The following is a 72089-nucleotide window of genomic DNA, read 5'->3' as shown; positions in this document are numbered from 1 at the left end:
TTCTTGGCCCTAAGACCATCTCCAACTCAATTCCCAAGGATTAAAACAACATTTTCTTTAGGGGAATGATTAAAATTGTACATTTTTGTTTGCAATCCTGTAATTAAAATTGTAGGAGAAGAAATGTACAAATGGATTTTCTGTACTAGTTGTTTTGACTCCTTCTTAGAAAGAAAAGAGGAACAAAAACTAGCCAAAATGTCCAAATATTAGGATTTTTAAGTGTTAGATATAAGTTCGGTGAGATGGTGAGTCGAGCTCCAGCTTACTCGAGCTTGGCTTGTTGAAAGAACTAGCTCAGATATCTAACTCGAGCTTTTTTAGTAAACATTTTTTTTAATCAACATCAATCCGAAAAGAAACCTAAAAAGGCTCTAACAGGATTGTAATAGTATGACTCCACGACGCATTTGACCATTCACTATTCGTAAATGTGATTTCACTCGATATTTCATGTATAAAAAGTAAAAAATTGTGAAAATATCTGTTCCAGAACAGAAAATAAGTACTTATTTTTTAAGAAGATAATTTCAAGTTTATAATAATGGACTTATTGAAATATAAAAATATGCAATATGGATTTTATTTAAAAGATCTCGATGAGATCTTTTATACGATGCAGAAAAATCAAAAAACAATTTTATTTACATTATTTTTTAGTTTGAAAATATAAAATAAATACTTAATTTTTAAAAAGTTGTTATGGAACTAGCCCTTAGAGCATCTACAATGAAATAACCAAAACCATAGAATTGCTAAAGTTAGCAATGTTTTCTCATAAAAGTGCTCGCAATGACATAACCAAATTTAACAATCTCATAGCAACTCATCAAATTTTGGCCATTAGATAATCAAAATTAGTAACATTTGCCAATAACCAAACCTTCTTCTCTCTCTCTCTCTCTCTCTCTCTCTCTCTCTCTCTCTCTCTCTCTCTCATATTTTTAAAAGAAGTTTTTGTTTTTTTTTTTGCGAAAACAGTAAATTTTTATTAAAAAATATTTTTTAAAACTAATCTTTTTTTTTCAAAATTTTTTATTTTTATAAAACTTTTTCAAAAAGTGGTTTTTTCAAAAAATTATTTTCAATTTCTAATTACCTGTTTTTATTAGTTTAAAAATTATTTTAAAATTTTTTTTTATATGGTGACAATTTCTAGATTTTTATAGGTTGAAAAGGTAATATTGTAAGTTTTGATTATTCAATTTTGATTATGTCATTGTTGACATCTACATTGCTAACCTTAGCAACCTCTTAAATGAATAACCAAAAGACGATGTGGTAACTTTTGATTATTCCACTGCGGATTCTCTTACTTCTACAACTATATATGGGCAAAATTGAATCATTAAGATTGGTCTTATTTTGGGTCTAATTTGTAAAATTTTATCTGGACCAAAATCAAAACCAATTTCAAAACCAAACAAATATTTTCGATTGTTTCACCCGGTTCAATTTTTTTTTCCTATTGTTATTTCACTCCTAAAAAAAAAAGAGAGTAGTCCGTGCGATTTTGCATGCATAAATAAGAAGAGTATAATTTGAGCTTCCTGCCTCATTTTAAATAATATTCTCAAAATTGGATTTTAGTTTGAAAACTCCATGACCCCTTTTCGAAACTATCCTTGCAAATTAAAAATCGGCTTCCCATGCCATAGACCGGTTAAAAGAGCATACCGTTTTTTGGACTTTTTTTGAGCATTACCCACGGGATGGAGCATGAGCAATTAAAGGCAAACGTCCAAGGAAATCTAATTTTTGCTCAATAGATCTAGTCAGGACCCGTTCTAGAAAGACCCCTTAAAAAATAAGTACTTATTTGTAATTTTTAATCTTAAAAAAAATGGGAACTTAAATAGGGGTCCTCTGCTATATAAATATTTAAGTCCTCATCCTAGAGGGTTTAAAAACTTATTTTTTCATCCTCAAATTCAAATAATTAATCCTAAACTACCCTTTCTCTCTCCTAATCTTTGAAATCTTTCACTCTCTTTATCTTTCCTAATTTATCTCATTCTCTCCTAATCTTTGCACACTCAAGAGGGTGAAAAATTAGATCGATTGGATATCATTAAGTGTCTTATCGGAATTATTTTATCTTGAAAAGAATAGATCCGAAACACTGGATCAAATTCACTGGAACCCATTATTGGCAAGTTATGTGTTCCGATCAGACACTTAATGATATCCGATCGAGCTAATTTTTGTTACGCTTTTCAACCTGACGAGCTCTACGAAGTGAACGTTACTGATCATCGGATCAAGACCGGAGCGAGTCCCGATCGGTCGGAACAGCAGGCTGCTGCCCCTTAAAAGGACAGCAGCTCCCCCGCCTCCATTTCTATTTGGTGGTGTTACTTTTGAGTTACTAAATTTACTATTAATCCTCTTCCTGTATTCAGCAATGGTACTATTATTAGATGCCGAAGTCAAAATCATAAGTTAAAACGCTTATGTAGCTTTATAGTCGAATTAAAATATGGCATTATCAAATCATATTTCATTCGGATTGAAGAAATTGAGCCTAAAATGATTACTTCGTCATTCTGAATTGATTTTAGTATTCTACCGAAGTGGATGCACTATCTTTTGGCAAAAATTTGGTGATCCATGGCCACCGTCATCTTGCAGTTGCGACTTCAGGGATTTTGTCTAGTAGTGTTATTTTAATTTTCTATAAAGTAACAATTACAGAAAGGAGACACAAGTAAAGAAAGGAGTAATGTCACAAAAATAAGTAGAGAATGCATCTCTGTTCAGAATTGTTGGATTCACGTAAGTCAAACAGAGTACACACAGGATCCAGGCATATCAATTGATCCAGAACACGCCTATACCCGCATTTGTGTTTCTCCATATGCGTCTATAGCATGTTTTTTTTTTTTGGAAAAAGTTGTCCAATAATTTTTTTTTTTTTAAAAACCCATCATAACAAAAGATGTGATGAGTTCATTTAATTTTTTAAAAAAAAACCCCTATTTTTTTGAACATATATACTAACCTTAGATAGTAAGCTACCAAAAAAAATTAAAAAACTAACCTTCGATAGTTAGTTGTCTCTAGCTAACTGAAAAATGGGAAAATGACGGCCAATGACGTGTTTTGATAATTAATACCCATTAAGAACATGCTAAGAATATTTGTTAATGTTGAAAATATTTTTGACGGGTACTAATTATCAAAACACGACTTGAGCCGTCATTTTCCCCTAAAAAAAAAAATTGGACTAAACCAGTATTGCACTGTGAGCCCACTACAGAGCCCACATTGAACCCAGTCAATGAGGTGGACTTGCAAAATGAATCTCCGGGCTTGTACGAATCGTCATACACTCTTATCTAAGGCCCAATTCAATACTTCGACCATGTCCCCATTCCCCAGGTTTCCATGTCCAAATGCTCAAACTTTGCGGATCAAAAAAAAAAAAATGCTCAAACTTTTTAATTTTGGCCTATATTAATCTCATACTTTTCTCGTACAGAAAATCTATTGGTACAGAAAAAGGAACAAAAAATTTATATATTCTCATACTTTTCTCGTGTCCTTATGAAGAACAATGTATAATCCAAAAAAATTTCTCCGCGATAAAAATTTGGTACATCTCCTTATCAAGAAACGAGAGATATCTCATTAATAAATATATTTCCACGAAGAAATAGAACCTCCACGTTGATTATCTTCCTCGAATTTAGTATGTGGATGATTTATAAATCAGACCAATCAAGTTATGTTCTTTAACCCCTGAAAAAGAACACACTTATACCCAACAACATTTCAACCGATAAGATAATATCCAATAAATGAACTATAATGGAGAAATATAAATAACACTCTCTCACATCAGTAAACTCTTATCACATTAGTCCAAAAAATCTGCAACACAAACAAACCAACCTATTATGATTTACGTGTGCCATTCTCCAATTACTTTCTTTCTAATTTCTTCTTCCTTAATTTCTTTTTTGACGAACTCATCTTAACTTGAATTCAGATAAACACGTATGCCATGTAGGTATTGATTACGATTAACAAAGGTCACTTTATTGTAGTAACAAACCAAAATCACTTACACCAAGATACTCCCTCCGTCTCTAAATAAGTGTTCGGTGCGCAAAACTAGGCCTTCAAAAATATGCATTTGTTATGTTAAAAAAATCAATTTTTTTTCACAAATCAATAGATAGCAATGAGTTCTATTAGATTGTGAAAAAAAATAAAATTTTTTAATAAAAAATATGCATGTTTTGTAAAATCTAGTTTTGCGCGCCAGACACTTATTTAGGGACAGAGGGAGTATTAACTTTTGAAGTCTATCAGCGTTGGGACAGAGTATTCAAATCCTACAGGTTTGTGGTGTTGCCGGCGGTGAACGATAGGGTAATGGGAATGAGTTGTGGAGAGGAGATTGAGAGTGGGAGTGACGGGAGGGGGTGATGGAGTTCGTTGGTGGTGATGGCGGCAGCATGCCTTAATAATAACGGATAACGATCGGTTGTGCAAAGAGTTTTGCACAACCGTTGTGCGCGTAGCACTTTTGAAGAGCATCAAAAATGCTACACACACAAAATTTCCAACGCGATTGGTAGTACTCTAGTGTTCTTTTCTTTGTATGGAAATTGGTTTAATGATGTTTCTTTAACCAAAGCAGCTCTTGCTTATTGTGTTTCACTAGATGTGACTGAAGCAGCTGATCTTGAAATTCATCATCAAACATTAAAATGGGCAAAATTACAATGGAGCTCTTATTTTTTACTACCTTCTATTTTGCGTTATTATTTCTAAATATCAAAATCTGTGCTATTTTTTGATCGCTAATATCTTTCAATTTATAATAAATTTCAAGATTTTGCAAACATTGTATAATAGAACTAATCGAAATCTATCAAATAAGATCCATATTATATATTTTTTGAGATCTCTATTGAAATATTTAAGCAATAAAAAATGACACACCTAAAAAGTACTTATTTCTTAAGAACCCTTAGTGGTAGGGGTGCTAATCGAGCCAAACAAGCTAAACATAGTATTGTTGAGGCTTGACTTGACTCCTTGTTACCAATGTTCAAGCTTGGCTTGAGCTTGAGAACTTTTTGAGACTAATTGTTCAAGCTTGGCTTGCGTTTGAAGTTTTGTGTTCATAAGAAACTTGGGCTTGGGTTCAGGGCCAGCTTAGAGGATAAGCAAGAGAAGCATGCTCTTCGAGCCCCAAAAAAAGGCTAAAAATGAGGGCCTAAAAAATTCTAGAACCCCATATATATATATATATATATAGTAGGTTCCGGTGAGGGATCCCTCATTTTATTAAAATGCGGGACTCCCCTTTCCGATTGAATTTCGATGATCCGAGCCGCTCAAAGTGATCAGAACGTGATTTTAAGGGTCCACGCAAGAAATCAGCAAAAAAAATGACCGGGAAGGGCTTCATCCGAGCAGTTTTCATTGAACGGTTAAAAAAAACTGCTCAGATGACGACCTTCCCGGTCATTTTTTTTGCTGATTTCTCGTGGGAACCCTTAAAATTACGTTCTGCACACATTGAACGGTTCGGATCTTCAGAATTTGATCGGGAAATGAAAGTCCCTCATTTTAACAAAATGAGGGATCCCTTACTTGAAAATTCCTCTATATATATATATATATATATATATATATATATATAGCCCCAAAAGAAAATTGTTCCAAGCCTTCTTTACACAAAATAGGCCCAACGGTGGAATACATGATTATCAACTCCCATAAGCCATAACCCATTAGGGTATGTTTGGTTTGATAGAATGGAATAGACAATGGAATGGAATTGAATTGACAATGCATGGAACAAAATTGAGAAGATTGATTTTCAAAGGATGGATTTTGAGATATTGTAATAGTTGCATTTTTTGGGGATAACTATATGCTCATATTTTGTAATGGTAAATCTTTTGTAATGATTTTTTATGAAACTCTTTGTAGGCCAACTTTTGTATGAAAAATATAGGGAAGCCTCATTTAAGAGATTCGCTTCCGACCTCCAAAACTTATGAGCCGGCCTTGCTTGGCTTGTGAAATATACAAGCTAATTTCGAGCTTCCAAGCATGAGCTTGGACTCACGAAGTTTCAAGCTTTTAGGAAGAACAATTACCTAGAAAAAAACAAGCTACATAGAGTTTAAATGGAAGAAGGGAAGATGAAGTATGTTACCACTTAATTACCTCTCTAATCTTTGTTGAGAAAACCCTAGCTAGAAGAATGTGATAGCAGCCTCAAATTTGCTCAAATCTCGTTTGAATTGCTCCAGGGAAGAATTATATCTCACCTAGGAGGTTTTCTTTTTGATGTAACAGTACTAGATAAAACTTTTGACATATCTACAATGAATGTAACTCAAATAGTATCATATTTTGGAATATTTATTAACGTACCTTTATATATTTATTATTTACAGAATGACTCATTTGTTCACGAATTTATTGAGTCAAACATCCGCATATTCAAGTTTGGCTTGAATTCATAAACAAACGAAAAAACGTGATTGAGCTTGACTTATATTTTTTATAAACAAGTTTGAACACGTCGAAATTTGAGCCAAGCTCGAGCAGTTTGGTTCATTTAGCAGCCTTACTTAGTGGAACAAGGATTCTTATTTTCCTTTCCAAAGTAGCAAAATAAATACATATTTTTTGAATTAAAGGTAATAATATATTTTAAGAGAATAATTTGCCTTGTAAAACAAAAAAAAAAGTACTTAAAAATTATAAAAACTGTAGCGGAAGGGGCCTTAACTTATTAAAATGGTGTTCATTCTTTCTGGCTGCGTGAATACCTAGTGTGATTAAGGATGGCTGGATGGGTAATCATTGTTAAGACTGCGTTTGAAGAATGTTTCAATTTACAATTAAAAATGGAGTACTTAACATGCGTGTGCATGTGAGTCAAACAAATGTCTGATAAGAGTCATTTGTTCAATCTCATAGTTTCCGATTAAATTTTTATGATCTGAATCGTTCAATGTGTGCAAAATGTGATTTTAAAAGTGCTAGCGAGAAATTAGCAAAAAATATGACTGGAAAGTGCTTGTTTTGAGCAGTTTTTAATTGAACCGTTCATCTCATAAGTATATCTATAAGTATTTGATTTAAGTTTTTAATTTTTTATTTGATATACAAGACCTAAAAATTAAAACTTCTATTGGAAAATTGGATCAAGTAGTTACATTCATTTAAAATTGAACAAATTTTTTTACGAGACCACTCAAAAAATAGTTCAAAAATTATGAACTGCTCGAGTTATTCTTATGGATCCCTAAAGTGACCCACAAAGCAATTAGGATAAAAGTCATTAATTTTTAATTTTTTTTTCACAATTTAGCCCCAAAAGTCGAGTTTTTTTGGGCTAAGGCTCCGTTTCGCTAAAATTCTTATTTTTTAAGTATTTATTTTTCGTTTTACGAGACAGGTCATTCTCTTAAAATATATCATTTTTAATTTTTAAAAAGTAGTATTTACTTAAAAAAGAGAACTTATTTTAGTTATCGGTCTTACTAATATCCGCCTACTTGGCGGAGGATAATATTCCAATAATTTCAAAGAAGTATACACATATCACAGATATTAATACATTTTCACAACTATCAGTATACTTTTCTCGAATATCAATGCACCTTTTACTTATTATCCTTTGCCCTTAAGGCGGAGGTTAGCATTTTCCTTTAGCTATTAGTGGAACGGAGCCTAAGTCTTGGATATTTATAAGAAAAATAGGATAAAAGTTAGACTAATTTTTTAACAATTTCAAAAAACTTTGATGTGCCATGACAAATTTGTCAAGAAAACTATTACCCAAGAGTTCGGTGAAAAACTATTACTGGAGTACACAAGAGGTCAAGAGTCAAGAGGTAAATAGAGGGTTTAGTTGTCTTCCTGAGGTAAAATTTTGAAGGAAAATTCTAAAATCAGCCCAATGGGCTGACAATAGTGAGTGTGTGAATCGGTATTAAAGGTATAAAAAATACACAGAAATACGTGTATTTTTTGTCTTTTAGTATGTTTATCGTCAGCCCAGTGAGCTGACAATAGCAAGACCGAATTTTGAAACGATCAAAAAGTAACTGTACAGGCTTTTTCTGAACCCTGGCAGATCATGTTACTTTTTGGTTTCTTTGGACTGCCTATTTGGCTGATTATGGCAAGACCCAAACATATCCACTGTCAAATTTGCTACAGGTACATTGGGTGTGGTACATCTAAGTCATATCTCTCTTACATATATGTGGAGCTTATTGGAATGGGTCTCACTTGTATATGAGAGGGATGTGACTGAGATGTGCTCCACCTGATGTGTCTCTAGCACCTCTCACGCTATACACTATATATATATATACACACACACATATACATAAACATTGAGGGACATATATATAATACAATTACTCACATATTTAATATTTGTCAAGAAAATTGCTAATCCCCCGACACACCTCCCGGCTCCACCTCCTTTTTCCCATTCTACCCCGCCCCTCTCTCTCTCTCACTCTCTCTTTTCTTTCCTAATATGGGAAATGAGGTGTGGGGCCGGAGGTGGGGTGTCAGGGGGAAAAAGTAACCATCACTTTGTCAAACGCCTGGAAACAGTGAAACAAAAAAACAAAACTAGAAACAGCTGTTTTCACATTACGACGAAGACCGCCTCGTAGGTGGCAGGCATTAGAAAAATAATTGTCTACACCGCCGCCCCCAGTTCCTTGCTTATTTAAACGTACGTTTGATTGTAGAGGAGAAGTTAACCTTTACTATACTTAATTGTCAACGTCGTCCATTTGGAACTTTTTCTTTCTCTTCGCAAAGAAATCAACTCTAGCAGTACTCGAAAGCAATGAGTAATTATATAGAGCAATTATATAAGACGAATTTAACTTTTTATTTTAGTTTTTCTTCCTAATTTTTAGGGTTAATTATTTATCTCGATAAGACAAATCAAAAAGTACTATAAAAATATGAGATTGGAATTCTGTAACTGCATGTGCTTGGTGTACGTAAATGATATGAAGTGCTTGCAAGTTGCAAGTTCAATAAATTGCAAAACTACGTCAAGATTGTTCGGTTAAATAAGTCAACTGACTTATTTTTTTTTTTATCCTTATTCAGGTTTTTTTCGCATTTTTTATTTTTTTGTCAATTTTTTGTGGATTATTGCTTCGTTATGACTTATGACAAAAGGAATCTAAAAAGTACAAAATTATAATCGAAACCAAAATTATTTTGAATAAAGACAAAAAAATTGACTTGTTAACTTATTTTTGTCTTAACTCAAAAAATTTAGGTTCAATCATAATTATTTACTTTTTAAATCCCTCTTGTCAAAAAGAATCAATAATTCACAAAAAGTTGACAAAAACCTAACAAATGCAAAAAAAAAATTGAATAAAAACAAAAAATAAGCTATTTAGCTTATTTAGCCGAACAAGTTAGGATTAGATTCTTGGAGAGCCGTTGCAATAAAAAGTTTGAAACACAAGATATATACATGGTACACTGAAAACCGCATCAAACACAAGATACATACATGGTTACATAAAAAGTTTGAAACACAAACACAAGATATATACATGGTACATAGAAAGTTTGAAGCAAAATATATATATGGCTGTTCAAATTAGGACGTTCGGATTTTGTTTAGGTCCGAACTTTTGCTCTTAGTAGTTGGATTGTATTTTCAATGGTCCGGATCTGCGAAAGATTTATGACTGGTAATAAATGGTTTATGACTGGTTATAAACCTTCTGCCGATCCGAACTATTGAAATTACAATCTAACGGCTGAGATCGTGGTTTGGATTTTAACTAAAATCCAAACGTCCTGCCTAGAACTATATATATATATATATATATATATATATATATATATATATATATATATATATATATATATATACATATATATATATATATAGAACATATATATATATATATATATATGCGGCGAGACCAGCAGCAAAAAATCTAACTTAGAGGTAATTTCAAATGCCTAAGACATCCAGCTTATCGTAAAGTCCCTGAAAATAGAGAACACCAAAGTTAGACGATAAGATAGGAAAATTGTCAAAGTTCTAAATTTTCTCTCTCTTTGTCTTACAATTTTATTCTCTTAATATAAGATGTATATATCTCAAATAAATATTTAATCTACCTATGTGCATAATTATCAAAAAAAAAAAAAAAACAAATCTTCACCAAATTAAATACTCCGATTATGAGTAGTTTTTTTAAATAGGGGAAAAAGGAAATTTAAAAATATTGGAGTAATTTTTTCTGTTCATGTAAATATTACATGTGAGCATGCAGCAACTAGGGCAACAAAAAACCATGCACTTGCACCGTTTTGGTACTTTTCTTTCGCGCGTCAGAGGTCTTACGTTATACTGACGATGCGGCCAAAGAAATCTTTTCGTTGAAAAACAAGATGATTTGCACATCCTTCTTTCATTTTACTATTTATAGTATTAATAAAAAAAATATACCTATTTACAGAGCTGTTTTACAGAACTGAGTAATCTTAGTAGTTCGTTTCGGTGTTGAATGGTTCAGATTAAAAATAATCTAGTAACGGTAATCTCGATCTATTACCGTTGAGAGATTAATTATTGTCGTCCAAAACACTTTTGGACGGTCGAAATTGAGCTTCGTAACTTGTTTATCGCTATTTTGTAAACATCTCATCTCTTAATAAAATAGTGACTCCACTCTACTTTACTATAGCTATAATTATATGGCTTTATTTGGTTTACATTTTAAAAAATTATTTTTAAGAGTTGGAGTGGTAATGAGTTGAAAGAGATAGAGAGAAAGATTTATTGAAAACTGTGACGAGAGTTAAAAGTAACTCTCAAAATGTTAAACCAAACGGAGTGACTGAACAACACAAATCACCAAACAAGATAATTAAACTTCACAAAACCATATATAGCTAGCAAAAATAAGTTAAGATCTATTCAACACAATTTCAACCTCGAGACCAAAAGAGGATTGTATTATTTATATACTACTGGAATATCAACGGAGGACTTACCGGATATTAATTGTCTTAATTAGATGGGGAAGGAGTTGTTAATCGCTGCGAGTGTGACATACTCAACGAGGAACCATCTGCAAGCCCGAAACAAAAGGTACGCGAACCCACTAGCGAAAATCCCAAGGACAATCTTACCGAGGAACGAATGTACCATGGAGTATAATGTGGAGTCCTCCGGCTGTGGAGGCGAGGAGAGAGAGCTTAGGGGTGGTGGTGCCAGAGGCGAGGAGACAGTGGAATGGGGTGGCGGCAGCAGCAGAGATGGAGGCGAGGAGGAGAGAGTGGAACGCGTTGGTGGCGGCGGGGAAGAGGAGACAGTACTGGAAAGGGGTGTTGGCTGCGGAGGCGAGGAGACTGCGGAACGGGGTTTGGGCAGCGGACGCGAGGAGACAGTGAAACGTGGTGGGGCTGGGGGTGAGAGGTGGCTGTGGCGGTGTGCAGCGGTGGCGAGAGAAAGAAGTGAATTTGAGAACATAAGGAGAAAAATGAATGATGTCACCATTTTGGGTTTCGGAGGGGAAATTGGCCGGGACGACGAAGAAGAAGAAAACAATAGAGCTGGACATTGTCCAAGGGGAGTATTTATAGATGGCATCTAGCACTACTCGTCAGGTAGTAGTTTGATCGGTGGAATCGACTCCTGAAATTGTTGTAGATGTCCTTCCAAGGGGCCAGGGCGGACTGACATTGAGGCAAGGAGGTTCGTTGACCCAACTCAGTGCAAAATTTTGAAGTAATATAATTATGGGGGTATTTCTGTAAATTTTGCCCCATAGAATATTTCCCCCAAACATTTTGCCTCCATACTGCAATCAAACTACAATGTTGCCCTCTTTCTCTCTCCGAAAAAAATTGGAGAATGGAGGAGAACTCACCCTGTGAAGGAAAAATCTAGAAACTCTCGAATATCGATCACCACCACAGACGAGCTCAGCTGGAATTGGACCGAGAACAGACCCGTTTTATAGGTGGGTAGTTTAGATCCCATTTTCCTTTTTTTACAGAGTGGATTTCTACCACAAATACTCTATTTTTTAAAATATTTTTTCTCTCTACATGGATAATGAATATGGGAATGGAAATCAGAGTTTGTGGCTGTTTTTTGGAACTCATTGTTTCTGGAACATGGACGAGGGCCACAACGCCTAAGGGAAAGGAAATCAACATTTTATAAATAGATATCTCATTTTGGTTATTGTTCTATTATTTTTGTTATTTTTCGGGTCATTTTGTACAAGTGCGAAATTATATGTTGTAAATGCTTGACGGCTTGACCCCAGTGCGATAAAATCCTAGATCCGCTACTGCAAGGGGCCCAAGGGGATGAAAGGAGGAAAGGAGGTAGTGGGGAATCTGGGAATGAAACGGGGACCGGAGGAAAGGTGTTAGCGGGGATGAATGAAGGGAAAATGATGGTTATTGACGTGTTTTGTTAAGTAATATTCACTAAAAATATTTTTAATATTAACAAATATTTTTAACTTGTTCTTAATAAATATTAATTATCAAAATATATTTTTGAGCATCATTTTTCCATGAACGAAAGGAGGAAAGGTGGTAATAGAGACGAAAGGAGGACGGGAGGTAGTGGGCCCAAGGGAATGAAAAGAAGGAAAGGTAGTAGCGGGGATGAATGAAGGAGGAAAGGTGGTAACAGAGAAGAAAGGAGGACAGGAGGTAGTGGGGATGAAAGGACAGGTAGTAAACCCAAACGAAAATTCTATGTAATCCGAAACAGTACCCAGAAACTATTCCAAATTTGAAATTTGATGGTTCAAATTGACTTTGTTTTGATCAGGGAAATTTAAAGGTCATAAAGTGCGACCCGGTGTTCTCAAAGGTTACAACAGACAAACACGTACATCAACGCATGAGGACAACGTGCGAACTCAAATTTAACTGATTAGTTGACTATTAAGGTGGGTTCCAGAAACAAAAAAAGAACTTATCTTTTGTTGAATAAAAAGGGTTGTTCCGGAAAATAAGAAGGATGGTAATTATTTTGGTAGAATTTATATAGGTACCAATGGGCGGCGGGAGGAAAATCGTACCGGCGGTTGCCTCGGGCCGTCTCCGGCCACCGGACGGCCGATCCGAGCCGTCCAAAAATTCTAAAAAAAAAAACCAAGGGGGCTTTCGTGAGAATCAACGGCATCCGAGGCGTGTATGGTGCTTGATCCGAGCACCCATTTTTCATGTATATATGAATCATCATATATACACGAAAAAAGGGTGCTCGGATCAAGCACCCTACACACCACGGATGCCAATGATTCCCGCGTAAGCCCCCTTGGTTTTTTTTTTTTAGAATTTTTGGACAGCTCAGATCGGCCGTCCGGTGGTCGGAGACGGCCCGGCGCTGCCGCCGGTACGATTTCCCTCCGCCGGCGCCCATTATCATAGCAACAGCCTTTTTTTTTTGTATAAGGCAACTTCAAACTCAAAAATCATGTGTTTACGCAAATAATTTTCCTACTACTATGGATCTTGTTTGATAGATCTCATTGACATCTTTAATACAGTGCAAAAAAAATTGAATTTTTTTTTCATTAACATTATTTTTGAGTTTGAAAATGTGAAATGAACTTTTTAAGAAGGATTTTGTGGAATGCCCCTTCTTATTTTTGAATTAGAAGTGGCAAAACAAGTACTTATTTTTTAAGAAGGTTTCCGGAACGGAGCCTTACTCTCTTGGTCCTACAATTTTAATCAGTTAAAAAATTAGTTATATTTTTAAATTCGTAATAAATTTAATATCAAATATAAATCTTATTTGATAGATTTCAATTAGTTCTATAATACAATGCTTTTAAAATTATATAATATAAAATATTATAAATTATACGATATAATCAATTGAAAAGTGACACGAACTTCAAAAAAGTCAATTAAATTAAGATTAGGACGGAAGGAGTAGTTTGCAAGGTACACGAGGTGCTAATTTATCTATAATTACGAAGGAACAAGGATATAAATTATCTTTCTGCTGTGTTTGGATTTGGATTTGAAATTTTTTTTGAAAAATAGTAGGAGTAATAAGTGGAGAGAGATAGAGAGAGAAATGTTGGAAGTAGAAGAAATCTAGGGAGAATTTTTTAAAAAATGCTTTTTGAAAAACAAAGAGAACAAGTCTGAATCGTAGCTTTCGTCTCAGATTCTCTCTCTTTTTTTTTATACAGGGAAAAAAGAAGCCAATGGTCTGTGCCTAAACAAGCAAGAGTACTGGAGCAATGAAATAGAATAATGATTATTGGAGAAAGCCAATGGAAGAATTTTACGGACTCCACACAGTGTCAACTCCAATATTTGGATTGTCCTAGTTCAACTTTATCTTTTGTTGTTCACATAATTAACTTTTAAGTCATACAAAAAAAAATACAAGTATAAAAAAAAAATTCAAAATTACAATACTTTTATTTTAAGTTGAATAACATAAAAAAAAAATCAATATCAAAATGTAAATGTAACGCCCCGATTTTTGAAAATAAAATCGGAGGTTTTAAATATTAATTTCTAAAAATTTATTAAATTAAAATTCGAAATTCAAACCGGATAATTCACCCTGAAGTTTCGTCTATTACAAATTATCGTAGAAATACTGAAAATAGTCTTTATGGTAATAAACTAACAAAAATAACAGAGCCATCCTCTAAGTTTGATACGGATCCCAAGCATATTCTGGCTCGGCTCCCACCTCTGGGTTCTCTTCAACATAAAATTGTTCACCTTCGGAATTTGGTGTCTCTTCTTGATTATCTGCAAAATCTGGCACGGAAGCCAGGCAATCCGTACCTGAGTGAACGAGTTCACCCCGAAGTATAATCCAACCCACCTTCCCTTCTTACTTTACAGTTAGCAAGCAGCAGGATTAATAATAGTGCGAAAAAGTAATACAGAGATTGTTCCACATAATCAGTTTATTACTATCCATTAGCTTGTCGTGTAATCTAAGATCTCCTCCGCGGGATCTTTCCTCCCTCAACCGCTAGCCATGCTCGGTCCCATGAGGTCACTTCCCTTTGCTGTCGCAGATGCATCTAAGTTATGTACCGAGTATGCATCCCAATAACTACAACAAGGGGAAAGCTTATCATGCCTGAATCACAACTAGGGTTCGCCTATCTTATATACCACTTCACCATCATCACTGGACGCACGCCAGTTTATCAAATCATCACTGGACACACGCCAGCACTGGACACACGCCAGTTTATCAACTCATCACTGGACACACGCCAGTTTATCAATTCACCACTGGACACACGCCAGTTTCAATCTCATCACAAATCTCAACATCACGCCTGCAGGCAATCTAGAAATAAAACTTTCCAATTCATCCATTATCTAGTATCGTCTAGATGAATTCTACTTGCATACCATCCCATGTCTCTAGGGTCCAATCTATCACTCAAATCGATGCAATATACAACAAATCAATAATAATTAAAACAATTAATAAACAATGTAATCACGCAACTTATTATGAACGGGCCGTTGCCCTTAACCTTGTATAGTCACAATGTCAACAATAAAGTAAGAGTTTTAAAAGGAATTTAAAAGGAAAATTTTCTAGGCTTTTATTAATTAATTCTAAGATAATAGATTAATTAAAAACTAATTAAATACATTAATTGGATAAAAATATTGAAACATTTATCATGACCTAAATAAGAGTCCTACAGGTCCTATACAACTAGTCGAGTGTCAAAAGTTGGGTCCGGAAGGTCACGGGATTAATTTAAATAAAGACGTTTAAATAAAGTGGCCGAAAGTGAAGTAAATAGCTAATAAATAATTTGCAAATTAAAATATACTACTGTTAACAAGATTTCATCTTCAGAATGTAGAGATTCTAAATAAAATTATTCGGGCATTTATAATAAGGTTATAAGGTCGTAAAGAATTTTTGATTGAAAACGCTATAGAAATAACAATAAATAGTAAATTAAATAAAAAAAATATTATCTTAACAAGATATCATCTTTGAGATGCAAGAAGTCTAGGAAAAATTAGTTTGGGTGTTAAAACGTTGTTTGGAAGGTCGCAAATATTTTTCGTTTGTAAACTTTGATAGATAACGAACAAATAATTTAATAAATAGATAATTAAATAAAAAAAATATGATTTTAACAAGTTATGATCTTTGGAGTGTGAAAAGTCTAGGAAAAATAGTTCGGGGGTCGAAAACGATGTTCGGAAGGTCGAAAAGTCGATTCGAAACGAAACAGAAATTGCCGCAAGGTTTGACCGAGTCAACCTTGCGGCTGGGCAGCGAACCGCAACCTCAAGCCTGGTTCTTGCGGCCCGAAGGTTGCGGCCGCAAGGTCGCGTCCAGATTCGGTTTTCTTGATTTTTCGTCACGGTTTTGATGCATGGGTTCGTTCGGGCTATTGGGTTACGCATAAAAACAATAAATATACTTAGAAAAGTGTTTGGAAGGGATTATACTACCTTGGTTCGGGCCGAATTGATTTTAAAACGAATTTTGAAACTTTGAAGAAGACAACTTCGGTTTTGGCGATCGGGGGACCTTGGGCTCGAATTGAACGATGCTTGGGGGTGCTTAGGGTTGAGGAAAGTGTTTGGAGTGGTTAATTCGGGTCTCGGTATGTCGTGGCTATAAAACCCACTTATCTCTCTCTTTCTTTCTCTCTCTAGAACTTCATGGATTGGAGTTCGGTTTTTCTCCGATTCCTCTCTCTTTCTGGACTGGTGGGGCATGAGAAATTTCGTGGTATGCCCTAGGGTCGGAATAATGAGGTATATATAAAGGAAAATTTTTAAAGAAGGGTGATAAAATTGTGTTTTAATGGGATTCAAACTCTTGGCCGAATATGGACGAAAAACAGGGTTAGGGAGGAAGTAGAGGTTGAGTAGGAGAGGGAGAGATGGAAGGAATTTCGGAATAATGCATGCATGCAAATAAAAGAAATTATAATAGGATAATTATAATAGGAAAATTCTTATTTGTATTTATCTTAAAAAAAATTAATTTCCTTATTAACAACACTAATTAAATGTTATTATTATTAATTAAAATTAAAATAGGATAATTTATGAGTAGCATGATCCGATTCAAAGAAAATAATTTCTTCTTGCATTTTTCGAAGCAAAATTTTCAATTGAATTGTACTTTACTTATCCAAGAACTCGAGCCCGTCCCGCTAACTTTTTGAGCTTTTTAGTTGATATATGTGAGGAGAATAACCTATCTCGAAAAACATAAAAAGTTTAAAGAAAAAAACCAAATGCCCAACAATGCTCTCTGTGGGACGGCGCCTCATTTTTAATTGAAATTATAGCCAATCTCTTTAATCTCTCTTGCGAAACGGTTGTTCGAAGGAAAAAAAATAAAAATCTTGTTAGCTCACTCAATTTATTTTAACTTTGATTTTTTTTAATCAAATATAAGAACATATCACTTATACATTACTGTTGTGTTTGTTAAATCGAAAATTTTCAACAAAATAATTTGATTTTCGTAATATTGTGGATTGGGTGAAAAACAAAAAGAGGTAAAACAAAAGTGAAAAAATAAAAGGAAAATGGCAGTGGTGGGCCTGGGAGTCGAACACAACTCCTCTGGAACTAAAGAAGTTTGCATTGACCAAAATAAAAGAAAACGGCAACACAACTCCTCACAGTGCTCATGACGTGTTTTGATAATTAATATCTGCAAAGGACAAGCTAAGAACATTTATTAATGTTAAAAATGTCCTTAGCAGGTATGAATTATCAAAACACGTCATTGACCGTTATTTTCCCTTCTTTTTTTTTTTTTTTGTTGTTGCCGCAGCCCGGAAGGTTGCCCAAGCCCGAGGGCTTAATGAGCTCACCCCGGAGCCACCCCTGGATATACGGGACTGAATTGATTTTTTTTATTTCGTACATCGATTAGACACAAATGCTAATGAATGGCTAAGGTCGGGTAGGAGTTGTGAGTAAATTACGTTAGGGGTTTGACCAGTTTACGTTAGAAGATAGACTTTAGTGCCTTTTCCCAATTTTCATGGGTCGAAAGTGAATTAGCTAAACGTGTTGAGGTTGGTGAAGACCGTGTGGCCCCCTACAATAATCCAAGAAACGTTGACATCCTTTAGAATTAGAACAAGAGTCCTGCTATAGGAACAGACCGACCATTTTAAATCGTATCGACGGTCACGCTGGACCGTCTAGAATTAGAACAAGAGTCCTGCTATAGGAACAGACCGATCATTTTAAATCGTATCGACGGTCACGCTGGACCGTCTCCGGCTACTAGACGGCCGATTCGAGCCGTCCAAAAATTCTATAAAAAAAACGTGGGATCCCATGCGGGAATCAACGGCATCCAATATGTGTAGGGTGCTTAATCCAAATACCATATTTTTCATATAAACACATATATACATATACTAGTGTTTACCCATGTTTACGACATTACTCACCCTAATTGGAATTGGAATTACCCTTTAAATCTTGATAGTGACTCAAATTGCTGAAAATTAACCAGGTACAAAAAAGTTTGTTATCAAAACCGTATTTTTCAATTTCCATGGAGAAGACATTAACAAAGTTCAAAACCCACCAAATATAACTAAAGAACACAAATTCAACTCCAATCTCAGCGAGTGCAAGAAGGATTTTAAGTTTAACAATATTACAGTTGCCAAATCACATTAAAGACGGAGTTGAAGGAATTACTGATTAATAGCCATCAAACCACATAATTGTACCTGAAAATAATCTATGAACAAAATGAAATCATCTATGAACCCTGAAAAAATGAATTTATAGGCCAAATCTGTTGTATTACTAACAAAAAACACTAATCAAATATCACCACTCCACAATCAGTTGCTTGTCGCAACCATGGGATTTGAATCGCATCCCTAAGAGAAAAATTAACTCATCATAGCATTGCGAGCTGTACATATTAAAAGGAGCTCCCTTTTTTCCCAATAACTTAATACATAAATGCTGGGAACTCCACCCGAACTAAAACCATACTTCCTCCGCATTAGAACGCCCGACAAGTGAAATACCACATCGACACACCACAACAATCGGCAATACTCAACTGTAAATGGACACCTTCATTGATGCACTTGTGATCCTCAAATCGGTGGCCATGCGACTCTAACATTTTCTAATACTATTCTATAACCCAGTCACATCAGCAATCTGACATATTTACACAATGCACATGCATACTTAAGAGTAGTATTTGATTGAGGACTCAAAATTCAGAGCAAAAGTTTCAGTAAATTGAAAATCCAAATCTAAAAGACCTGCTACAAAAAGGAAACTGAAAATTAGAAGCTGAGGAATGTCTCGATTGAGCTTTGGGCGCTGCAAGAGAGATCACAAAATCTCTATTGGAACAAAGTAAAAGAACTTTCCGAGCTGGCCAAAAACTACGCAAAACGCAGTCATGATTTATCTAGGTAAGTGTTCGAATTGCAAATGTCATAAGAACAACAGTGAAATCTAAGTAATCCACAGGAAAAACAACTCCAATTTTTACCTTTTCATGGGTCGGTTCGTGTACCTAGTCTGCCCAAACCTAGCTTGTAGATCTGAACAGAGAAGACTACACATTGAGACAACTCCATGTGTTTTGCAAAAGGATACGACTCCCTATCTTCAAAAGAACAAAAAATAAATAAATAAATTTAGGGGCTCGAGGGGCCAGGGCCGCTCCTCCCCAAATGATTTATATGCGCAGGTGAAAACTAAAAAAAATTTGGAACAGTAATTTCTGAGAGATGTAATGCCACTTCTCCTCGTTTCCCACACACAATAGTCTCTGTAAACCTAATACGACGGTGTTTGGGAGACAAAATTTTACCTTGTGCATATTTTGTAGATTGTAAAATTTATTCAGTCAAAATGTACTCCAAAAAATAAACCATAGAATATAAAATCCAAAACTCACCTGCGGAAGAACTTTTTGAATTTTGGTTACATTTTAATTTATTCACAATTTCTTCAAAATATATTCTATACATATCATCCAAATACTTCCACAAATTGATTTTATTATATAATTCAAAATTCTATAATTTACGCTCGACGATCTAGAATCTAAAAATGACTACATAAAGGGCAACTTTCCCACATATTGATACCCTTACCCGACCCGACGTGCTTCTTTTCACGTTATTGCGTCTCGTATTCTTCTTATTATTGATTAGTCATTACATTTATGTACATAGAGTTATTCTTCGGATTCAAATTTGAGTTTTTTTTTTTGGGTAATTAGTGTAGAGAGAAATTATGGTAATAATTTGAGATATGAGTAATGAGTGAAAAAAAACAGAGAGAGAAATGAGAATAATAATTAGAAATATGGGTAACGAGTAGAAAAAGAAATGAGAATAATAATTAAAAGTAGAGATGATTAATGTCTTTTGAGTTGATTTTTTTTTTCAAGTTTAAATCTAAACAAGGCATTAATGATTTTAGTGAATTTCAAAACCCGTTGAAATCGGTGACTCCGTTGCTTCTCTCTCTTCCTCCTTATCCTTAAACTTGTCAGAAATAGTCTTGCCGTCTCCCTATCAATCCTGAACCGTTGAATTTTTTTTCCCAGTTTGATCATTGATTGAATCAAAATCGCGGTTGGAACCAAAAGTCTAAGGCGGATAAAAAAAACAACCAAATTAAAATGTAATATTTCGTAGAGCTCATTGAGATTTTCGTTCACGCAAAAAATTAGTCTGATTGAACATCAATACATACATGAATGAAATATATTTGCACAAGGAGAAAATGGGTAATGTAAAATTAGGGTCCCTAGCTAGCAATCGGTAAAAAACTAAAAACCCTTAAACATGAATGTGAATCACAAAAGTAATACTATCAGCAAAATCTACGGAAGTAATTAATCACACAACGTAGAGATATACATGGAAAACTCTTGAATGGACAAAATCACAGAAAATAATCAAGTCATTATAATTACTGTGCAGTTACAAATATATCTATCCAAAAGAAGTTAATTCTCATAACGTTTTTTAAGTACCACTTGCTAATACACATGTACATCGCTCCTGTGATTGATTGCCGTTGACTTGACTCCTCAAGTCTTCTACAATCCTTCGAAAATCCACCGAAGAATAACTCTTTCTAAGTTTGTTGAGATAAAATTGTGAACAGCTTTTGAAATTTTATTGTAGCTTCAACAATCCAACCATTGGATAAGAACTCGATTCAAAGTATTTTAAATTTTTTTATTTTGTATATACCTGATTTTGAGTATTATAAATGGCGAAGGTCGGGTAGGAGTTGTGAAGTAAATTGCGTTTTGAGTTTGACCAGTTTACTTTTCCCTTGGTCCAATTATAGTCTCTCTCCACTCCTAAAAGAAGCAAAAGAGACGTGCATTGATTTTCCAAAACAAATTAAGTCACTCTCCATTCCTTACTAAAGAGCTTCTCTGCTTCAACTTTGACACTAGACTTCTAGATTAATTGTGGAGCGTATCAAGACGTGCATTATTTATTTACACGGTTACGACACTCATTTTAGATTCTAGATTATGGAATTTAAATTATTTATTTATAACAAAAATCAATTTTTGAAAGTATTTGAATGATATGTATATCCTACAAGAGGGAAAGAATTCACGAAAAGAACTTTTAGTGATTCAATCAATGTCCGGATATATTGGTTTTTTTTTTTTTTTTGATAGGCAAAAAAATTTAATTCAGAAATCTTGACAAATAGTACATCAAGATAAGGAAAAGGGAGGGAAAATCTAACCACGGGTTGGATGAAAAAGAAAAAAGAAAAAAACTATTTGGACAAAGCCGAACACTCCCAAACAGGCCAGGCCCCAAAAAATACAACACTAAATCACATGGGCCTGACCCGAAAAGACAAGATATTATAATTTCCAAGTTTATAAATCTTCTCCCATTTCTGTCGTTTTGAAATTTGATTGTGTCTCATAAGATAAACATACATTTACCGATGTAATTATGTTCATTCCCACTGATGTCTCTGCCAGATTTATCGATTCCATGTATGTAATTTCTTTTTTTTATTTTTGGGGTTCTAATGAATATCTGCCGTACCATTGGAAGTTATGAGCTGTGAACGAAGAAATTGCATAGGGTGTTACATGTCACTAAACAAAAAATTGCCGATCCGAACTAATCGATTGGATCATCCTTCAATATGTCACACATAGGTATTATTTTCGTTGCTTCCTAATGTTAGTACGTAGAACACCATATACATTTTTTTTTCTTCCTCCCTCATAATTATATGGGTCCGCACTTTCTCTTGGTGAAATATCAAGGTTTTTACTATCAAGCATGTTACGAATTTTTTTGAACTATTTGTGTGTAGATTTCGATCAATCTAGAAGGACCCATATAATTCTCGATCTGGCATAGAATGTTGGCTTGATCATTAATTGTTGAGTCATACGTTGAAAATCTTGATCTCCTTTTTATGTTGTTTAGGTCCATTTTCAAGATTGGGTATTGATGACTTAATTAAGAGAATTTTCAGAAAGGCCCCTTAAAAAATAAGTATTTATTTACAATTTTCAAGTTTAAAAATAATAGGCTTACTGAAATAAAAAAATATGCAATATGGATCTTCTTTGATAGTTCTCGATCAAACCCTGCAAAAAAAATTGAACAATTATTTTCGTAAGCATATTATTTTTAAGTTTGAAAATAGATTTTAATTTTTTAAGTACTTATTTGGGTTTCTGGAACGGGGTAAGTTATTTTGTAGTCCTGAACAATGGGAACAAGGGCGGAAGCATGTTAGGACTGCCTTGAACTGTAGCTCGGTGTACCTTCAAAAAACAAAAAAAAAAAAAATTTATATGGAAAATTTCAGCGGGAAATTACCGGTCGGTCCTATTTTTTTTGGGGGTTCCATGCAGACAGTCTTTTGTCGCGCTATCCTACCTAGACCATTTTCAAAGATATTTTTACTAATTTTCCCTTACCTCTTTGCGTGGATAACATATAAACATGTGGTTGATGTTGACATATGTTGATGTGGACATATTTGTTACTCCCTCCGTCTCAAAATGGATGACAATTTTTGAAACTCGTGTCATTTTTCATCGCTTATATCTTTCAATCTATAATATTTTTCATGAGTTTGAAAACTTTGTATAATAGAACTAATCAAGAACTATTAAACAAGATCCATATTGCATATATTTTGAGATTCATATTGAAATATATAAGTAATTGAAATTGGCAGAGATATCAAAAATTGACATCTAATTTGGGACGGAGGGAGTACTTTTTTTCCATTATATTTGCCTCCCTTCGGGTAGGTTTTAGTGGCTAAATACGAGTCCAAAAAAAAATTCCGTAAATCTCACAATGTGTCTGCACGTAATACGATCAGTGAAAGATAGGGGTGCCAAGAATGAATCGAATTGTCCATGATATGTAGAAAATAGTAGCTAGAGAAAAGATAGTTTCGGTGGATAACAATGGCTAAATAGAAAGATTGGATGAAAATGGAAAGATTAGATCGAGCACTTAACCATATTGGATTGAGCTGATTTTTCACAAAATCAGTAAATTTTTTATTTTAGAATTATTGAACAGCTCGAATCATCCGTACGAGACTTAGAGTGGGCCCCGCGTGCCTGTTAATACCCATGTAACGACTGCATCGTGGTTTTGTACATTCCCCTGTTGGAAAATTCTAACACAAAAGACTGATAACTGTTACAGTACTTGCCACCAAAACGAATATTACCACCTCTAGTTCTATTCAAAAATACCATATGTATTTAATTACATTCATACATCATTGTTAATTTTAACCTTCATTCATATTTGAGACAATTTTAAGTGGTAAATACAAGTTTTGGGCAGCCATCGGTCTGTGAGCATCATTTTACCTTTCAGAAGCAGGTTTAAAGGTCGTTTGAGAAAGGAGTATAATGCAATCTAACCCGGTGCCAATGGGAATGTATACTTTTTAAGGATAGCGCCAGGGGACGGAACCAAGATCTTGTAAACACGGGGGCCAATCTATAAATACAATTTTGAAATTTGAAGGTTCAGGAATCTAATAGTTTGTTTGGTTTAAATTTTGAGGGAGGTTTTTTTGGATAGTAAGTAGAGAGAGATAGAAAAAGAAATGAGATCAATAATTGAAGGAAAAACTTATGGGAGACCGTGCACAGAGAGAGAAATTGGATTTTGGGACAAAAAACGAACACATTTTTATGTCTAAATAATATCCAATACAAAATACAATACTTAAATGTTCTCACCAAACAAAAAAATAAAAAAAAAACATTAATATTTAAAAAAAAAATTCCGAAACCGCGCATGGGCCTTGGCCCCCATATACCCACACCTCCCTCCATCTCTGGATAGCGCAATTCTGCATGTTCGGGCATGCCCCACAGGCTTTTTTCACTCTTTCTTTTTTTGACTCTCTATGTTTGAATATTTTGGTGCATGAATGAATGATTTATAGCTGTTTGAACTTGATACAGAAAATTCAACAAGAAGAAGAAATATTCCTGGGTTTGGTTAAGTCATCATGAATCATTGATGAATCAGCACATTTTGCCCTTTCCAAATTGTCATACGTAAAGGAAAGATTTTACAAGTAAATTAACCGCTGTCCCCAATAACTGAATGGGCAAAAAAGTAAAATAACACCGACACGAAATACCCCACGTACAAAAATTCCTTGCAGTTACACCAGTTTTTCTCTGTAGCCCAGCATTCGGGGAAGATACCAGTATGCTAGTTAGGTTCTGCCACTGCCAGCCAGAAGAATAGTCAAAGTCAGAATTTAATTAGTCACAAAGAATTTTATTTAATAAATGGTGTCACTAAGAATTTCATTCATATTTGAGACAATTTTAAATGCTTGATCAATTTTATGCCCCATTTGCTAACAAGAAAATGAATGTATAATCGATCAAGCTTTTACTGATATCTGACAGAATTATTTTTTACAAGAAAAGTAAAAAAATATTTTTTAAAAATTGAACGGTGAAACCCCTAAAATGGTCCCATAGCAGGGCTCATTTATTCCCTCCGTCCTTGTGCATTACATGTGATGCTACAATTAACATTGCAGCTAATGTTGGCTAGTGTCAACTCAGCTTTTAACAACACCATTAAGTGCAAAAATGTGCGGAAGCATGTTAGGTCTGCCTTGGCCCAAATTAAGAATTTTGTCTGCATTCTCTCATCTCTCAACCGACTCTCCCATCTCTCTCTCTCTTTATCCTTCTTCCCCACGAAATGGCTCTACCTCTGCCCACCCTATCAATTCTAGACCAAATGGAAAAGATATGTAAAAATTCACTTCTTTCTTTTTTTTAATAAATCTTGTCCGGATTAGTTTTCGCGCACCTTGACTAATTTTGAAATTAATCCCACCTCACTGTCTAATTGCGGGGTCCCAATTAATTAAAGTCGGAGTAAAGCTTTATATGGACTAGCCCCAAAGGGAGTTGATATTGAAGATTTCGAACCTGAAACTTTTTTTTCTTGAAACGACAAAAATTTTATTATGGAAACTCGATAATGGGTACATCGAGAGAGAAAGAAGAGAGGAGAAGAAGAGGAAAAACAAAGAAAGAAAGAGGGCCAATGAGAAGTTGAGAAGAGAAAAGAAAACTAGGACCAAACACCGAAACAAACATCCAAAAGTGTAGAAGCATCATCTACTGGCGAAAGATTTCCATGCCTTAGGACGGAATAAACCCCTAAGTCCATGCCTTGACTAATAGGCCAACTCCTTTGGGGTTAAAATTCACTGAGAACTTAACTTCGAAGAAAAAAGGAAAAAGATGACTAACAAGAGGATCTATGTATGGTTGGTCATAAAATAGCAAAGCATCTGCGGAGCACATACGAATGGGCTAATGTTAGTCAAGGAAATCCTCCGACAAGGTACGACATTCTATGTAGTGCAGTCAATATGACATCGTTCTATGCAGCGCAGTCATATCAGAGATTAAGGGAGGAATGGAAATTTCTTGTTAAGATTAGAAATTAATTAGGAGGAATTATAAGAGCCTCTCAAATCAAGCTTCATTTTCATTCTTCAAAGCTTCATTTTGAAGAATCACCCTCCCTCAACCATACTTCATTTTGAGTTCTTTAAAAAGAAGAAATATTTTTTATTCTTCATGCATCAAAAATCGTGCAAACAATGAAGAACATTCTTCATTTTATTTACCCTCTTTAAAATGCTGTACTACAATATTATTGCTTATTTATCATCTGCTTAATTAGAAAGAGATTCACGATACCTTTAAAATGAGACCAATCAAAAGTATAATTAATGAATTTTCTTTTAGAATTTTGGAGGAAAAGTTGAGGTTTGGAGAGAAACGGATGAATTTTGAAAAAATGAAGAATGGTAATTGAAGTTCATTTAAATAGTTGTATTGTTCAAAATTTTGAACTTTGAAAAATTGGGTTGGAGGTGGTCTAAAAGATTAGTATGTGAACGGTGATTTGCATTTAAGAATAGGGTCAATTACTGAATTATTCAGTTTTATAGAAGAAATAACTTGGTTGTTAGCAAAATACGGTTCAAAACATGCAGGAAAGTAAGGCATTCTCGTACGTACTTCCATTTTTTTTCCTTGCAATTGAATTGAGACTAAACTATTGTTGAGAGAAAATATAAGGAATGAGATACTCTCCAATCTCCGGTCCTTTTCAGAAGCGAGCAGTTCTGTTCCCCTCATGATCTGAGCAATTTCTTTTTAGAAATTGCAAGAGTAAACCAATTATGTTAAAAAAATTGGATTCTAATAAGAACAACAAACAAATAATTGCAATTCATTTATCTCAAGATGAATATATTTAGATTCACTATTCCAAGTTTATTTCAAAACTGCATGGTAAAATCATATCCATTGATGTTGTACAAATTTAAGGTCAAGCATGGTAAATATTAATTGATACTACATTTTAGAACAAAAACATTTTCTCAATTTTGACCTAAAGAGGGCTCACAAATGGGATGAGCGGTCCCTAATATACACCTCAAGAAAAAAAAAAATTGGGTTGCTACTTGCTTAGGTAACTTTGGAACTTGGTTCTTTAGAAATTACTTGGTTTTGATTATGTCACTGCGGATAGCCGGATACCCTTTTTTTTTAGCTTGGCAAATGAAATATTTATTGCAAGCTTGAAGGGGTACATCGAGGTCTCAACCACAGTAAGCATACAATACTTACGCGATCAAGCACAAAACAGAAACTAAAAAGAGAACACCTGACACCGCCCTCCAGCAAAACGTTGGAGGACACGAACCTCACCTAACAAACAAAACAACTCCTCACAGTTTTAACAACCTAATTCCATCAAAAAAAATCTTAAATTCCTCCACTGTATACACCTTAATATCGAACTTGGCCTTAACCCACATAGCGACTCTAGTCTTTACCTTGTCCACCACGACCTCAGCTGTCACCATTGCATTGTTAAACACATACTCATTTCTCACCAACCATAACGACCACAACATTGCAAAGAAGGAACTTTCCCACAAGCTTTTAGATTTCTGAATTTATATGATAGTCGGATGCCGTTAACTTTTTATACTTACATATATAGTATTAAATGACGGCCAATGACGTGTTTTGATCATTAATATTTGTCAAGGACATTTTTTGCATTGACAAATGTTCTCAACATGTCATTGGTAGGTATTAATTATCAAAACACGTTATGGGCCGTCATTTTCCCGTACTTGTCCAGCATTTTGGGTTTCGAGATTGAGGCCGAACTTGCAGGCTACGAGCCCAGTCCACGGCCCAGGTAAGACCAGCCCAATTTTCTTAACTCCAACCCACGCTTAGGAATCGAGTAGGCAGGCCCGGCCCGTGAGTTTCTCGGCCTTAAGAGCATTTCCCAAGTTCCAACCCATTTCCCTGATTTTGAAGAATTAGAACAACATTTTGTGTTCACAAAGTGTATTTAACGACCACATTCATTCAAAATCCAATTAAAATTTTTCTATTTCTATCTTTACTTTCAGTTATCATCTTTCGCATTTTATTTTTTATTTTTTATTATTATTTTAGAAAAAATGTATCTTTAACTTTGGCCTTATTGTTATAGTTTCAAAGAGCATCCTCAATGGACTAACCAAAAGTTATCACATCACCTTTTGATTATCCATTTAGTTCATGACTATAGTTAGCAACCCTAAGCTCCAAAATGAGTTGGCTAAACTTCAAATCCAACGGTCAATTTTTCTTCTCAATTAAATGTTCTCTGCATTGAATAACATTATAGTATAATAAGTGAAAGTGGAGAACAATTGTTAAAATCCATAAAGTGACTAACATTGTTAATTGTAAAACCATTTGCCAAAATGGAGGAGTGAGTTTTACCTACCAATAAAGCATTTGCTTTGTGGACAGCGAGTCTTAATCAATAAAAAGCATACATAGTAACTTTTGTTGGAAGGACTCACTATTTTTGGTTATTGAAACAAATGTTGCTAACTTTGGCTATTGAAGCCGATCAAATAAATAAATAAACTTTGGGCATTGAAAGGCTCAAATTTGATTATTAGTTAAAATGTTGCTAAGTTTGGTTATTACATTGTGAACCATTTTTGAGGCCAACATTGCTACCTTCGTAAATATGTTGCTTTGGGTTATGCCATCAGGGATGCTCTAATGATCCTACTTTCATAATTGCAAGCATTGGGCACGTGAACTAGCTACCACATTTTGTTTGGAAATTTTTTTTTACTATCAATGCAAATCGAATATTTAGTCCGCTAAGGAAAATTAAAGCTGATATATTGTGAGAAAATAACCTGTTTCGTAAAGTGAAAAATAAGTATTTAAAAAATAAGGATCTTAGCAGAACAGAGCCTTAGTTAAAAATTCTCCATATTTATGTTGATTAATAACATTAATTCCCTCAAATAAAGTTAATAAACTTCACCATAATTACAGTAATTACTGTATCAATTTTCTTTTTACACATAAACTTGTACATTTACTTGCATCATCTAAATTTTGTCGTCGTTTCCTTCTAAATGCACAAACCATAGGACATATCATTGCAACTGCAAATTTTCAATTGAAATAATAATTTTCAAATCCGTACATAATGGGATAATCATGGAAAAATAACTTTTCTTTGCGAGTCCAATATAATTGTGAGTTCTGACAGGCCCACAGTCCAAAATTGCATCTCTCCCATTTTGTGAGCTGTGATAAATTTAGCCCATGGTCCAAAATTACAAAATCTCTCTATACCTCTGCTGTTTGCTAATTCAGTTGTAGTATTGCACAAAACCATTTTTGTGCAATTCTGTAAATTGAAATTGCACGAGAACAAATCTATGGAGGGATTTCTGTACAAGTGATGTGACTTCCTTTAGAAAAGAAAAAGAGGAACCCGAACTAGCCAAAATAAGGAGAGTTAAGCTTCAGCTTACTCAAGCTTGGCTCTTGGAAGATCGAGCTTGTCCCAAAAAATACTTGGGTTTCATTACCTTTGCGCATTTGTGAATAGCAAAGAAAAGTTCCCCTTAGAAAGCAAAGCCAAAAAAAAAATGGCCGAAAACTGTCTTGTCTTGGGTTCAGTCCATATGATGTTTTGCCTTAGATTTGATAGTCAATCTCGTCGGATACTGAGTTACGAGGGGTTATGCAAGTTTTGTGTCGACAGAATTGTGGAATTGATCTTATGAAATACAGTATAGTAAATTAGAGGTCGCCCCGTTTTTTAGCCTCGGTTTGAAACAAACCCTAAAACATTTTTCCGAACCTAGATAGGCTCGGGTATGTTGGTTCATGACTTTTGTAACGTCCCGATTTTCGGACACGTTAATTAAATTATTTTCAATTGATTTAATTCATAAAACTGATATATAAGAAATAAAATTTTATTAAATAGAGTTTATCCTCAGAAATCTCAAATACTAAATTCAAAACTACTTAATTGTCTTACAACCCAACGAAATAAAACAGAATTTGATAAATCTGATAACACTCATGGAAACTTAATTAAAAGTACATCAAATTAACAGAGCTTCTAAGGGTACGGCCTCCAAGGCTCAACAAACTCCCTTTCCTCAGTTGAGAGGTCTTTACTATGGTACGGATCATCTTACAGTAGATTCTGTTCTTCGGTCTCTTGATTACCTGGCATGAAACGCCAGCCCAACGGCACTATAATGAGTTTTGAAACTGAGTAGATAATCTCAACCCTACTAACTCATTACCTTACAATTAGCAGATCAACAATATAATAATTCACATGAGGTACAAGATAACAGCACATTGTCATTTTCTTTATTATTCATCAACTTACATGAAATCTAAGGATCATCTCCACGAGGTCCTTTCCTCCCACATCCACTAACTTTGACCATTCTATGGAATAACTCTTCCTTTATCTGTTCTGCACCAGGGTTTTAAGCGAATACTACTAAATTATGTACTCAGTCTGGATTCGCCTACAATCATAATAAAGGAATAGCTCACCATGACAACTCAGTATTAAGGGTCGCACTATCTCATTGCCAGGATCCATTACTGTCTCCCAACTCTACATACTGGGTACTTTATCATACCCATAATCTACACACTGGTACTATACCGTATTCAGGGATCTTTTACCGTTTCCTAAAATACTGTATCCGAAATCCTTTACCGTCCTTCATACACACACTAGGTACTGTACCGCATTTAGGATTTTTTACCGTATCCCAAATCCTGTATCCGGAGTCCATTACCGTGTTCTACACACTCTGAGTAATTTATCGTACTCAGGGTCCTTTACCGTTCCCCAACTCAACTAAAGGTACTTTATTGTACCAGGGTCCTTTACTGGTACCCAACATCCTCAATCAACTTTACTATTTTTACCCTTTACTTATCCACGTCTATGTGTTCACTACTCCAAATCACCCATGAACCTAAATCCATTATAGCACATACAACATGATATAGTCAATAATAGCTCAACTCATAACATAATACATTTCAATGAGATAAAAAGTACATATCAAATAATATTGTGTGAGTAAGTAAACACGTATTTTATGATGGCCAATGCCTTTAAGTTATTTAAAGTTTTTGTTGAACCAATGAGTCCATTAGAAATTTTATATTTTAGGGTCCAATCTAAAAAGTTACGACATGCAAGGACCAAATTTGTAAACTAAAATAAATATAGGGGTAAACTGTAATTTATGTACAATCTTTTAAAAGTCAAACGTATAGTTTACTGTAGTATTTCGATTTTTCCAGTTCCAAAACAGGAGATAATCGGATTCCATGGTTTCGATGCATAGGCAGGATTTTCTCCAATTATCACTTGCTTAAATCTACATATAAGAATTATTTTATACTTAAGGAGAAAGTAGGGAAGCGATTATACTATCTTTAATACGGATAAAACAATTCGGTGGAGTCCGGTAGATTTTCGTTTAGCGGCGAAAGATCAATATTCTAGCAGCAACTTTGGACTGGAATAACTTGACCAAACCTTGTCCCTTTTTGGAGATCCTTGTGTCTAACGCAAAGATCTCCAAATGTTCTACAACTTTTGTAAAGGAGTCCGAGCCCGGTAACCACTTTTACTATGAGAAAAATGACGATTTGTGGAGGGACAGTAAGCTGTCTGGAATTAGGAATTCGAGATTTTTATTGAAGTTTGGACGGTGATAATTCTATCGATCCTTGACCGTTTCGGGTGATTCTTGTGTCAAATTGAAGATCTCGACACCCTCTATAACATTTGTGAAGAAACTCGGCCTAAGAAGGACATTACCGAGGATAAAAATAGACAAGAAGATGGGTTCGTGGTACGGATGAAAAACGAAATGGCGTGATCTCTGTTTCCCTGTTTTTTTTCTTCTTCTTTCTCCGCTTTGCCTCCTTCCTTCTTCTTCTTCTTAATTAGCCTAGCTCTTCTCTCTCTCTTGATCAAGAAAAGATTAACGCAAGGAAGAATAAAACAAAAATGGTCAAAAAAGAACAAAACAAGGAGATAATGATGATGATGATCTCTCTCTCTCTCTCTCTCTCTCTCTCTCTCTCTCCTGCCTGCCTGCCTGCCGAGAATGTGGAAATGAAATGGGGTGGGTTTATTTTGTGGAGAAATGGGAGGGAGGTGGAGAACTAATGAAGTAGTAGAGGAGGGTGGGAGAGTAAGATGTTATAGAGATGTGAAGGAGAGATATTTAATACGAGTTTAAAGGAGAGTGGACAAGTGAAAAGACAGAGATAGAGGGAGAGATAGGTGAGGGATGAGAACCAAATCCCATATTTCATGGGGTAGCAATTCTAGGTTGAAAGATGGATAGGTATATATATATATATATATATATATATATATATATATATATATATATAGGATTAGATTTATATAATAATTAAGCTAGTCGTAGAATAAATTACACAGTTAACAACCTATTAAAAAAGGCAATTTATAATTACACTGATAAATTAGTAAGTTTATATAAACAATATAAATTTTATTTGATAAAAATCTAGGGTAAAAATTAGGGTCGTTACAATTTATGTGCCCCTCACCCTCACCCTTACACTCTCACTTTCTCTCTCAAACTAAACCCACCAATTCACTAGTTCTCGTCGAAGCCTCCATTGGCGAGGTCGACGACCACGAGTTAGACGAGGATGACGAAGAAGACCTTGAGGAAGGAGGAGGACTAATGGTTAGTGACGAAGAAGACTTCCGCCGCCGCCGTTGCACCACCACCACCGGTCTCTCCGACACCGACTATTTCTCCTTCATCGCTCTCGGTGAGATCATGATCGTGAATTCCGACAGAGAGAGAAGATAGACCGGCGACTACTTTGTAGAAATAAACGACCATGGATCGTCAATGGACGTTGACGACAACGAAGCCTTACAGATGTTCAGAGAAGGCACAATCTCCTTCGACAACAAAATTGCCGACGCCAACTTCTACAACTCCTTTCGAAGACGACTTCGACTACACCGACATCAATTGAACTCTCTGCATAGTCCTCTTTCTAGGATTTCCGATGTGAGGTTTACTTTTCAATTCTTTTTTTTTTTTCCCTTCAAATTCTTAATGTATGGTTGGTTTGATGGAATTGTATGAGGAATCTGTGACCAGATACAATTGGTCGCATAGATTTTAATGTGAAGTTATGATTGAATTAGTCGTTTGTTGTGAATTGCACATCCGAATTGTTTATTTTAGTATGTCGTGAGATTATGTGAACTGTGCAATGAGCTATGAGAACTGCATATGCGAATTGTTTATTTTAGTATGTTGTGAGTCTATGTGAATTGTACGGTGGGTTATGAGAACTGCATATGCAAGCTGTTTATTTTCATGTGTAGTGAAGTTATGTGAACTGTGCAGTGAGTTATGAGAACTGTATATGGGAACTGTTTATTTTAGTGTGTGGTAAAACTATGTAAACTTTGCGGGAGGCTATGAAAACTACATATGCGAATTGTGTATTTTAGTGTGTTGTGAGGCTATGTGAACTTTGTGATGGGCTATGAGAACTGCATATGGGAACTATTTATTTTAGTGTGTCGTGAGGCTATGTGAATTGTGCGGTGGGTTATGATAACTATTCATTTTAATGTATGATAAGGCTATGTGAACTGTGCGATTAGCTATGAAAACTTCATATGCGAATTGTTTATTTTAGTATGTCATGAGCCTTTGTGAACCATACAATAGATTATGAGAACTGCATATGTGAACTGTTTATTTTAGCGTGTAGTAAATCTACGTAAACCTCACATCGGAAAATCCTAGAAAGATAAATGGACAAAATCCTGATGTAATTCTACCAACGCAATTTCCTACAAAATACAGTTCATTCATGCATTTTCCGTCGCCCATCTTTTTAATCAACAAAGTTAATTTTACTAATTTAAAAACTTTGACAATTGGTCTTCCAGAATTTGATGGGGAGATTTGCGTTAACTGATCACAACATACTCAAATACTTAAGTTAAAAAAGAAAAAAGAAAAAAGAAAAAAAAGGATGGGATCAAATCCACCATCTGTGACTTATAGGAAAAGTCTAGCCCCGGAAGATCAAGGAAGAAAGTGAATCAAAAGCAGGATTTGTCATATTTAATCAATCTATGTGGATGGTCCATCACTTTTTGGAGCTTATCATCTTTGTGAAATTCAAAATGAACTCTATAAAATCTGTATGTGCATAAAAGCGAACACAGACGCTTTCACGCTCTACACCACCTGTAGGGCCCAGTCAATACAATTTGAGAAACAACTATGCTATTCTTACCTCACAAATTTTACGGTGCCTCCAGAGGAAGAGAAAAGAAACGTACAGATCGGTATATGCTCAAGAAACCAAATCACAAGATAAATCTAAAACACTTTTTTTCTTCCGTACGGAGTAATTCTATACTTGTAAAATGCATGAGATTCTGGTGGGTGTTCCAAAAAATGACATTTTCTTGTTAAAAAATGATTATTTTTATAAATACTTGGATAAAAGTAAAAAAAAAATTACTTTTCCGATTACTCACGTTGAAACGAATCAATATTTCACAAAAGTTTGGCACAAAACTAGCAAATGTCAAAAAATTCAAATAAAGACAACTCCCAAATTTAAGTTAAGTTCAAGAGAATGGGACATAATTAAAGATACCAACCGGTGGAAATATACCGTACGTACTGACAGCACACGGGGCTCACTTGAAGCCTTGCACGGATGATCCGAGTAGGCCCATGATAAATCTACTCAATTCGATATGTTTAGGTGTTCGATCCAATCTTATTATTTTTGAAAAATCGGGAAAAAATGAGAAGATTAGACGAAAAATAAAAAGATTGGATTGAGTACCTACATATATCGGATTGAGCTAATTTTTTACGAGCCTCATCGAAACTTTTTGTTAAAATAATGAAAGCCTCGGATCATCCGTGCGAAATCCGGAATAGGCCCCGCGTGCCATTTGTACATACCGATTGTTTCCGTCGTCGGTATCCAGGTCCGGTCCTGAGTTTTCCGGGGCCCTAGACGACCAACCAATTTGGGGCCCTTCACATCTACAACTCCAATTCTCAACTTCACGGCAGATTGCTTTAACAAGAGCACAAAATCACAAATCACACCACAGATTGCTTTAACCCTATTTTCGAGCAATTAAACAAACAGTTTTCAACTTCTCAAATGCATAAATAAATAATACTTGCAAAAGACAAAAGTATAAACAAATGCCCAAAGCCCATACCTGGTAGATTGATTTCTTGCCGCGATTCCGCGAAAACCGATTCTTGTATTCACGTTTTTACCTCTTTAAGAGCAGAGGCTAAAAGCATTTTGGGGCTTTGTTCGGTTAGGTTATAAGTAGGACGGCAGGAGATGAAATTTGGGGGTGAGAGACAGAGATGAAATTTGAGAAGGCATGAGGAGATTTAGGAGAAAGCAAGAGGAGATTCAGGAGAAGCCGATGTTGGATTGGGTTTTTCTAATTTCAATTCTGTGAGAAAGCCGACTTGGCTTTGTGGTTCTATTGTGTGTTTTTTTTTTTTCCCTTTTAAGAGTTGACACAGAATTCTGAATTGGGCTGAAAAAATATTTTGGGTCTTGTTTTAGAATGAGGCCTCACTTAGTTAAGTTAACTTTAGATACAAATTTTAGGCCTGGCCTTGTTGGTATCTGTAAGTGGGAGAAGAAGTAGGCGACTGCGTGATGTGATCTAGGTTTTTTTTTTCCTTGGAAAACCGAAGTAGGTGACTACGGTCCCGTTCCGAAACGTGAAATAAGTATTTATTTTTTAAAAAGGCAATTTTAAACTTAAAAATGATGAGCTTATTAAAATCTAAAAATATGCAATATGGATCTTGTTTGAAAGATTTCATTGAGATTTTTAATACGGTGCAAAAAAAATCAAAAAATTATTTTTTATTTATATTATTTTTTAGTTTGAAAATGTGAAATAAGTATTTATTTTTTAAGAACGTGTTCTGGAACGGGCTCTACGTGATATGATCTAGCTTTTTTTTTTTTTTTTGTCTTTCCTTGGTAGACGACTGCGTGATGTGATGTAGGTTTTTTTTTTTTTTTTTCCTTTCTTTGGAAAACTGAAGTAGGCGACTACGTGATGTGATCTAGGTTTTTTTTTTTCCTTGGAAAACTGAAGTAGGCAATTGCGTGATGTGATTCAGGTTTTTTTTTTTTTTTTTTTTCTTTCCTTGGAAAACCGAAGTAGGCGACTGCGTGATGTGATCTAGAATTTTTTTGGGAGAATTGCATTTCAATGGAGAGAGGGGCAAAAAATGTCCAACTCATGGACCACCTTTTTGGAATTGTTCAGTCATGAGAAGGAAAATAATAATTCCCAAGACATGGAATTGAAGACAAAAATACCATTCCCTCCTGTCACGAATTAGGGGCAACTTAGGTTCATACACAGGGCAATTGAGATTCATACATGGGGCAACTTAGAGGGCAACTTAGATTCATATATGGGGCAATTTAGATTCATGCACGGGGCAACTTAGAGGGCAACTTAGGCTCATACACGAGGCAACTTAGATTCATACATATGACAATTTAGATTCATACACAGGGCAACTTAGAGGGCAACTTAAATTTATACACGGGACAACTTAGAGGGCAACTTAAGATCATACATGGGGCAATTTAGATTCATACACGGGGCAACTTAGAAGGACAACTTAGGCTCATACACGGGACAACTTAGAGGGCAATTTAGATTCATAGATGAGGAAATTTAGATTCATACACTCGCAACTTAGAAGAGCTGAAACACTTTTTTTTAACTATATATTTAATATATAAATGGTGTAAAAAAATAAGTGTTTTAAATTTCAATCCGTTTGAACCGGTACAAAGATGTTATTTTTCTGACTATTTCATCCTAAATGGTCGTAGTAAATTTCTGACTTTAAGGCCTTTCAACGAGCACCCTAAGATTCCTTATTTAGTTTTAGAGTTCTCTTAGGGTGCATATTGAAAGGCCTTAGAGCGAAAGATTTATTACGACCATTTAAGATGAAATGATCAAAAAAATAATATCTTTGCACCGGTTCAAACAGATTGAAAATTGAAACATTTATTTTTGTAACTATATTTTTTATCTGTAAAGGACAAAAAAAGGAAAAAAAAACATCCGGATAGAAAGAGAGAAAAGAAAAAAAAGAGAAAAAAAAAAGATTCAAACCGAAAATAAAAAAAAGGAAATAAAGAGAGAAAAAAAAAAATAGGCAAACTGAGAGGGGGGGGGGGGGGGAACGTGGAAATGGGGTTGTGGGGTCGGGGGTGGGGTGTCACGGGAAAAAAGCACGAAATAATAACTTAGCTTTTAGGGTTTCAGACTCAGGACAGTGAGGAGTTTTGTGGTGGATACTTGCTGATATTAAATTCGTGAAAAAAAACGAAGTGATGTATTATTAATTGCGAATGAAGGATCTAAGTATCAGTTTCAACTTTCGGACAACCTGCGATTTGGGCGAAATAGGCGATGAAACCCTAACTCCACCTCCTTCCCCGTAACGCCGGCGGCCAATGCCGGCTGGCCTCCCCTCACCCCCTCTTTTCCCATGAACTACTCCTTCCCACATCTACCCTCCCCGTACCCCTTACCAATTTCTTTTCACCACGCCTTTATTGCTCCCAAAACTCCTAATCGTCGCCGATTCACCGTCTTGCCGCTCTCTGGTTACCATCTTCATCCAGTTTCGTTGACTGACTGATCCACCTCTCGGTCTGTTGGCCTCCAGATCCGCCGATTGTTCTCTGGCCGTTCCGTTGGGCGTCTACAATCTCTGGGTTTGGGTCGCCGGCAGCCTCCGCAACTTGTGGGCTTGAGGAAGCAACGCAGCAGAGAGAAACAGCACAAAAGGTCAGTTCCATCTTTTTGAGGCTTCTGGTTTTGCACGGCTCTGTGGGTGTTCGTTCTTGTTTTGTTTTTGGGGTTTGTTTCCATTTGTTTATCTGGTGTTCTTCTCTGCTGGCTTTGATTTTGGTGTGATTATGTCTATGGTATAATTTTGGGTGGCAATGGAAAAACTGAGAAGTGAAGCAGGAGGTTGGATTCCTGTGTTGGGTAACAAACGTAAATTGGATGCTAAAGTGGGATATGAAAATCTCTACAGAGGGGGAAAAGGGGATGCTCAATGGGTTACTCTTTTTGTTGATAACTTACCGGAAGACACAAGCCATGCGTGGCTGAAAAAATTCTTCACGAAATTCGGCGTTGTTAGGGATGTTTTCATTCCAGAAAAAAGAAGCAAGGCGACAGGGAGAAAATTTGGTTTTGTTAGATATAATTGTGCAGTTTCTGCTGATGTTGCTATATCCAAAGCTAACGGTCTTTGGATGGAGGACAGAAAGCTATTTGTTAAAATTGCGAGCTTTGATCAGAATGATAAGGAAAGGAATGTGAGATTGAACAAAGGGTCCTCCAAGGTTGTCACTGGATTGGAAAGCTTCAGAAAAGATCCCGGATTGATTGGGAATTCTAATATTCCGAGTGCCGAATCCAGCAAAAGAGGGGAGTTGATGGGTGGAAACTTTTCATATGCCCAAATGCTGAAAGGCAACAACCAAGGTGGTTTGGGAAGTGGTGTCAAGTCAGTTTCTCTAAAGCTTAAGCCAATGGGTAATGATTGGCTCCTCAGGAGTGGGGTGGCCAAACTCCATAAATTTATGGAGGTTGAGGAGCTAATGAGGGAACTGGAAAAGGAAAATATTAAGGAGTCTTTGATTAGAAGCATGGGGGGAAGATATTGTCTGATTACTTTTAAAACTACTGAGGTTAGGGATACCATGATCAAAGGTAATTGCTTTCAAAGGTGGTTTAGTGAAATTAAGCCTTGGAAAGGTGAAGCTGCAATGGCTGAAAGGTTTGTTTGGTTAAACTGCATAGGGATGCCGTTAAATGTCTGGAACTTGGATTCTTTTAGAAAGATTGGTGAAAAATGGGGTGCTTTCATGAAGGTTGATGACTCCACTCTTCATTGTCTATCACTTACAAATGGGAGGGTTATGGTTGCTACTGAGATCATGTCCACTATTGACGATTCTATTCAACTCGACATTGATGGTATTCTCTACAAAGTCAAGGTTAGGGAAGATCCTCTTGCGTTTGGTGTTGAGGTCTGGAGTAGGTCTGGTCAAAATACTACTGTTGATAAAGAGGTTGGCGATGTATCTACGAGTGACGGGTCTTTTTCAGGTTGTGAGTTCCCTCTGTTGGAATCACACGTTAGTGAAACCAAAGGGTCATCTTCTGAGGTGGAGCTTAATGTTGTCCAGGAGAGTGGAACCCATTGTGAAAACTCTTCAGCAAGTGGTGGAGCTGACTCTAGACTCATTGGGGATGACTTTAGTCCCAAGGTTGTGAATTCAGTGATGGGTGATTCTAGCAATTTGGTCTTGGAAGATGGCGAAATTGCAGCTGAGAATATAACCCCATTATTGATTCATGATCCAGTTTCGGATGTTGGGGTGTTTGACAAAGGATTCTGGAACCTCTCAGAAGTGGGTTTTTTTAATCAAGCTGATTTGGAAATGGTTGAACTTAATTCGACCCATGTTAAATCTATTGATGGCATCCAGTTAGTTGTGGACCTTGACCCAACTGAGAAGACTAAAGAAATGGGGAAAGGAAATTCGAAGCATAAGTCGAATGAGAAAATGTTGGGCATTCCTAATTCTAAGAAGAAAGTAGGAAGAAAGAAGAAAAAATGCGTTATGTTTAGATCTGCAATTGCTGCTGCGGCTTTATCCGCTTTTTCCAAAGACACTAACGGGTTACATCTGGATGATGCAAAGGCTACTCGGTCTATTGAGAAAATCTTGGGCGAAGATTATTTGGGTGATGATGAGGAAGTCTTAAGTAATCTCATGATCGATCATTAGTCATCTCAGGGGCAGGTAGTTGGATCTTGGGTGTGTTTGGCTCTTTTTTGGGTTTTGGGCCGGGTTGACTTGTTGTCATCTATGGGTGGTTATTTCCCTTCTGGTTCTTAGCAGCATGGCATATGATTGTCGGAGTTCTCTTTGCTCTGTTTTGATGCCTCATGCTATGAATCATTTTAATCTTTGTAATCTGTTTTCAAAGATTAATAAATTTTCTTTGCTGTTCAAAAAAAAGCTTTTAGGGTTTCAAATATGTGTCGGTATATTAGTCCTTTTACATAGCCCATTTCATGTATTGGGAATTACTTTTCTGCTTTTCATATTTAGATGAATTTTCAAAAAAGTGATCTGAGTTGGGCATTTTTTGCCCCTCTCTTCACTGAAATGTAATTCTCCAAATTTTTTTTTTCTTTCCTTGGAAAACTGAAGTAGGTGACTACGTGATGTGATCTAGGTTTTTTTTTCCTTTCCTTGAAAAACGAAGTAGGTGACCGCATGATGTGAAGTAGGGTTTTTTTTTTTTTCCCCTTTCCTTGGAAAACCGAAGTAGGCAACTGCGTGATGTGATCTAGGTTTTTTTTTTTTTCTTTTCTTTCCATGGAAAACCAAAGTAGGCGACTGCATGATGTGATGTAGGTTTTTTTTTTTTTTTTTTTGTTTCCTTGGAAAACCAAAGTAGGCGACTGCATGATGTGATGTAGGTTTTTTTTTTTTTTTTTGTTTCCTTGGAAAACCAAGCCATGTGATCTTGGTTGGGTCATGGGTGGTGCAAAAGTTGAAGATTCTCCGTTAGGTTTGTTCGAAAACAAACATGACTTCTTATGTTGGCTGTGATGAGTGTACTTCACGATAATCAAATTATTATTTTTTAATAAGTTAAAACTTTGAATAAATCAACCAAAATCAATAAGAGGTTAAAATCTCAGTACAACGCAAACTACAGCTGTATTGCATGATTAAAGTTTTTCTATGGTAAATCTTATGCGTTTAATTCATACCATCTTGTCTTGTTTATTTGCACACCCACATTCCATTCCATGGTATCATGGAAATGTTACTCCTACTTAGTATTAGCATATACCCGCATTGATCAGTTGTATGTTCACTTTTATTTTCTTCTAAGTACTCTCTCTTTTTAATTTACTCTTTAACTTTTTATTTCTATATAAATTAATTTGTTGGTCTCTTCTAAGTCACTATTTTTCAATTTCTTTCCAACCTTCCAATGTATTATATAATGTAATTATACACACGTTCAAGAATTTTTTATTTATAATTGAAAAACATTCAACATCACATTGTGATCACATGAATGTACGTGGATGCATGAGAGCTTCAAAATGACGAATGGAGAAAGAAAAAAAGTAGTTGAATTGGAAGCTGTGATCGAGTCAGAGGAGAAAAGGCTGGCCGGGAGTCATGAGAGTGCATGATTGGTTGTTACAAATTATAGTAACAAGGATAAAAACGTCAGGTTTGTTTACTGTTTTCAGTGCCGGGTGTGCACTGGCCACGGGATGCTCTTGGCTATTCAAATGTGTTTTGAATTGCCCGGATCTGTTTGAGCTTGAAGGGGTGTTTTGATAATTTAACACTTCAAAATTATCTAAACAGATATGAACCGTCCAAAATACGTTTGGATAACTGAGATCGTGCTCAGCATCACGTGACCCATGGCCACCCAGCACTGAAAAACTTCTCAAACGAACTTGTCTTTTTTTCCAGAATTTTGGAGTTTTCGCCCCAACCCAGGTTACCAGTTTTTTTGGCATAATCAAGTACGCCGTTCAAACCAAAAATAAATGAAAACAAAATTCACCCATCTCAAACCAATAATTACATACTATTAATGAACATTCTATATTACATGAGAGAGAGAGAGAGAGAGAGAGAGAGAGAGAGAGAGAGAGAGAGAGAGAGAGAGAGAGAGAGAGAGAGTCCCAAAATATCATATCATCATAGTTACCAAATACTGTATATATATATGATCTTCTTCCTGCAAACTTCATTTTCAAACGTAGGGTTATCAAGTTCCTGGGAAAAAAATATCGAGAATATCAAAGTTAAACAAATTAAAATATTCGATAAGACATATATTCTCCGAATAAGAAATTAATGTACTCATATTTTACAACCATTCTCTGATAACATCAATCGTTGTCTTTCTTTTCTTTTTCTTTTTCTTTTTTTTTGATCCGGATAACATCGATCATTCTCAACTCTATTTAACACTTTATTCTCGACCAAAACATTGAAAGAATTTGAGATAAGAGGAGAGAGATAGACGTAATAGACCTCACAAACCCAAGCAAAAATAAAAACTGTTTAGTGAAATCGGTTGATACAATTTCCACCTCAAGACATAGATCTAAAGCTTCAGTTCAAAAATTCGGGATTCAAATTCAACACAGTATATCAACCGACAAGTTCAGATTCGTAGAGAGAGAGAGAGAGAGAGAGAGAGAGAGAGAGAGAGAGAGAGAGGCGGGTGGAGGATGGAAGTCTTAGACAGAGAAAAAATGGATTCATATAAAACTATAAGCTGAGTATAAGAATAAGGGAATATTTAATTACCGGATGAAGATTCATATGCCAAAGATGAGGTAACGAGACCCCATAAAAAAGAGGAGGGTAGCGGCCTATGCGATGGTGATCTCTGTGGCGATGGGCGTCCATCCGGTGACTGGGGTGGAGGCGGTGGTGGTACTGGTGGATGACACCATTTGCGACAAAGAAACGAAATTAGGGACACAATCGTAACAGCGATAAACCCCAGGACAATCCTCCCAGAGCGACCCACGAGGAACGATAGTACCGATAACGTGGTCCCCGGCTGTGGCGCTGATGCTGGTGAGACGTGAGTTTTTGGTGGAGTGTTTGTTGGTGGTGAATGGTGAGTTTTGGGTGCAGTGCTGTTTGGTGGTGGTGAGTAGCGAGTATTTCGTGGAGTTTTTTTTGGTGGTGATGGCGGTGAGAAGTTAGTTTTTTTTGGTGGTGATGGTGGCAAGATGTGAGCTTCTGGTGGAGTGTTTATTGGTTGTGAATGGTGAGTTTTCGGTGCAGTGCTCTTTGGTGGTGGCCGTGAGAAGCGAGTATTTTTGGGTGGTGATGGCAGCGAGAAGTGAGTCTCTGGTGGCGGTGACGGTGGTGAGAAGTGAGGTTTTTTTGGCGGTGATGGTGGTGAGAAGTGAGTTTTTGGTGGTGAGAGGTAGCTGTGGTGGGTTTTAGTGGTGGAGATCAGAGGCGGAAGTGAGAAAAGGAGAAGAATAGCAACAAATATTGTTCTCTCCATTTTGGTTGGGAGGACTGAGGAGAGCTTTGTACTTTTATTTATGGCTATATATTAGCTAGAGTTCGATATATATATATATAGAGAGAGAGAGAGAGAGAGAGAGAGAGAAAATACAGTAGATTAGAACAAAGGGCCTATCGACGTTTACCATACGGCTTTCTAAGAAGCTTCCCCCGCCTTCCATGAATCGCTTCCCCCGCCTTCCACGAATCGCTCCACGTCGCTGTGCAAATAGACGGATCATGTCTTTAAAACGGTGTGGTTTCCACAGGTAAGATAACGTTCGTTTAATCACCGAAAATGAAAATAACGATCCAGTAGTATTATTTTTTTTGTTACAAATCCAGTAGTGTTATTGACGAAAAGGATACCAGCAAGGTTCCGAATACCGTATCGGTTAGAGTACCAGTTTTTTTACTAGTATGATACGTACTGGTACCGGTAAGATACCGGATACCGTTTCGGATTGATCGCTATTAGTGTTATTTCCCCACCTAAAAGAATTTATAGTATAATATACACTTTTTAAAACAAAAAAAATAAAAAATATTCTGGTATTTGTCCGGTACCGTCCGGTACTTGAAGAAATAAATAAATTTAAAAGTTATCTGGTACTATCTGATATTGGCCGGTACCAACTGGTATTTAAGCCGGAACAGAATTAGAAGTGTAGGGTACCGGATTCTATCAAAAATAGTACGTACCGACCGGTACGGAACGGAATCGATAACTTTAGATACCAGTATATGTTCCTTTATCTGACACGTTTTTAACACGATTTTTATCTGATACGTACTCCCATCAAAAGTTCATTTAGAACAGAACTGCTAACCATAGGTCCCATACAAATGATCTGAACCGTTTATTAAATGTAAAATATTTTTACAAGGATTCTTGCGAAAAATCAGCTCAATCCCATACCTATGGATGCTCGATCAAATTCATCAAACTTTTCATTATCTTGAAATCTGAATGAAAAGTTTGCATAGAGAAAATGTTATAACTTCTTTATCAAATTTTTTTCTTCCAATTAGGAGGGCCCTACACACACATGAAAATTTCTTTTTTTTGCTATCTAAATACTTAACATGCAAGATAAAAGGAATTGAAGAACAATAAACGATGAACACAACAATATACGTAGAAAACCTCTTAAAATGGGTAAAAACCACGAGAGAAAATCAAACCCCTTGCAATACAACTTGTTGCCTATGAAGAATTTTCTTTCTTGTATTATCAAATCGTCACCCATTAATACAACACTCAGGGACGTCGGGAAAGGGGGCACATGGGAAACTAAAATAATTTTGTTATACTTTTATATATTTTGTATAATTATGAAATTAAGTGTGCTACTACACATAAACAAATACATATATCTTAAAAATATACATATAAAACTAGTTTTATGTTTGAATTTCGTCATATAGTGCATTTATATTTGTTGATTTTCGAACTATTTGTCACTTGGATCGATTCTTTTTTAATTGTATTTATTTTTAACCGTCTAAGAGTAATATTTTAAAATAATATCATTAATAAACTATATCGATTATTCTAAAATTTATCGATGTTCATGTAAAACATACTCTCAAATTTTGTCTGAGATTTTGTGCTTATTTTTACATATTTAAGTGAAATTATGTGATATATTTTTGTAATTTGTATTGTATGTCTTAATTATTTAACAATCTTATTGGGGTTAACTAAAAAAATAATTTTCGCCACTATGATTAACAAGATGTCCCCACTAAACGACATTTTTGAATCCGTTCCTGACAACACTAACAATAGTTGATTCGAGATTCAGAGCAATGCTGATTGTACTCTCTTTAAATTCTAGTAATTCATTTGACATTACTTCATTAAGACCATGAATACGACCAATACTATCGCCTACTTTAAGTACAATTCCGGTATTCACAATTTTTACTTTTCTATTATACTTTTTAATACGTTGATGGATAGTATTGTTAATTTCGTCGACTCGAATGGTTTCCATCAATATTTCTTAATTCTTTTTTTTTTCTTTAAAAAAAATATTGCCTTGCAGTTGATAGAGTGGACTTTATATATATGGTGCTTCGGAGTCAGTGAAATAGTAACCAAGCCCTCCTCATTAGTATATTGTAATACAAAAGTGCAACACACACAACGGTTGTGTAAAACACAACACACAATCAGTCTCTAGCCGTCTATTGCTGTAATAAATGGTCAGGATTCACTCAAACTCTTCTCCATCCGGGCGGGATTTCAAGTGCGAGTAAACTCAGGCCGTGATACACCGTTCTGGGATCATGTGTGGTTGGGTAATTCAGCTATGAAAGAGGACTTTCCACAACTGTACTTGCGTTCCACGCAAAAAGATGTTGTTTTGAGCGAGGTTTGTATCGGAAGGGGCAGTAACAATTGGGATTTGCAATTTAGGGGAAGGTTGCGCTTACGGGCGAGTCAACAACTGGAGGAGATGAAGCAACGACTGCAAGGAGTGACCTTAGATCCATCAAAACCGGATTCCCTTCTGTGGATTTGGTCTGTATACAAAAAGTTCTCCACCAAATCAGTGTATAGGCAATGGGAACTTCAGACTCAATCAAGTAATAGTGTTTTGGGTTCTCTGTGGAGGAATTTGAGCCCCCCAAAAGTGGAAATCTTCTCTTGGTTGGCCGTTCAAGGAAGAATTGCAACAATGTCAGTGCTATTTCATAGGAACTTGATTACTGAAATCCAACAGGCATTGTGTCCCCTCTGTTCCGATGTTGTTGAGACCCCCCTTCATTTACTCCTGCATTGTCGAATTTTGTGGGAAGTTTGGTCTAGTATTCTGGAATGGTGGAATATACAGTGGGTTTGCCCATCCTCTCTAGCTGAACTTGCATCGTGGTGGTTTGAGAACGAGTTTCGAAACTTGGAAAAAAGTATTTGGGAGGTATGTTTTTTTGCAATTCTTTGGTCTATCTGGATTGTGAGGAATGGATATGTTTTCAACAATATTTCAACTCAAGCATGGGAAGTAGTGGATCTAATCAAAACTAGAGTGGCCATGTGGATAAAGGCCAAGTTTGACATTAAGGTTTATATAGTGAAGGATTTCAAAGGATATCTGGAAGGGATTCGGAAAGTGAAGTTGTAGCGTAATCTTTAGGCGTATTGTCTATCCAACCTTGGTTGGATAGTTTGTTGCACCTTTCATCTAATTTTCTTCCCCTCGATGTATCCTTTTCGAGTTCAATAAAATGATTCGTTTGCTGAGCAAAAAAAAAAAAAGTTAAACTTTTCTTTGAAAGAATTTTTATAAAATCTAGACCGTCCAAATATATCTGAATGATTAGAATTACGCACACAATCAACACAACGATTATGTAAGTAGCATTTTTACTGTAATATTGTTCAGAATTCATAGCCGTGCTTCGGAGTTTGTGACATATGCTGTAAGTGAAAAGGAACAGAAATGTCGGTCTTTGAGTTGGTGGTGGGTTTTTTTGTAATTTCTGTGTGTTGGTGGTGGTTTCCGTTGAAATGTCGGCGTTTAATTGAGTACCCCCGCGCGCGTCTGTTCCACGGAAATGGAAGATTACGTGACGTCGGCTTTGTTCGTTTTCAAGTTTTATTTTTATTTATTTTTTGTTTTTTAAATTATTATCTTTTTTTTTTCAATTATTATTTTATTTCTTCAATATTTATTTTTATTTTTATTTTTTTCTTTTTATCTTGCTCTACTCATTACCTTATTTCTCTCTCCACCTACAAACAAAACTAAAATATCTAAAGATGGAAACCAAACAAAGGTACATAACTTTGCACGGCATCTCTCTATCGCAATCTTGGCCGTGAGATTTTCGAGGTCCTAAGCGAGATTTTAAAATGGGCCCGACCTTTTAAAATGGAGCGCGAATATCAATTTCTTTAAGCTATTTTTATTCCTTTGGACTCTTTAGTATTTTCAATACGTTTGAATATTTTGGTGCATGAATGAAAAAATTTTATGCAATTCTGTTTCTACTTGATAGCTGGGGACATGCAAGATATTCTGGGGCAGGGCAGAACAGTAGCACCGGTACTCCTGGGTTTGGTAAGCCGTCAAGAATCAGCACGTCAAATTGTCAATAGAAGACCATAAAATATTCCCGACATTTGCACGTCAAACTGTTAACGCAAATTGTTAGTAATGCTCCAGGACGCAAGACTAATGTACGTGAAAAGAAATCGGCGAAGTGAGGAGCATTACGTGAAAAGAAATCGGCGAAGTGAGGTTCCATGAAATGAATAAAGAAGACTAATAAGTGGATTGCTTTTTAAAAGATTGAAAATTGCTATCGGCGAAGTGAGGTTCCATGAAATGAATAAAGAAGACTAATAAGTGGATTGCTTTTTAAAAGATTGAAAATTGCTCCGTTCTTCTTGAATTCATGAATTCCAAGCTAAATGTATGTTAAAGTGGTCGATTAATTTGTGCTTGCTTTGAATTTTCGCGAGGAGTGTTGTAAGCACGGATAATTGCTAGTTGGGGTACGATCTTCGAGGGTACACTATTGACGGCAACAGGACCATGTTTATGTTCCATGCAAATAATCCAAAAATCTTTTGTTAATGTTAAAATAATTTTTTGAGTGGCTTTGCAAAAAATTATTCAATTGAATATGTGTAGTTGGTCAATCCAATCTTTCAAATTTCATTCATTATTTATGATCCTGAAATTTTGAAAGTTGGATCAACCACTTATGCGTATTCAATGGAGATGATTTTTGTAAGGTCACCAAAACAGTTGTTTTCAAATTAATTACCGGTTCAAATTATTCGTCTAGGACTCAAAAGTGATCAGCTCCACAAGCCGTCTGTGTCGACATTTTCGATACCCCAAGTATGGGTACCCATAGTCAGAATCGTTATGCAACTGTTTTCAGGATGTTTGATCTCTCCAGTTATCTTTCGTATTATTCCTCGACCGTGTCAAAACCGCGTGACTTTTCTCCAAATGAAACACAGATCGGAATTTTAGCATTGAAATATAGATTTTGAATAATAACTGCAACAACAATAAAACATGGGGAAATAAAAATAACGTGAAAGTTCAACCGGACTTCAATTTTCTCGAAGAGAAAAGAAAGGAGATCAGTAAGATCATCGTCAACCCATCTCAATATCTTCATTTTGGGTCTCTAAAATAAAAACCCACATTTGATTCTCTGTATGTGTAGAGACGACTCCAAAATATAGAGATTGATCGCCATTTGTTAAAAAATTTCCAATAAATGGCGATCAATAGCAATATTTATAAATGCATAGTTTAACTAAAATGCATAGTTTCCAATAGCAATATATGTAAGTGCAATGTAGATATAGTTGGTACCAATTTGGTTGAGATCGATCTAAATTATCCTATTATGTAAACAATTCAACATGCCAAACGATTAAACAACTTATTAGAAATACAAGGCAACCAATCAGAAATGTTGGGAAATCCCCCTCTCTTGGGAGATGCCCTCAGCATCCAAGACAATATACTAGGGTGTATGTGCGACTCGTTTAGTGGGACACAAGAAAGAAAACCATTACGTCCATTCTCAATGATTAGTACCACTAAATAGGATAAAATGCACCTTTAAAATGAGACAATTGTTCGATATATTTAACGAATACATAAAACTGTTATGATTAAGAATTTGGAGGGGTTTGTCCCTTCGGGGACATCCGATAAAATTGAAACGATACATAGAAGATTCGCATGGCTCCTGCGCAAGGATGACACGCACAAATAGAGAAATAGTCCAATTTATTTACCAAAAAAAAAAAAAGAATTTGGAAGGGCATTTGTGCTGTGCAACTGAATGAATGTGTGTATTCAATTCACGCAATACATTAAACTTCCTTCATGAGATCTCCAATCACACAAATTGAGTTACCTTCGTAGGTGACTCCCTCTGGGCTTACACCCATCCCTTTCGACATCATATGTTGCAACCGACCCTGCGTACGACGTAAGTGTGTGGAACAAAAACGTGTGCAATATCCCTGTATAGACTAATTGCTTTTTCCCAAATTTTTTTTTTTTTGATCAGAAGCTTTTTCGCACATTTTAAAAGTGAGATATCACAACTGGATAATTTTATTTATTAAGAAATCACAATTCTCAACACCTTAATATAATGAATTCAAAAGCCTTTTTTGCAATTCTTGGAGAAAAAAGTAACCTATCCAGATATACGTGTAACGTGGATCAAGTAATTAACAAAATTACAGCCCAAGTCGTTGACCTAGTGGTTAAAGTCTAGAATTTAGAGGTTTTTCCTATTTTTTAATGTTTTAGGTTTGAAACTTTTCACGTGTTATGTATCGACATTTGTGGGCCAAGTTCATAAGTAGGACCCTTGCAAGTGGATGGTTGATTTAGACCCCGTTTGATAAACGAATTGGAGGTTAAGATTGGATTGCTAAGGTGACGGTATTAGTAATACTTTGTTTGATTTTCAAAATTTGTCTGAATTGGTACTCCCATGGGATAAACAATCCGGCCCATAGGGGGTATTAGCAATACCTATTGTGACTTGGTATTCGTAGTCCAATCTCAACACTCTCTCATTACTAATCCCTTCTCATTACCAATTTCTTCTATCAATTCAATCTCATCATCTAATCTCATCTTAAATAAACATGATATTAATAATCTCATCATCTAATCTCATTCCAAACAAATATACTCATTATCAATTCCTTCTCATTATCAATCTCAATCTTAATCTCATCTCCTTACGAATTTTATCAGTTTATCATTATTATCAAACGGAGACTTACAGTTTTTAAGATTAGTTGACATTCGCGTAAACTGGTACAGAGAATTGGTTATTAAAAAAAACACTTTCGGCGGCACTTTTGGAAATATAGTAGTACTTCTCAAACAAGTTATCTAGTCAAACTAACAAGTGGGTATGCCCCACTTTGGGACTTGCCGTTGTTATGCGGTTGCCTCTAGAAGAAGTTAAGAAACAGATAGAGTAGTCGTAGAATTCGTCTGCACCATAAAAAAGAAAAGAAAAAGTAGTACTGTAGTTGTTGGATTCGGCGAATCATGAGAGTGCACGAGAGGTTGTTAAAAAGGATCAAAACGTCTCTATGTCTAGGACCACTTTGTCAAAGTAGAATATTCTCGTGTCAGGTTTGATCCAAACAAACTGGAGTTTTGTTGTTCCCGAGTTGTTAATTAAAAAACCAAAATCATATTGGTACCGACGGTACCGTAGGGAAAATGCACCGACGGCCATGTCGGGCTATCTTCGGCTACCGGATGGCCGATCCGAGCAGTCCAAAAAAATTTAAAAAAAAAATTCGAGTGGGTTTGCACTGGAATCAATGGCATCCGATATGCGTAGATGCTCGATTCAAATACCTATTTTTCTTATAAACATGTATATACGAAAAAATAGGTATTTAGATCAAGCACCTACGTATGTCAGATGCCGTTGATTATCGTGCAAACCCACTCGATTTTTTTTTTTTAAATTTTGGACGGCTCAGATCGGCCTTCAGGTGGCTGGAGACAGCCCGCCGCGGCCGTCAATGCATTTTCCCTATGCTATTGGTCAGTACCAATAGCATTCCTCAATAGATGACAGGTGAGAAGTTATATGCACTACACCATCCATTATATTTTTTATGGAGGTCACTCAAGACTTCACAAAAATACAAAAAAAATCCAAAAATTTTAAAATAATGTTTTATGAGGCCCTATAAAAAAAAAAAGCGGCTCTAACGTGCATCAGTAAATATTATTTTTGGGTTAGTATGTCCGAAACTGTGCAATTGAGCATTTTTGCTCCTACAAATCTAAAAATAATACTTACCGATATTTATTAGAACTGATTTTTTATAGAATCCCCTAAAATATTATTTTAAAATTAATAAATATTTTTCTGTATTTTTTATGAGATCCGAAATGATCTCCATAAAAAATGAGCCTCATAGAGATGGGACAAGACCATGTGCAAGTTAGAAAAATCACCTTCAGCAACGTTATTTGAAATATCAAAAATTCTAACAGCAGGGACAATCCGCAGAGAACCACGCAGAGACAAACGCGTTTAGCCCTATTTTGAATTCTGAAAAAATCTAGAAAAATATCCATAAATTTTTGAATATTATTTTATGGGGCCCTGTAAAAAATCAGCTCCAGCGGATATCGGTAAGTATTACTTTTGGATAAGTAGGGGCGAAACTGCTCAGTTCGCCCCTACGTATCCAAAAATAATACTTACCGATATCCGCTGGAGCTGATTTTTTACAAGACCTCATAAAATAATATTCAAAAATTTATGGATATTTTTCTAAATTTTTTCGAGATCCAAAATGAAACCAAACACGTTTGTCTCTGCGGATTGTCCCTGCTCATAGCAGGGCTGTTGAACTATAGTCTTCGTTGAAAAATCAAACTTATCTACTCAAACTAACAAGTGGGTATACCCCACTTTGTGGGTTCAAGCCCATGTCATTATCCAATGCAGTGCCTCTAGGAGAAAGAAACAGATCGATCTATGCTTTTTAAGAAACCAAATAAGAAGATAAATCTAAAAATCTAAAACACCTTTTTCTACATGTGATGGAGTGAACGCGTAGATTATTATGCAGATTAGCTGTACGTACGTTAGACAAAAGAGAGATGGAACTGTTAAAATTTTTAATTTTCTCTCGTCGTCTTACAATTTCAGGCTCCGTTTATTTCGACGTATTTTACCTATTTTTTGGTGTTTTACCAATTTCAACCGCTAGAAATTAACCATGCCAAATCCCTCACAACGGAGTACAATCCTGTGCCCAAAAAAAATTACATCATAACACATACAGTTAATTCTTTCTCTGGTAAATCTAATGCGTTTAATTCATTCCATCTTGTCTTGTTTCCACACCCACGTTAATTCCATTCCCCGGTACTATAGTATATGAATAAAGTAAATTTTTTTGGTCTATTCTAAGTCACTATTTTAAATTTCTTTTCAACCTTCCAATGTATAATAACTATTATTTATTTCAGTAAATTTTTTTGGTATCTTCTAAGTCACTATTTTAAATTTCTTTTCATCCTTCCAATGTATATAACTATGATTTCTATAAAATTAATTTGTTGGTCTCTTCTAAGTCACTATTTTTAATTTCTTTTCAACCTTCCAATGCATAACGTAATAATATCTACATGTTCAAGAATTTTTTATTTTGAAATCACATGAATGTGAATGAGCTTCAAATTAATAGAGAAAGAAAAAGTACTAATGGGATTGGGAGATGCTGCCAAGCGGGAGTGCTCAGCAGCGATGCTAAGCGGCCATGCATTCATCTCAATAAACGATGGTTAAGATTTTGACCGAGTAATGAACGATTTAGATCTGTATGCACTCAGATTTAATCCGAATTATCCGTGTCGAGATGAACAGCCGGATACTGTACGCTACTCGGCAGGAGGTGCTTGGCAGTATCCGAACTGCACGCTACTCGTCAGGATGCTGCTTGTCGGGTAGTGAATCAATCCTTGGGGGACGACAGAGGAAGAAAAGCTGTGAGTCATGCATGAGACTGAGAGTGATTGGTAAAACAGAAAGGACAAAAATGTCTCTATTTGTAGGCCCACTTTATAAAAGTAGACGACAATATAATTATGTGATCTAGGAGGGTGTTCCAACAGTAGAAGAGAATGTTGTCGTGTCAGGTGCCCTTGTTCCAAACATGCAAACTTAATTGACTTTTCATGTTAGATTACCCGTGATCCATTTAATTTTGGCATAATCACTTACGCCGTTCAAACCAAAAATAAACGACAAAAAAGTTCACAAATCTCAAACCAATAATTACATACTACTATTAATTTTCAGAAAAGAAGAAGAAAGCCTGCAGATTCCCGAAAACGTAAAAAAAAAAAATATAATAATAATAACAACACAAGATACTAACATTAATAAACATTCAATATTACATAATCAGATACAGTCCTAAAATATCATCACATCGTATTCCTCTCTCTCTCTCTCTCTCTCTCTCTCTCTCTCTCTTCCTGCAAACTTCATCTTCAAACGTAGAATTATCAAGTTCCTGGAAAAAATATAAAGAGGACATCAAAGTTAAACCAAAATATTCGATAAGACATATATTTTCCGAATAAAAAATTCAATGGACGCAGATTTTAAAACCATTCTGTGATAACAATATCGTTGTCTCTTTTTTTGGAACTGGATAAAAATAAAGACTGTTTAGAGAAATTGGTTAAAACGATTTCCACCTCAAGACATAAAGTGGATTATTATTTATATATATACTACTGGAATATCAACGGAGGACTTACCGGATATTAATTGTCTTATTTAGATGAGGAAGAAGTTGTTAATCGCTGCGAGTGTGACATACTCAACGAGGAACCATCTGCAAGCCCGAAACAAAAGGTACGCGAACCCACTAGCGAAAATCCCAAGGACAATCTTACCGAGGAACGAATGTACCATGGAGTATAATGTGGAGTACTCCGGCTGTGGAGACGAGGAGAGAGAGCTAAGGGGTGGTGGTGCCAGCGGCAGAGATGGAGGCGAGGAGGAGAGAGTGGAACGGGGTGGTGGCGGCGGGGAAGAGGAGACAGTACTGGAACGGGGTGGTGGCGGCGGAGGCGTGGAGACTGCGGAACGGGGTTTGGGCAGCGGATGCGAGGAGACAGGGAAACGGGTTGGGGCCGGGGGAGAGAGGTGGCGGTGTGCAGTGGTGGAGAGAGAGAGAAATGAATTTGAGATCAGAAGGAGAAAAATGAATGATGTCACCATTTTGGGTTTCGGAGGGGAAATTGGCCGGGGACGAGGAAGAAGAAGAAAACAATAGAGCTGGATATTGGCCTTGTTTTTAGCTTTCTATATTATATTAGGAGTATTTATAGATGGCAAAAGCTACGGACAGGTTATTGGCCTTGTTTGATTGGTGGAATTAATCGACAATTGAAATCGTTCGTGGTGGAATTCTACAATTTTAGAGATGGGATCATGAAAGTGATTGTTGGTGGTGGAATAGAGAATTTTGGAGATGGGAATAATAGACAATTTTGTAGACAGTTTTGGAGATGGGAATAATAGAGAATTTTGGAGATGGGAATAATAGACAATTTTGTAGACAGTTTTGGAGATGGGAATAATAGAGAATTTTGGAGATGGGGATGAAAGTGATTGTTGGTGGTGGAATAGACAATTTTGGAGATGGAGATAATAGACAATTTTGTAGACAGTTTTGGATGGAGATAATAGACACTTTTGTAGACAGTTTTGGATGGAGATAATAGACACTTTTGTAGACAGTTTTAGAGATGGGGATAATAGACAATTTTGTAGACAGTTTTGAAGATGGGGATGAAAGTGATTGTTGGTGGTGGAATAGACAATTAAAATTGACAATTTTGTAGACAGTTTTGAAGATGGGGATGAAAGTGATTGTTGGTGGTGGAATCGACAATTAAAATTGACAATTTTGTAGACAGTTTTGAAGATGGGGATGAAAGTGATTGTTGGTGGTGGAATCGACAATTAAAATTGTTGGAGATTTCCTTCCAAGGGGCCCATGGGGATGAAAGAACACGTAGTAAACCCACATAAACAAATTGTTGGAGATTTCCTTCCAAGGGGCCTAAGGGGATGAAAGGACAGGTAGTAAACCCACATAAACACGAAACTCTCTGAGAAGAATAAATGTAGTGATGCGAACGCAGTGAGCAGCGTGAGTTTGCCAAAACGAGAACCAAAATGTGAGAAGAAGAATAAATGTATTTGTAATCTTTAATCCATTTATTCTTCTCAACTCGATCTTTGTTCTTCTTCTTCCCTGAAAAGTCTCATGGTATCTTCTCAAAGATGATGACATTGATAGTGCGGCAAAAAGCTATAAAGAGCGACGCGGAAAGAGCTTAGAAAGAACGTTGGCTTGTCTTGTTGGAAAAAATTTGTTCACTAAATTGGATTAATCATACATTTTCCAAATGTCTCAATACTCATTTGTTCACTACCTCTTTTTTTTTTTTTTTTTTTGGCCACATTTTAAGAGAATGTTAGGAGATGTTAGTGTTAGGGGGAGGGGAGGTGGGGTTTGAACCGCCGACCTCATTCATTTTTGGTAGATCAATGAACTTTATTGATGGTAAAAAAAAGTGCAACGATCATGTGCTATTGCCATAAAATATAGTGAACCGGCGACGGGAAAGAGACCAAAATCCAAAGGCCCATGGAACAGGGCACTGATCCGTTAAACACAACTCACACTATCGTTAGAAAATGTAAGTGTGCCGATGACGAGCAAAGACCAACGAAAGGCCTAAGGAGCAGAACACAATGTGTAGATGTGTGAGCGGCAAAAAAGAAACATTAAAAACTATGCTACGTGCATCTTAAAGGAACCGCAACCGTTGTTGTAAGCGCCACCGGCATCGAGCAAGACAAGGTCTGGTGAGCAGTGTGATGATACCGGGTCATCTGACTCACCGAGTCCACTAATTAAACTGAGTCAACTCAGACTCCAAACCCAGGAACGATTCCAAGTTCGTTGGAAATCTAATTATTATTATTATTATTTTTCCAGTCAAACGGAAATTCAATGAAACTTAAGGAAGAGAGTACCACATTAAGAGTACAATCAAAGTTTTGGGCACTTGAGCATAAGAGCTCGCAACCTAGTCAAGTACTTGCCTGATATTTAGGCTATTTCTAATTATAAATTCCCTAATCGCGATAGGCATGTCCATAACAAACACTTGGTCTTCTGTGTGTTCTGCTCCCATCCTAGCAAGGTGGTCGACGCATTGATTTGCCGAACGGGGGATATGCCCAATTGCAGTGTTAGTCTGAGCCAATAAGAAATAGACTTCATTGATCAGCACACACTACTACAAAAATAGATAAAGATCTCGGTTATTTGGTGTGATCTTTCACTTTTAATCTCGCATTCAAAACCGTGGTCTATCAAGGTGTAACTAAAAGTCTCTATTTTTTAACCACAGGATAAAAATCGTGATTAAAACTCATTAATACCGTGACTAAAAACATAAAAACTGTGATTAAAAAAGACAAAACTGTGACCTTTAATAGCTTAACATCTCAGTTTCATTATAAAACCGTGGTTGTTTAGAAAGTAATAATATCAGTTTTTGAAAAAACCGAGATTGAAAGTGGCATATCCTGCTGGGTTTTGAACTTAAGTCTCTTGAGTTTTGTATAGAAACTTCAACCAGCTGCACCACACACACTTTTCAATATATAATTGAAATATTTAATATATAACATATGCGTTTAACATTAAAATATATTTCGAACATCATTTTGAACCTTCAAATATTAAAATTAAAAATTTTGATAAACATGAAAGTTGTAACCCTTTGTGTTATTGTTCAAACCCAATTTGAATTATCTCAATTAATGGAGTTTTGAGCATAAAGTTGTACTCGAAATACATTTGGTGACGAAACGCAACCTTCATAAATTTCATCACCAGAGGTATCCATTTGGTGACGAAATATATTTTCATCGCCGAAAGTACCCCATTTTTTGACGAAATATTTTTTTGTAGAATGGTTGAGAGTGACATTTATTTAGGGGTATTGCGTGCGTAGTTGATTAAGGGGTAAGCGACTTTCAACTTTTCCTATATAAGAGCTTTCATCTCAAGTCTAAAAAAAATGTGATGTATTCTCTAACTTACGATCTCAGTTTCTAGATGATTGAGATTAAAGGTTCTTTTTATCTCAGTTTTTCAAAAACGAGATCTATTCTTTAAGTTACAATCTCACTTTAAGATTATTGAGATTAAAAAATCTTTTCATCTCAGTTTTTTTCGAAACGAGATATATTCTTTCATATATAATCTCAGTTTTTTGAGAATGAGATCTATTCTTGAAGTTACAATCTCACTTTTTAGATTACTAAGATTAAAAAATCTTTCCATCTCATTTTTTTTTGTATAACTGAGATTAAAACTATAGTCCATAACATTTTATTACGCTTTTACAAAAAGTGAGATCTTTTTAGTTTTTGGACCGTGATCTTTATACCATTTTGTAGTAGTGACACTCTGGGGATGATTGCCTGGGTTTCCTTCTGTGATGAGGTTCACCGCTACAAGTGAGTCTGATTCAATCTTCACATTTTCCAGCTTCCTTTCTAGTATTACTTCCAGTCCCTTGTGTATGCTCCATAGCTCTGCCTCCAAGCTCGAATGAAAGCTTCGCTTGCCATAGTCCTATGATCCAATCTCCCAAATGATTTCTAAATAATCCTCCAAATCCTCCTACTCCATTCGATTCATACTAGCATCCATCCGTATTCAGCTTGATATTTCCTGCAGATGGGTTAGAGTCGTTAGACCAAGAATTAAGGCAGGTTCTTGTCGAGCCATTAGTGAGAGGGGACTTGAAAGCATCCACTATTTCTTGGGCATAAGCAATAATAGTCCTGGCACTAACAAGAGGTGGGATGTCAATGTTATCAAAGCTTTTTTTGCTTCGATCTTTCCAAAGATGCCATAGAGAGGTGATAAACAAGATGTGCCAAGGAATATTATTACCGTATCCTGCAAGTTTATTGTTTCTCATATTAAGAGAAATCCATTCTTGAATTGGAGTATCCATATCTCCTCTCAATAGATGGCTAAAAGGGATGTGTCTCCAAAGCTCTTTAACTTTGTTATATTCCCTAAACAAATGACTGATGCTCTTAGAAAAGGTACTGCATCTTTGACATATATCCTAGGTTGCAATACCTCTTCTGGCCTGGAGGAGATTGGTTGGAAGGCTATTGTGAAGAATAATCCATAAAAAAGTTTTGAATTTTTTTGGCATTTTAAGTTTCCAAAACCACTTCCAACCTTTCAAGTCCAGAGCATCTTTGTTAATAATATCATAAGCAGCAGAGATAGTAAAATTGCCATTTTCAGATCCCACCCAGGTGGGGTGATCAACAAATTGGGTGTAGACAGGAATGTTTATGGCATTTATGCACTCAAGAGTATTGACATCTACATATGGGGCTATTTCATCCAAAACCCAAGTACCATTCACAATCAGCGTTTCTACCTTTTGATTGGAGTTAACATGCTCACCAGGGTGTGCTAATGCCAGGGGTTTGTTCCCACACCACCAGTCATGCCATCTGTTAATAGATTTACCATCACCAATTACCCACTTCATCCCTTGTTCAAGGACCCTTTTCGTAACCACAATACTCCTCCAAATATAGGAGGTAGGCTTGCTTCTTGGCCAAGATGATATGGAATGGTTACACTAGTATTTGTCTCTAAGGATAGCAGCCCACAATCCTCCTCCTTGATTGGAAATTTTCTAGCCAAGCTTAGTGAGGATAGCCATGTTATGGTTTATGGCTTTTTTAATCCCCAAGCCTCCACATTATTTACTTTTACACACCTTATCCCATTTAACAAGATGAATTTTCCTTTTGTCAGGGGAATCACCCCATAGGAAGTTTCTGTTCAACCTGTCAAGTCTTTCGCACACAGAAGTCGGCAGGTGCATGGTTTGCATAAAGTAGGGATGGTTGATGAAATAGGTTGCACAAGAGTGAGTCTACCTGATAGCATAAGAGTATTGGAAACCCATCCAACAAGCCTATTTTGGACTTTCTCAATAATATGATTGAAGTCTTGTTTACTAACCCTCTTATGGAGCAAAGGGACTCCAAGGTATTTTCCCAAATTATTAGTGAGTTTGATACCACAAAAATCACTGATTCTCCTAGCCTTGTTTCTAGCTACATTTGGAGAGATAAATATTTTGCATTTATCCAAGTTCACAGTTTGTCCAGACAAGGTGCAAAACTCATTCAGAACCTCCATCATAGCTTTCACAATGGTAAGATTATCTTGACCAAACAGAATCAAATCATCCGCAGAGAAGAGATGAGATAAGGGTGTGGAATTTTTAGATACTTTCCAGGACCCTTCCTCCCTCTTACTGTTAATGAGAATAGATAGTCTTTTCATGCACAGAACAAATAAGTAGGGAGATAAAGGATCACCTTGTCGAAGCCCACGACCAGGTGCAAACTCAAGAAGGGGCTCCCCATTCCAGAGAATAGAGGTTTTAACACTGGTAACACAATTCATAATAATGGAAATCCAAGATGCATTAAAGTTAAAGAAGTTTAATGTATCAAATAAGAGTTTGCAAGACACTTTGTCATAGGCTTTTTCCAAGTCGATTTTAAAAATCATATATACCACCTTTCTTCCTTTTTTTTCCTCTAAGGGGGTGGAGAACCTCCTGGGTAATAATGATGTTGTGTTAGTGGTTGTACCAGGTATAAAGCTACTTTGGAAAGGGCTAATTATCTTGGTAAGCATGGGTCTTAATCTAGCCACAATAATTTTGGTAATGATTTTGTATCCCACATTGCAAAGACTAATAGGTCTAAAAAGCTTATGGAATCAGGGTTGTCAGTCTTAGGGATCAAAGCTATGAAGGTTTTGTTCATATCCTTAGGAATGGACCTGGAGTTAAAGCAACACAAATCTACAGAGCTCAGGCCCAACTATATGCCAGAATTTGTAATAGAATAAAGCCTGAATGCCATCAGGGCATGGGGCTTTATAGGCTTGAATCTTTTTAACACTACTCCAGGGAAATCTGATTTTTCAACATCACCTATAGTAGCAACAAATTAATCCTCCGCAAACCTGCATAGTTTCCTCACACAACTGTTATAGTACTTGCCCATCTGGTAAGCGCATAAATCTTCCTCCCTCCGTCCTAATTTACTTGTCCCACTTCTATTCTAACAGAATAAAAAATGAATTTTGGATCTTGTTATATCTTTAATAAAAAAACATTGAATAAAAAAAACTAGTTATATTTTTAAATTGATAATGAATTTTATATCAAATATGGATATTGTTTGATAGATCTCGATTTGTTTTATAATACAATATTTTCGAAATCACCTAAAACATTATAAATTACAAAATATAATCGATTGAAAAATGGCACGAACTCCCCAAAAGGACAATTAAATTAGGACGGATGTAGTAACATAATCACCACCTAATTTATCTTTGCTAAGTCCATTTATAGCGTTACTTAAATTTTAATGCTTGATTTTTGTATTGTAGATTTTTGAAAGCTTACTTTATTAAAATTAATTAAATTTAATGTACACGGCGAGAGCGAAAAGAATTGAATCATGGCCTAATCATGCACAAGGCCATATTATTTTTGCTCCTACTGTGCACGTAATCTGGAAAGTGACAACACAATTGATGCAAATTTTGGTGGGCCCAAAGGTTGCTTTTTATTCCTATATATTTTGACTGCTACTTGGACCATGTCAAAGAACTGTGTATAGTTAATGAAACAAAAAGAGGAAGTAAATTGCTAATCCCCCCACCCCGGCGGCCCCACCTCTCTTTTACCGATCTACCCCGCCTCCCTCTTGCTCTCTCTCTTTTACCGATCTACCCCGCCTCCCCCTCTCTCTCTCTCTCTCTCTCTCTCTCTCTCTCTCCCTTTTCTTTCTTTCTTTCCTTACAGTTTCCTTTTCTTCTTCTTTTTTCCTTTTCTTTTCAATTTGGTTTTTTATTTTTCATTTTATTTCCTTTTCTTTCTTTTCAGTTTGAATTTTTTTTCTCTTTAACAATATGTTCAAGTCTAATTCTAGGCTTTGTAAAGTAATTAAGAGAAAAAAAGTGTTTCAATTGATCATGTTTATACGACTGTTTTGTTTTTCTTTTTTTGTCCTTTATAGATTAAAAAATATAGTTACGAAAATAAGTATTTCAATTTTCAATTCGTTTGAACCAGTGCAAAGATGTTATTTTTCTGATCATTTCATCCTAAATGGTTGTAATAAATTTTTGACTTCAAGACTTTTCAATGGACACCCTAAGAGAGTCTTGAAACTAAATAATGAGTCTTAGAGTATTTGTTGAAAGATCTTAAACCAAAAAATTCATTATGACCATTTAAAAAAAAAAAAACAATCTTTGCTCTGATTTAACTGAATTGAAAATTAAAGCACTTAATTCTTGAATTATATTTTGAAATATACAAGGGTGTATTTATAGAAATTAAATAAATAAGATATAAGTAATTAAATAAAAAAATAAATTAAAAAGTAGGGGGATCTGAGGGCTCTGCTGTCTCCATTGGCACAGTAGCCCCTACGAAGCCCCTAAAACGTTTCCGTTTTAGTTTTAAAAAAAATAGAAACCAACCATTTGCAATCCTAAGTAGAAACGTGATTTGAAGCAACATACTACTGAATCAGTTAAGAGGATCTATACTAAATAATGGTTAACAAATAGTTAAAAAAAATAATCCTAAATATAACATTTATATTCTGGATTAGTACGTCGTTTGCAAAATACATTTCGTAATTAGTTTCCAAACACTAATTGTAATCTTAATGAATTTTTTGCTTCACGGCCTTTCAACGAGCACCCTAAGACTCATTATTTAGTTTCAAGACTCTCTTAGGGTTAGGGTGTTCATTGAAAGGCCTTGGAGACAAAAATTTATTACGACCATTTAGGATGAAATGATCAGAAAAATAGCATCTTTGCACTGGTTCAAACGAATTGAAAATTGAAACACTTATTTTCGTAACTATATTTTTTAATCTATAAAGGACAAAAAAAGAAAAATAAAACAGTCGTATAAATATGATCAATTGAAACACTTTTTTTTCTCAATTACTTTATAAAGCCTAGAATTAGACTTGAACCTATTATTAAAGAGAAAAAAAATTTCAAACTAGAAAGAAAGAAAAAAAAATAAAATGAAAAAAAAAATCAAACTGGAAAGAAAAGGAAAAAAAGAAAGAAAGAAAGAAAGAAGGAAACTGTAAAGAAAGAAAGAAAGAAAAGGAAGAGAGAGAGAGAGAGAGAGAGAGAGAGAGGCAGGGGTAATTCCGGGAAGGGGGGGGGGGGGGGGGAATAGCAGCTCTCAAAGAGGAATTTGTGACAAAAGTCCAATTGGGTGTTAATGGCCTAACTTGAGGATTTATCTATGATGATAGTTTTTCTCATTTAATCTTGTGTATCATTTTCTAAATTTTATTAAAGTTCATAAAACGGTTCTTAACTGTTTTGTGATAATTGGGTAAAGATGAGTTATGTTCCGTAAGACGCATCGTATCCTATTAGACAATCCGTGTCATAGAGATAGATTGCATACTAGCAAGATAGTTTGTGCCCACAAACCCTAATGAGATCTGGATAGATTCGATTAATTTAGCATTTATCATCGCAAAAACATTGTTTGTTTCAACTGATCGAGTAGATTCGAATCCCTAGGTCTTTCTTCTCATAAACTCTCTTTACATTTTAATTGCTTTAATTTAATTTCGCTTTTAATATTTTAAAAATCAAACAATCACATCTCTTTCCGATTTAAGTTTGGTCAATCAGTTAGTTGTAGACTAGCTTTCTATGTTGTTCAGTCTTGATCTTTGTATGTAATCTGGTTCTTCTTTGGGTTGGCTTCTCGCCACATTTCCTCCTTTGGTAGCGGGTGGCAAATAATTGTCCTCGACCTAGGTACCAACATAGTTGGGATGTAGGTCTTTGGTTGTGATATCATGTTGTTCCGTTTCCTTTTAATCTTGGTAACTATGTTTCTTAGATTAACAAAATTTTCGTTTGCCGATCTGCAAAAAAAAAAAAAAATTTCTCTTTCTGAATTAGTCTAGAAATTAATTGAAGTATTCGCAACTTAGCCTTCATAATCCCAGAGGACGATCTTCGGAGTACTTACCCTATCTTTTTTGTAGTAGTAATTATTTCATTTTATTAAATATTTTTTGATACTCCCTCCGTCCCTAAATAAGTGTCCGACGCGTAAACCTAGGCCTTTAAAAAGATGCATTTGTTTCTTTAAAAAAATCAAATTTTTTTCACAAATCAATAAATAGCAATTAGTTCTATTAGATTGTGAAAAAAAATTAAATTTTTTAATGAAAAACATGCATATTTTGTAAGGTCTAATTTTGCGCGCCGGACACTTATTTAGGGACGGAGAGAGTACTAAACAAGTTTTACCACATCTAGTTCAATTCAAAATTACCATATGTATTTAATTACATTCATACATCATTGTTACGGGTTTTTTTTTTTTTTTTTTACCTTCATTCATATTTTAGACTATTTTAAATGGTAATTTCAAGTGTTCGGCAGCCATCGGTCTGGGAGCTCTACTTTAGCGTTTAGAAGCAGGTTTGAAGGTCGCTCTACAAAGGAGATTCTGGTACTCGTTTTTGAATTCTTTTCACTGCGGATCATGTTTTGCTATCGCGAGACTAATGGAAATTTTTCACTACCGGAAACACCCCCTTAGTGCTCTAGATAGTGGCCCATGAGAATTGAAATTAGCATTTTGATTGACATGGAAATATGTATATTTTTCTTCGTTCAACCATAAAAAATTAAACTAACCGGAGCTAGCTCTTTTGGCTAGGACTTTTACGTCTCGTTACGAGAGCAGGAATTTGAGTCTACCCACCTGCATGTGGGTATTCTTCCCCTTGCAATTGTTGAGAGAGAAGGTGTGATCTTCATTAAATTTGGCTATTCAAAGAAAGAAGGTTGTTAGTTTTGGTTATCCAAATGCCAAATTTTGATTATTGGTTAACAGGTTCCTAAGTCTGGTCTGTTCCATTGTGAGTTATATTATGGACCAACATCATTAACTTTATAAATCTTTTAATTTTGATTATCCCTTTGGGGACACTCTAAGGAGACACAAGTAAAGAAAGGAGAAATGCTACCAAAAAAAACAGAGGATATGATGCATCTCTATATAGAGTCATTCGATTCGCAAGACACGGGATCCAAGCATATCAATTTTTTGATCAGCAATTCAGGCATCTCAATTGATCCAGAACATGCCAGTGTCTGCATTTGTGTTTCTCCGTATGCCTCTATAGCATGATTGTGGAAAAAGTTGTCAAATATTTTTTTTTAAAAAAACATCATAACAAAAGTTGTGACGAGTTCATTTAATTTTTGAACATACCTGGTTTTTTTAACATATAAACTAACCTTCGATAGTTGTCTCTAGCTAACTGAAAAAATAAAATTGGACTAATCCAGTGTTGCATTGTGAGCCCACTACAGAGCCCACATTGATCATCAATGAGGTGGACTTGCAAAAATGAATCTCTGGGCTTGTATGAATCGTCATACACTCTTATCTAAGACCCAATTCAATACTTCGACCATGTCCAATTGCTCAGACTTTTTAAATTCAGCCTATTTTCTCATACTTTTCTCGTACAGTAAGTCTATTGGTACAGCAAGTCTATTGGTACAGCAAATAGGAACAAACAATTTATATAATCTCATACTTTTCTCGTATCCTTATGAAGAACGATGTAATGTAAACAAATTTATAGAGTGCACCAGTATATTATTCAAACACATTTCTCAAAGATAAAAATTTGGTACACCTCCTTGTCAAGAAACGAGAGATATCTCATTAATAAATATATTTCCACAAAAAAATAGAACCTCCACGTTGCTTGTCTTCCTCGAATTTAGTATGTTAATTGATGATTATAAAACAAACCAATCAAGTAATGTTCTTATCTAAGGCCCAATTCAATACTTTTTAAATTTGGCCTATATTCTCATACTTTTCTCGAGCGTATCCATGTCCAATACACGTACGAACCATTTTGGTATGGTATAGGTGTTTTGGTACGTCTATTGGTACATCAAATAGGAACAAAAAATTTATACATTCTCATACTTTTCTCGTATCCTTATGATCGAAGAATGATGTAATGTACAAAAAAATTATAGAGTGCGCCGGTACATTATTCACACACATTTCTCTAAGATAAAAATTTTGTACATCTCCTTATCAAGAAAAGAGAGATATTTAATAAATATATATTTCCATAAAGAAATAGAACCTCCACCTTACTTATCTACCTCGAATTTAGTATGTGGATGATTTATAAATTCGATCAATCTAATGTTCTTTAACTCTTGAAAATTAACACACTTCGGGGAACAGATAATGTCCTCTAAATGAACTATAATGGAGAAATAATATAATTAACATTCTCTCACAATAGTGAACTCTTCTCACATTAGTCCAAGAATTCTCCAACACAAACAAACCAACTTATTATGACTTACGTGTGCCATTCTCCAATTTCTTTCTTTCTGATTTCTTCTTCCTTAATTTCTTTTTTCTTTTTTGAAGAACTCATCTTAACTTGAATTCAGATAAACATGTATGCCATGTGACTTACATGATGTAAGTATTGATAACGGTTGATGGTGGCCACTTTATTGAAGTAAAAAACCAAAATCACTTCACCAAGATAATAACTTTTAAAATCCGACAGTGTTGGGACATACCATTTGAATTTTACAGGTTTGTGGTGTTGCCGGCGGTGAACGATAGGGTGGTGGGAATGAGCCGTGGAGAGGAGAGGGGGAGTGACGGGAGGGGTGATAGAGTTTGCTAGTGGTGGTGATGGAGTTCTCTGGCGGTGGCGGCGTACGTACCTGAATAGTAATGGGGGAAATGCATAGGGTGGTTGTGAAAGAAATTGTGTTTTTGTTAGGAAGGCTAAAGGAGTTTTTTGGGATTGTATTTACGTAGTAAATTGTTATAGAAAAAACAAAAAAGTATGAGTTTATTTAGCAAAGGATTTTATTAAGCAAATTGTGGGTTGTGAATAAAAGCCAGTGCCTAAAATTGAGACCAGTATATTGATGCCTAAAATTGACTTTTTCATGCCAATTTTAGTCCTTGCGTTTCAGAAATTTTTCAAAGGGAAAATGACGGTCAAGAATGTGTTTTGATAATTAATATCCGCCAAGGACATTTTCAGCATTAACAAATATCCGCCAAGGATAATTATCAAAACACGTCCCGGACCGTCATTTTCCCTTTTTCAAATCTTCGATCTTTCGGCATTTTTCCTCCACCGTGTCAAAACCATGTGACTTTACATCATTATAGTTTAATCAATTAACAAATTAAGAGTAGATATTGATTCCTTTAAAAAAAATTAAAAATTTACAAGCACCTCGATATTTAAGTTTATTTATTTTTTTGGGTAAAGGCCATCAACGCTACGATAGTTTTTTCTGTGTACCAAGAGCAATATTTTTTCTTCTCACAAAAATATTGTATGATATCCACACTACACTAAATGTAATTATATATTTTTTAAATATTTTGTGAAATGCATCGATATGATATGTTGAATATATGAAAATGAGAAAGTTATAACTGTGTTTAAGTGGATATCGAGCATGAAATAACAAATGTGATTTCTAAGAAAATCATGGAATCAAATTGAAAGGAAAGACTATGAATGAATGATTATGTAATTTCCTCATCTAGGTAGAGAATTGGCGCCTATTGTGAAAAGGATATATCCGAGTATCTAGGAACGGATCATTTTCCCTGTTTTATTGGGTTGCTCCCCAGAGAAGACGTTGCCTCTCTCTCTCTCTCTCTCTCTCTCTCTCTCTCTCTCTCTCTCTCTCTCTCTCTCTCTCTCTCTCTCAGTTTAACAATTTCGAGCCTGAAACTTGTCGATTGTTTCTCTCTCTCTCATGGTTATATTATTTTTGAAAATTACTTATGAGTTATTAAATATTTTGCACAAAGATTTATCCCATGTTAATTATGTAACTTTTGTATATTGTAACTCACTAAAATGGTTTTGTTTTTATGAAACCCTTTTAGGATCTAATGGGTAAGGTTGGCTCTATCATTGTCAATTTGACTTATTTTTTGTTTTTATTCAATTTTTTTGGCATTTGTTATTTTCGCGTCAAACTTTTGTGATTTAATGATTCGTCTCGGCGAGAAGAGTAGGAAAAATACAAAACTTTGATTGAAACTCATTATTTTTTGAAAAAAGACAAAAATAAGTAAAAAAGACAAACAAATGCAAAAAAATAAAAAATAAAAATTCACTTGACTTTTTAATCCAAACTCTCATATTTGAGAACTTTATTTGGATGATGGATCGAAGCGTAGTACTCACTTCGTCCCTTATTTAGAGTCCAGTATTTCATTTTGGGTTGTCTCTTAATAAGTGTCCATTTTGTAAAGTTACTGGGTAAAAGTTGGTGCATTGTCTATTTTGTCCCTAAAAGTAGATTCCAATTTTGAAAAGTTAATGAGTAAAAGGGTAATGATGATGGGTAAGTAGGGAAAGTGGAGGAAAAAATTGATGTGAAAGGTATAATGATGATGTTTTTTTAATAAGTTGGAATTACGAAGCAAGACACTTAAAAAGGGACGGAGAGAGTAGTAGTTTTCTTTTTGAAAGTTTTTGTATATAAAACACACACACGATAATCACGCGTACCACACTTGTTTAATTTAAACTTACGTGGCTTATGTGCTATTGGAATGGCTAAGTGGGAAGGGCGCGCATAATTATGTGATCATGAGGTTAATTAGATGATTATATTTGTGCTTAATGATTCGCCAAGTAAATCTACACGATTGTTCAATCAAAACCTAGTATTGAGATTATTGCTTTAGCTTCGATGTTTATTTTTAAACACGTTAGGCCGACGCAGTTTCAGGATTGTTGGATTTTTGCCCCGTGTGATAATGCTTTTGAAAATGAAAGCAGAGAAATTAGATTTGCATGTGTGCATGGGCCAGTAATTATAGAGTTGCTCGGTGGCTTTTTCCTTGAGCTTTTGAAAGGTTTTGGTCAAAACCGAAGTATATATGTGTGTTCGTTCTTGTGTGTGATTGTTACGCTTCCATTGACGGTGGAATCGGAAATTCCCCAACAAAGATAAATGTCTAGATTGGTACCTAACATATTGATTTGGACTCTTTTCGGCTGGATGTTTATTTCGAAAGGCGTTAGGCCGACGCAATTTCAAGGTGGATATCTTGTTTAATCCCCAATGTTTTATTTTCAAATCCTTCCCAATTTTGTTGTGAAAGCTTACTTCGATCTTGACAGTTAAATTGCTACAGTATAATTTATTTGAATCGCCTCATATTTACTCTCTTTTTCTTAGCCGTCTTCAACCCTCTTGTGTTGCCATTGTCAACTATTAGAAAGATTAGATTGAGTCACAGAGTTTAGTTGTGGACTCTTTCAGTCGCGGACTTTACTTAGAGAAGTTCAATTTGGAATCTTTATACTTCTCTAATCTTTGTCTTCATGTTAATTTGTTGGACGGAAATTCTATTCTCTGGTTTCAAAGTCAGAACAAACAATCAATTATATTCTCTAATCTTGGTCTGCATGTCTCTTCACCTTTATGTCTCTTTCCTTCATTCCTTTCTCTCTCTCCTTTCTCCCGCTACTTTTCTGAGCCTCCCTCTTCTTTCTCTCTCTCTCTCTCTCTCTCTCTCTCTCTCTCTCTCCCCTTGCAATAAAAAGTTTGAAACACGAGATAATATAAAAGTCTAAAGCACAAACACAAATATAAACTCCATTTCTATCGTTTCCTTAAAAAAAAAAAAAAAGGCACAATATACTCCTATTCATATCTATATTGTATGTGTTTGAAACACAAACACAAGATACATCCATGAGAGGTGCCTTATTATACAAACCAAACCAAATCAAACCGAGCCTTACGTTCTAATAACTTGGGATCGACTATGTCTTATTATATAGTACATATGATATATTCATATCTCCCTCTCTCTTCCTCAACTTCATCGTCAAGTAGCCCCTGAAGATAGAGAACACCAAAGTCAGAGAAAAAGAGATAGGGATTGTCAATGTCCTTAATTTTCTCTTTTTTCGACTTACAATTTAATTTATACACTTGCCATAAGGATCGATGTATATTCTCAGAATAAAATTGGGTTTTGTCAATATGTGCACCCAAAGCACGTGATAACCCCACTTTTGTAGAAAAAAGTGAAAGTAGTTGAAATATTGAATAAAGACAAAAACTTGTGCGTGGAGACCAAAATATCCCTTAATTTATCTCTCCGCTCAATTCCATTTGTGCTCCCTCCTTTTTCTTATTTTTTTTTAACCTATCACGGTATCACCTTCTATTGTCTTTTGGAATCCATGGGTTACCCAAACGGTAACCCATTTTCCTACCAAACAGTAACCCAAACCGCCTATATTAAGCGCCACTTTAGCATATAATCTCCACTCTTGAGCATTATCAAAAAAAAACTTACAAAAAAAAAAAAAACCATAACAGAGTGATATTTTCCAGACGAGAGAGCTATCACTCCACCCCATCTTTCGAGAGTATTTCTTTTTTTTTTTAAAAAGGGCAAAACGCAAGTACTTTTTGTTTTTAAATTTTTTGTATATTCTATTTACCAACCTTTAGCCTTCCCATCTTTCTTCTCTTGCTCCTTCACCAAAAGAAGAGGAGGATAAGAGGGTATTTTGGTCTGATCATTTTTTATTAATCAAGTATAGGCTGTCAAATAAACTTCCTTTGATATTCCTCATACAAGAGGGTTTAATCATCTCACTCAATGCATGAACATTATCATGTGCTTTGGGCACACATATTAACAAAACCCATAAACTAATTGAGATTATATACTGTATGAACAACGGAGGACTAACCGGCCGGATATTGTCCATAGATGGGGAAGATGTTGTTAATCGCTGTGACATACTCAAAGAGGTCCACCAGGAACCATCTGCAAGCCAGAAACAAAAGGTACACTAACCCACTAGCGATAATCCCGAGGAAAATCTTACCCAGGAACGAATTTACCATGGAGGATAATGTGGACTCCGGCATTGGAGGCGAGGAGACAGTGTACGGCGGCGGCTGCGGCGGAGCCTCCGCCAGAGGAGGCGAGGAGAGAGTGGAACGAGGTGGCGGAGGCGAGGAGAGAGTGGAACGAGGTGGCCGTGGCGAGAAGAGAGTGGAACGAGGTGGCGGAGGCGAGGAGAGAGTGGAACGAGGTGGCCGTGGCGAGGAGAGAGTGGAACGAGGTGGCGGTGGCGAGGAGAGAGTCGAACGGGGCGGCGAGGAGAGAGTCGAACGGGGTGGCGGAGGCGAGGAGACAGTAAAACGGGATGGTGGGGGTGAGAGGTTGCCGTGGCGGTGTCTAGCGGTGGAGAGAGAAAGGAGGGAGATTAAGAGGAGGAGGAGGAGGAGGAGGAGGAGGGGGAGAGGAACAAATGATCTCGCCATTTTCGGGTTTGGAGCAGAAATCGGCCGGGAATTAAAAGAAATGGAAGAAGAAGAAAGGAAGAATAGAGTCTGGATGTGGAGGTGGGTGGGTAATATCCGGAGGAGTGGCTTGTATTTATATACCTTACTGTCAGGAGAAACTGGGACTGGTCCCACCATCTGAACGTTTGAAATCTGTTCCACCTCTCATTCGAAATGATTGTTTCTAAATATGACTCCCCTAAGAAACAGTAAAGTGGTGATTGCGACATAAGAGCAACGTATCATAATCTCTATATTTTGGATGAAATTATATTTTAAAAACTTATTTTATTATTTTAGTTATTTATTTTAAAAGTGTCTTATACATCAGACTTTTTATGTCAAAAATATCTCATTAAAAATATTTTTTTATTTCTAAAAAATAAATTGTAAAACTTAACCCATCTTTTTCTCTGTTTTTATTTTTTTTATTTTAATCTGCTTCTGTCTCTAATTTTATTTCTCTTTTTCTAACTTTACTTTCTTTCCCAGATATTCAGAGAACTCGACGCTTCACCAGCAATTAGCAAACCAGATTCCCTAAAGTCTTTCAAATAAACGCGTATGCAAAAAAATGGACTTTCATATATCTGCGGACAGAGAGAGAGAGAGAGAGAGAGAGAAAACATTCGTCAAATAACAGCCTCATCATTTCTCCTTGAAAGAGCCTTGAAAACATTGGCAGCAACTTTAAAGTTAGAAGTGGACAAATTATACATGTAAAAGAGAGAGAGAGAGAGAGAGAGAGAGAGAGAGAGAGAGAGAGAGAGAAAACATTCGTCAAATAACAGAGAGAGAGAGAGAGAGAGAGAAAACATTCGTCAAATAACAGCCACATCATTTCTCCTTGAAAGAGCCTTGGAAACATTGGCAGCAACTTTAAAGTTAGAAGTTAGGAGAAATCAAGAGCCTTGAAAACATTGGCAGCAACTTTAAAGCACTGGCAGTGGCAGCAACTTTAAAGCATTGGCAGCAACTTTAAAGTTAAGAAGTTAGAGAAATGTAGAGCCTTGAAAACATTGGCAGCAACTTTAAAGTTAGAAGTAGAGAGTGAAGATTGCTTTCAAAATTGGAGTTGTCAAAGGAGTACATCAATCGGAATAATTACGGTTCAATTAAAGCTGCCAAGTGGGGCCATGAATGGACAATATAAACTACTACTATTCTAATTAGTAAAATAAGGAGAGCAATATGGCGCCAATTAGCGGAACAGAAAAAACAGTACCATGTGAGACTGGGGCCCATTGGAATTTTTAAGAATACAGTTGTGCTGGTAATAGTAGAGGTTGGAAATTTGGAATAGATCATTTTATTTTTGTTTTTAGGATTATTCTTATATCTGCATAAAGGGTGTAGAATAATAGGTAAAATGTGAATCAATATCCGAAAAAGGTATATTGATAGTTGTGAAATTGTATTAGGCTCTGTTCTAGAACACATTCTTAAAAAATAAGTACTTATTTCATATTTTCAAACTCAAAAATAATATAAATGAAAAATAATTTTTCAATTTTTTGCATCATATTAAAGATTTCAATGAGATCTATCAAACAAGATTCATATTGATACGAAAATTATTTACGTAAGCACATGATTTTTGAGTTTAAAATTGTCTTCTTAAAAAATAAGTACTTATTTTCCTTTCCGAAACGGAGCCTTAATATCCGTGAGACATGAATTAACATCCGAACTTATTTAAAATTATTGACGTATTATCCTCCGCCTAAT

The 72089-nt window shown here is 35.6% G+C and overlaps 2 protein-coding genes and 1 non-coding gene across 3 annotated transcripts; 2 read left to right on the top strand and 1 right to left on the bottom strand.

Annotated features, from left to right (window-relative positions):
- Window positions 1-41902: 41902 nt before the first annotated feature.
- On the bottom strand, window positions 41903-43218 carry LOC131303922 (extensin-1-like). The gene is made up of 2 exons (XM_058330988.1): window positions 42491-43218; window positions 41903-41950 (listed from the first exon to the last, which is right to left on the bottom strand). The coding sequence occupies exons 1-2, from the start codon at window positions 43206-43208 to the stop codon at window positions 41943-41945; spliced, it is 726 nt and encodes a 241-aa protein (XP_058186971.1). The 5' UTR covers window positions 43209-43218; the 3' UTR covers window positions 41903-41942.
- Window positions 43219-45528: 2310 nt separating this feature from the next.
- On the top strand, window positions 45529-46341 carry LOC131326521 (uncharacterized). The gene has a single exon (XM_058359330.1). It carries the CDS (start codon window positions 45529-45531, stop codon window positions 46339-46341), a length of 813 nt encoding a protein of 270 aa, XP_058215313.1.
- A 2542-nt stretch (window positions 46342-48883) lies between these two features.
- LOC131308729 (U6 spliceosomal RNA) lies at window positions 48884-48986 on the top strand. The gene has a single exon (XR_009194550.1). It is a non-coding gene; the product is annotated as a U6 spliceosomal RNA (small nuclear RNA).
- Window positions 48987-72089: the final 23103 nt, after the last annotated feature.

Source organism: Rhododendron vialii, chromosome 1a (genome assembly GCF_030253575.1).
Source record: "Rhododendron vialii isolate Sample 1 chromosome 1a, ASM3025357v1".
Classification (NCBI taxonomy): domain Eukaryota; kingdom Viridiplantae; phylum Streptophyta; class Magnoliopsida; order Ericales; family Ericaceae; genus Rhododendron; species Rhododendron vialii.
This window is presented reverse-complemented; position numbering and strand designations above follow the sequence as displayed.

Bases quoted from the DNA above. Each gene is read 5' to 3' on its own strand.
- LOC131303922 (XM_058330988.1), bottom strand. From the start codon at position 43,208: ATGGAGAGAACAATATTTGTTGCTATTCTTCTCCTTTTCTCACTTCCG.
- LOC131326521 (XM_058359330.1), top strand. From the start codon at position 45,529: ATGAAAGAGGACTTTCCACAACTGTACTTGCGTTCCACGCAAAAAGAT.